The sequence below is a fragment of the Hibiscus syriacus genome, unplaced genomic scaffold (assembly GCF_006381635.1).
Source record: "Hibiscus syriacus cultivar Baekdansim isolate YM2019G1 unplaced genomic scaffold, ASM638163v2 tig00003721_pilon, whole genome shotgun sequence".
NCBI lineage: Eukaryota > Viridiplantae > Streptophyta > Magnoliopsida > Malvales > Malvaceae > Hibiscus > Hibiscus syriacus.
The window spans coordinates 705934-778022 of NW_024061981.1; the positions used below are offsets into that span (position 1 = coordinate 705934).

The window sequence follows — 72089 nt, forward strand, 5'->3', positions numbered from 1 at the left end:
GTAAGATGGTGTCCGACCCACCTAAATTCATTTTAAAATGGTCGGTGGCGACTCCAATCCATTTAATCCAAGTCGAAGCCCAATTCTGGGGCCCAACCGAAAGACGGTTGCGATAGTGTGTATATATATATATATATAGATTATTTATTTCTGCTTCATATGTGAGATGGTTTCTCTTGCATATATATGTACATATTTTTCCCTCGCTTTTCTTTATGTCTCTAGATATCAATAGTATGGATGACAATGACTCTAATCCGAAGATTAGTTTAAAGAGACTTGCGACAACTCTCTTCTATCACAACATGATCCAAATGACAAGCAAGAAGACAAGAATATGAGAATAAGCTAGAATAAATGGAAACAAAAAAATCAACATGCATTAATGATCTTTTTTTAAAAGTTTAACTCTGAAAAAACTATCCCCCTTAGGATATCTCTTTCATGAGGATTTTTTATGTATGAGGTGATGAACGACATTGTTCCACTATCCTCTTCACAATATGAAAAAATATATTCATTTATGTCCCCCTTTAAGCCTTAAAAATTCTTTCTTACCATTTAACCCAAAATCCACAAGTGAGCAATCAAGAGGGATCAAAAAAAAGAAAAAAGAAAAGAAGAAAACAAATGATGAAGCAGATTCAAGAAAAAAAATGTATGAATGCATCTATCCTTGGTTTAATAATTATTAAATACATGTTTGAGCATATATGTCCCTTTCTTTCATAAATGTGAGTCATATCATACGATACGTGCATAAAAAGTCATTTCTAATCATACACAATTTTTTTAATGACAAGTCAGGATTCACACATAGGAAAGTCAAGAATCAAGACAACATTTTCAGTAAAGGCATCAAATTGAAGTTGAATGCGATTGAGATGTAAATGTGGTATCCAAAATCTCATGAGGCTGGAAGATTTAAAAGGAATTTTGCACACCTCATGTGGTCCATAACCTTCGAGGTCCTTCTGAAAAAAGCCACGCTCGAGACATCCTACAGCATACTAGTTTAAAAGAATCCATATCATTGATATCTAGGGCACTTACTTTTCTCTTATTTGATTTTCTTTCAAATGTTTTCCATTTATTTGTTAAAAATTCCTTTCACTCATATAAATAAAACATAGACTTTTCCTTGAAAGCTCAAATCTCTTTATTTCTTATATTGAAATTAAATATAAGTAATTTATTTACATTGAAAAGAGATCATTGTGTATTATGCAAAAAAATCCTGAAAAGTGTAGGTATTTTAGAGGCTGCAAGGGGTTTTGATATAAGACCCACGGGAATGGTTCGAATTCCATGTTAGTGGCCTTTATATTCCAATTGTCAAAAGAAAAGGAATTTTTAGTGAAAGTACACTTATATTAATTTTTCTTACTACTCAAAAAGATTCTTTATCGAGGTCCACGAAGAAATCATTGAAGTCGCTTACAAGACGCCAGAGATTTTGAAAATGGGAGAAGAAAGAGATTAACAAAAGAAGATTGAGACTTCTCTTTGAAAATGAAAATGCCAAAAATTATTCTTTTGCATTTAAAGCATACCTAAGGACAGACATACATGTGTGTATATATATATATATATATATATATATATATATATATATATATATATATATATATATATTTACAGATTGTTCGAGACAATTTCAATTTCACGACAAATGATACTATGCTCGAAGTACACCCAGGATCGACTTAACTCACGATAGAGAAGTTATCCCCAATGTAGTTTAACTCAAAAATGAGGAGCTATCTTTCAACCAAGGATTTCAAGTCAAATTTCAACTTCACAACGAATGATATTGAAGAAAACCCAAAATCGATGGCGATTTAGCTTAACTCAATGATGAGGAGTTACTTCCTAGCCTAGACTTTAAGTTAGATTTCAACTTCATGATGAAGGATATCAAGCTCGAGTCACTCATAATCGACTTAACTCACAATGGAGGAGTCATCCACAACATAGCTCAACTCGACAACAAGGAGCTATTTTTCAACCAATGTCTTCAAGTTGAATTTCAACTTCATGGCCAAGGATATTGGACTAAAAGAAGACCTAAGATCGACTGTGATTTGGCTTAACTCAACGACAAAGAGCTATTTCCCAGCCTAGATTTCAAGTAAGACTTCAACTTCATGACAAATGATTTCAAGCTCGAGTCATACAAGACTGACTTAACTCACAAAGGAGGAAGAGTCTACAACATAGCTTAACTCAACAGTAAAGAGCTATTTTTCGACAGATTCTGAGTCAGATTTTAACTCCATGACGTAGGATATTCGAATTGAAGAACATTTCAATTTGACTTAACTCACAATGGAGGAGTCGTCATCACCATAGCTTAACTCGACAACGAGGAGCTGTCCCATGCCAGATTAACCCGTAGATGGTTCACAAGTCTTTAATTAACATTTAACTCCACAATGGAGGATACTGGACTTAAAGAACAATCATTTACAATTAAGTTAGATCTCAACTTCACGATAAAGGACGTCGATCTCGAAGAAAGTCCAACTTTAACTCACGTTTTAATTTGACTTAACCCACAGATGGGTGTCATCCAAAGTTTGATCCGATTCTCGATAAAAAAAGTCAAATGTCTCAACAATCGAATGAGCAAGATTACTTTAAAAAAACATTTATTCTAAAAACTGAACGAAAATTATCTTTTTAGCTTTGTCCTATTTTTTTACATGATAATGGACAAAAAGGGGCAATTATAGACACCCATTTTCGTCAGATTTTTATTTCGAGTTTTAATCATTTTATAATATTATAATATATATATATATATAATCTTTTAGAAAATGTATATATTATATAGTATATATATTATAGTATGTATATATATTTGAAAAAAATATATATAATATACATATTCTAATATATATATTGGAGAATGTATATAGTTTTTAGAAAACATATATATACACTATATGTATATATATTTGAAAATACATATAGTTTTTGCATATATATATATATAAATTTTTTTAAATTAATAAATGTATATTATATATATTGGGTATATTATTATATGTTATATATTATTGTAAAATATAATAATAATAATAATAATAATAATAGTAATAATAATAATAATAATTTTATTATTTTGGTTTTTAGGTACAATTAACAATGGCCCAAATTATCCATGTCAAAGTCACAGTCTAAATTAATGTTCAACACAAGTCTGACCCATGTGCAAGCTAAGGTTTTAATGTTTGTCTAAGCGTCTTATTATCCAATTCATACGATTGAAGGAGCAACTAATAGTCAAAATCAAAGTAGATTAAGGTTTTCAAAACCCTAGCAAAGATATCCATGCACAGCCAATCCTGGACCGTTGGATCTGGACCCGTGATCCAACGACTAGGAAACATCTAAGAGACATCAAGAGTTGCTAATGCTCATCAACCGATCGATTACAAGCGCATGGATATCACACGCCACGCCAGTGAAATATCTATACGCATCGGACCAGAGAACATTCCTAGAAACATTTTTAGAATATTTTGGTAAGAGGTCAACCAAAACTGAAAACTAAAATGATGCCAGAATCAAATCCAAGGCAAGAAATCGAGAAAGAATCGACCTAAAAGGCAACACAACAGAGTCAAAAGAAAAATGCATCCAAATCAACAGTTAACCCAAATCAAGCAAAAAGAATGCATATTTCGAAATAAATCGAAATCATCCCCGTAGATTAGGGGAATCAAAGCCTGTGATTAGAGGAAACAAATCCGCCCTCATGGCTATAAAAGTGAACCTGCAAGAGAGAGCGAATAAGTGGGGAAGCCTTAAAAAAACCAAAAAAACATAAAATAAAATAAAAGAATAAAGAATCGAAAGCACAAGGAAGGTCACTTAGCTTCGGTCATTTCCATTGTCAAGGGGAGAACAAACGGTCACTGGTGGAACTTAAAACGGCGCCAGAGAGGGTAATAAAGTCGATACATGCATGCGTGATTTGCACTAATGAGTGTTCTTTTTCGTTGATTGGGGTTTAGATTCTGGATTAGCGGGGAATGGGGATCCTTTAGGGTGGCTTTTGGGTAATCTGACCGCAGTGTGTGGTGGCTAGAGTGGCGACGAAGACGGTGGCTAAACGGCGGAGAGCGGTCTTGTTCTAGAAAGGGGTTGGTTCATTGAAGGGAAGTTGAGAGAACGAGGGTATGTTTTTTTAATGAGGGTTGCAAATGAAGAAAAAGAGAAGTAATGGCCTATTTAAAGGGGGACCAGATTGTAATTAGATAATTTTTAAATCCTTTCCGTAATCTCCCTAATTTTTAAGTGTAATTCGTTTGATTCCATTTGCAATTTAATCCTGAAATTTTAATTTTATTTCATTTTTATCCTTTTCTTTTTTATTTATTTATTATATTTATATTAAATTGGTCCCTTAACCTTTTTTTTTTGTTTTGTAGTGTTTAAATTATTTTTCACTTTTTTATTTCATATATGTTTTGGCTTTTCTCCTAACGTTGATTTTGCTTTTTAAGGAATCCATTTAATTCTCAAGTGATTGTTAAATGCAAATAATTTAGATTCAAACTTTAATTTAAATTCTTATTTAAAGTGTAATTTCCCTGATTAAGATAAATGAGTAATCAAATGGTATTGAAATGGTGACTCAAAGGTACTTATCCTTCCTCAATCGCAAAAAACTCCCAAATTTAACAAATCACGGGTAAGACACAAATCTGGTAAATGGTAAGTTCAAGGTTTCTGATCCATCTAATTCAAAAGAAATCGGTGGCTACTCCATAACATAATCCAAGTTGAGACATGAACATGAGATCACTTGAAGGACCGTTGCGACACACGTGTAGGATAGTTTTGTCACTATTGCCACAAATCATGCAATTTAGGTCCATTCTGATATGTTGTCTGGTCTACTCAAGGTTAGTCATTAATTAGTTCCAAATGATCAGCCATAAGAATTGTCTGATGCGCTGAAGACCGTCATAATTCTGTGCAATATTCTAGAGTTTGTCTTCCAAGTGCCACTGACCATTTTTCATTTTATAGTATAACATATTGACAGAGAAAGTCCTGACGACTCCCAACGCCAAGTGGGGTGATCACGACCAGCAAAAATGTGGGGGGCTGGGATAGCGAGAATTTGACGAGTAAGGTCAACACCAAGGGTTTGATAGAGTTTACGAGAGTCCCAAGTTCTATTGACAAGATAAATGCATTGATTAAAATATCAGGGTCACAAATATGGATATGGTTGATTCGATCAGCGAGGGGGCTCTTGGAATCCATGTTTCGGTCCAAAACTTGGTGTTATTGCCATCACCAATGGACCAACAAACACTCTCACGGACGAAGTTCCAAACAAGAGAAAAAGATTTCCAAAAAAAAAAGTTGTTCCTAGTGTCAATATAATGAGGCATAGGGTCCTCAATATTGTACTTAGAAGGGATGATTTTGACCGGGGTGCATTAGAAAGTGAAAACCTATTTTCATAAGAAAAGCTTCATTCTAAGCACGGAGAAGGCAGATGCCTAGTCCACCATGATGAATTGGTTGACAGCAAGTATCCCAATAAACAAGATATAGTTTAGCAGTCTCTTTCGAACCACCCAAAATAAAACGATGAGCAATCTGTTCAATTTGATCACAAACACCTATGAGGATCGCATAAGTCTGAATGAAATAATTTGGGATGGCCAGTAAGGTGGATTTGGCAAGAGTGACCCGACGTAAAATAGAGAGCTGAGTAGCCGCCCAACTATTTAATTTTCCACAGACTTTGTCAATGATGAATTGGAAGGTGCTCTTGGTAATCTTTCATGGAATAAGGTCATCCCTAAGTACCTTCTTAGATTCATTGAGTGCTGGAAACCTAAGATAAAACAGATATTGGAGGCAAAAATCTCAAAGACGTTCAAAAAGAAAAACACTTTAGTCTTATTCGAATTCACTTTATGGAAAAAAAAATATGCTAAACTGCTTAAGGATCGCCTTAATTACAGTAGCTTAACTCACAGTCATTTTGCAAAGAAGAAGAAGGTCATTGGGGAAAAAATAGGTGAGAGAGAGGGGAGTCACCACGGGAATGCACCATAGGCCACTCTGTCATAAGCCTTCTCAAGATCAACTTTAAAGGTTATCCATTGGAGTTTCCCTTTCTTACGCTGCATTGAGTGAATGACCTCCTAAGCTACAAGGATATTGTCTGCTATGCTTTAGCCAACAATAAAACTAGCTTGATTCAGGGCAATGAGCTTAGGGGAAATGGTTTTAAATCTGTTCGGAATAATCTTCGTGACTAGCTTATAAAGTACAGTGCAGAGGTTGATAAGAATGAAGTCAGAGAAGGATTTAGGGTTATTGATTTTGGGGATTAAGACAAATAAGGATTTATTCAAATCTGGGTCGATTTTATTACCTTCACAAATACCTTTGACCCAGTCACAGATAGACTTCCCTACTGTGTTCCATTGGTTTTAGTAAAAGAGGGCATGTATATCATCATTACCTGGGGATTTCAAAGGGTTCATATCGAATAAAGTAGTTTTGATCTCTTGGTCAGACATTCATGTCGAAAGGAGAGCATTTGAGTTAGAGAGACGTGGGCAAGCTTCATAGAACAGAAAACCCCTACTATTTCCATCATCATCATCATACAGGTTAGTAAAGAAGGCGGTTGCTTCTTTACGAAGAATGTAGTCATCATAACATCAATCACCACTATCGATACGCAGGGTTTGGATCTGGTTAACTTTGTCACGATTGAGGGCATGTCTATAAAAGAATTTAGTGTTGTGGCCATCCTCTTTCAGCCAGATTTTTGCTTCCGAATGAGTAGTTCTTTATGGTCAAGAATCAACTCAAGTTTAGAGCGGATAGATAACTCAGCATCGTGGAGATGAGGATTGATGTTCTTATCAATGGTAGCCTAGATGGTCGTAAGCTATTTTTTGAACATCTTCTTCTTAAGGAATATGTGACCAAAGACATTTTTGTTCCAAGATTTGAGAGAGGTAGTGAGATTACTAATCAAGTGATGCATGTTACCCTCAAAAGACCAATCATCATGGATAAAAGTATTGGAATTAGGATGTTTAGTCCAACCCACTATGAAATAGAAGAGACGAGAAAGTTATGGTTTAAGGGCCCTGGTAGTACGAAGAATAAAGGGACGGTGGTCAGATTTAATCTAAAGGAGGTGATGAAAGGTTGAGGAGGGGTGAGCATGTTCTAATCATCGTTGGCAAGCATATGATCAAGGAATTCGAAAACCCCACCATGATTTCAGGTGAAGGTAAGACCTTTGAAATCGAGGCCATGAGGTTATGGCTATTGATGAAATTTCTAAAAGGAAATACAACCAACGTCTCTCCTGGTGTTGTCTTTTTTCTTGGTGCTGGAAAGGATGACATTAAAATACTCGCAAGAAGCCAAGGGAATTGAATGGGATACACAGTATGGGTAAGGAATCTAGAGAGGGCTTCTCGCTTGTATCTATCTAGACTACCATAAATAATGGTAATGAGGAACAAGTGCGAAAGTGAAGAAAAAGTGATTTTGGCATTGATAAAATAGGGGTAGATCGAAAGAATAGAAACAAAGATAGAAGAATTCCAAAGAATCCAAATCCCTCCTGTCGCCGCTGTCTTTCGGGTGGGCTCGGAATTGGTCTTTGACTTGAATAATTGGGTTAGAGTTGTCACCGATCATTTTAACAACATTTAGGTGGAAACATGAGAGAGAGAAATAAGGAATTAGGTTTCGGGTCTGCCATTTGACCTCAGGAAAAAGGACCATGGAGAGAAGTAAAAGTGGGAGTAAAAACAATGCAACATTGGTCCATAGTAAGCGAACCACTCTCCATCATGTTCCTTCCCTCCAAAACCAAAATGGTGGCCCCTTCAAAAGAAGAAAGAAAATATAACTTAAAGAGAAAATTATGGTATTTGTTTTTGTCACGGACCACAAGCCCACAACAGAGGTCAACCCATGAGAAGTAGCCCAAGACTACTAAAATGGTGTTTTCAACCTTCCGGGACCCGCGAAGACTTTACAACTTTGTATAGAAAACATAATCCCTTAATTGGTGGGATTAGGTATAGTGCTTTCAATCTAGGTCGTCGATGTAATTAGATCTTAGTCGTTCATTAAGAGGAGCTTCAACTATAAATAGAGGTCTTCCCTCCTTATTTGTACTCACTCATTCACTTTGAGAAATCATAAGAGCATTCTTCTCTCAAAGCTTTCTTATCTTCCTTTTGTGCTAGTTCTCTTGTTCTTACTATCGTTGAGAATCTAAGCATCCTTGCTTAGGTTATTTTCAGACTTACTTAGCCGCGATCACTAAGAAGGCGACTAAGACCGTATGTTCCGAGGCGTCGAAGTTCCAAGGGCATAACAAGTGGTATCAGAGCTAGTTTTGCGAGAAATAGAACAACATAACCAAGACGATATCCCAACAGCCAGTGAAATGATAGAGGCTCATGCTGTTGCGGTAAAGAAGTGTGGAAGCTCGAAGGATGTCGTGGCATTATTCGATCAAAGAGTTGGTAGGCTTGAAGATCGGTATAATGAAGTCCATGAGACTCAAGACTCGATTGAATCTCGCTTGGATAATCTGGAGTCCGTGGAGGATGTACTTCGCCAAGAAACTCAAACACTCATCAATAATATGGCAGAGACGATGGATAAGCGTACTAGAGGCCTCGAAAGCATGTACTTGGCCATGAGGGTTGAATTGATGCGAGAGGTAAAGGAGCTCAAGAGTGAGCTACTTGTCTACAAGGCTGACGTGTTGAATGGGGTGACTGGGGAGGCGCAAGCACTAGGGGTGTGCAAATCCGGGTACCCGGATTTTCGGGTACCCGGAACTTCCGGGTCAATGATTTCTCAGCCCGTGTCCCAACCCGGATGTTACGGGTACCCGGTAATCAGGTACCCGATACCCTGTTTTTAATTTTTTATTTTCAAATTATTAATTTAAAAAAATATATACACAAATTTAAATGTTCGAAACTTCGAATTACATACTCTAATATTCGAACATAAAATTTAAAAGTTCAAAATACAAAATTTAATAATCCATAATATAAATAATTCATTATATTTTATATAATTATATATAAAAAAATAAAAAAAATAAAAACTAACCGGGTACTCGGTACCCGGAAAAACTAGATTTTGTGACCCGGGCCCGACCCGAGAAATGTCGGGCCGGGTACCCGACCCGGCCGGGTAATTTTTTTTAGAGAATTACCCGGTTTTTTTAGATCCGGGTCGGCGGGTCGGGTCAATCGGGTCGGGTAATTTTGCACACCCCTAGCAAGCACCAAGACCCAAGATCGACGTCCCTAAGCTGAAGGAGTTCAAGGGGAGTCGAAGTGCCCAAGATGTGGAGAATTTCATTTGGGGCATGGAGTAATTCTTTCACGGCATGGGTATCGAGGATAATACCACCAAGATAAATGTTGCTTCAAATTATCTAACTGATGTTGCTATGTTATGGTGGCAACGTAGGTGTTCCGAGAGAGCAAATCCAGTCGGAACATGGGAGGAGTTCGTGGGAGAACTCAAAGAGCATTTCTATATGAAGAATGTTGTGCTCGAGGCTTGAGCAAAACTAAAAAAACTAATGTACAATCGTTCAATCTTGGAGTATGTCAAAAACTTCAGTGAGATCAAGATGCAAATCCCAGACTTGGGCGAGTCAGAAGGGTTCTTTGCATTCATGGATGAACTACAACGTTGGGCCAACATGGAGATCCAGAGGAGGGGAGTGACTAAACTCTCTAAGGCATTGGATGCAGTCGAGGCCATTGCCCCGTTTGAAGTGAAAAAAGTCGAATCTCTCCAATCCAAGCCAAAACCAAAAGGTAGTGGTGGGGGAGAGAAGGCCAAAGAAAGTTTTCAAAAGCCAGCCGGGAGTAATGGGAGACAGAATGACCGTCCCAAAAAGCTCTCCAATCCTTGGGAGAAAAAGGGTGAATTATCATGCTTCAATTGTGGAGGAAATCACATGAAGAGAGATTATCCTCAACTTGTGAAAGTTGCTGCCATCGAGGATAATGATGGGGTAGAGAGTGAAACTCTCAAGCTTGGCTCCATCCTTAGCACCATGGAGGTCAATAAGGGTCGTAATAAGAATGGATTGATGTATGTAGAAATCACCGTGACAGGCCAAAAGATGAGTGCACTAGTGGACACAAGTGCCTCAGAGTTTTCTTGTCCGAACAAGCTGCCAAGAAACTTGATCTTCGTGTAGAGAAGACAAGTGGGTTCATCAAAACCGTCAATACCAAAGAGGTTCCGATTGTTGGGGTAGCAAAAGGAATCCAACTTAGCCTTGGAGGATAGACTGGGAAAGAGTCTATAAAGGTAATCACACTTGATGATTTTGATTTTGTTATTGGGATTAGTTTCCTCAATCAGATTAATGTGTTCCCCTTTTTATTTACTGATTGCTTAGTAATTTGTGATCCTAAACACCAATGTATTGTTCCCGTAAGTCAAGAATCCAAAATTGATGCGAAGATGTTATCTGCGATCCAATTCTCAAAGGGGGTACGTAAGGAGGAACCCACATTTGTGCTTTCAATGGTAGGCGTTGAACCTACAATGACCGAGGAAGTCCCAATAGAAGTGGGACGAGTATTGGCAGATTTTAGGGATGTCATGCCAACTGATTTGCCAAAGTATTTACCACCGAAGAGAGAGGTGGACCACAAGATCGAGCTTGTATCAAATGTAGAGCCACCCGCCAAGGCATCATACCGAATGGCCCCACCAGTGTTAGAGGAGCTTCGTAGACAATTGAAAGAGCTCCTAGATGTAGATACATCCGACCGTCAAAGTCACCCTTTGGTGCATCGGTGTTATTTCAAAAGATGCATGACGGTTCCCTCAGAATGTGCATCGACTATCGAGCTTTGAATAAGCTCACCGTGAAGAACAAGTACCTGATCCCATTGATTACCCACTTATTCAATCAATTTTGTGGTGCAAGGTGGTTCACCAAGTTAGATTTACAGTCAGGATACTACCAAGTTCAGATAGCCGAAGGCGATAATCGAAAACTGCTTGTGTGACACGCTACGGTTCATATGAGTTCCTTGTGATGCCCTTCGGCCTCACAAATGCCCTTGCAACCTTCTACACGTTAATGAATAAGGTACTACAACCTTTCTTGATCGTTTTGTTGTAGTTTACATTGATGACATCGTAGTATATAGTAAGACCTTAGAGGAACATGTTGAACACTTGAGAAGAGTGTTTCAAGTCTTACGGGAGAACGAGCTCTATGTCAAAGAGGAAAAGTGCTCGTTTGCGCAGAAGGAAGTGTTGTTCCTAAGCTATATCGTTGGAGGGGGAAAGCTCCAAATGGACAAAGATAAGATCCGGGAGATTGATGAGTGGAAGCAACCTACAAAAGTAATTGAATTACGAGCATTCTTGGGATTAGCCAACTACTATTGACGGTTCGTGAAGGGCTATTCCAAGATTGCCACACCTTTGACCAAGCTACTCAAGAAGGACAAGGTGTGGGAGTGGAACACGAAGTGCCAAGAGGCTTTTGAAAAGACCAAAGAAGTCATGGTGAATGAGCCTGTATTGGTGTTGCCAGATTACACCAAGCCTTTTGTAGTTTATACTGATGCATCCGATGTTACCATTGGTGGAGTCCTTATGTAAGAGGGACACTCGGTTGCCTACGAAAGCCGAAAGCTCAATGAGACCGAGAGGAGGTACTCGGTTCATGAGAAGAAGATGACAGCGGTTGTACACTGATTGCGCACATAGCGACTTGCTTGGGTCCAAGTTCGTGGTGTTCACGGACAATGTTGCTAACAGTTACTTCCTCACCCAGAAGAAACTGTAACACCCCCACCTCGTACCCGACCCGTATACGAGTCTGAGGTGTCACATTGACTTTTCAAACCTTGACTTTGGACAAAATTCAAAGAAAATTTAAAACTTCCATTAAAATAAAATCGATTTATCCACATAAATTGACCAAAATCGATCAGAGCATATTCAACTCAATCACTTAGTACATGCCAACTATATTCAAATTAACCAAACACATTTAAATCATTTATTTTATGATCTAAAATTTTGTAAGGGAGATGCTGACTTGTTTTGCTCTTCTTTGCTTCTCTTCTCACTTCTGTACCTACGTGTGAAACAATCACATGCTAAGTCTATGACTTAGTGAGGCAAATAAACATATAATGTAAACTATAACTTGTAATCATGCATGAACTATTACTGCTATCACTCATACCCTTATTCACCTAACCAACCCTATAACACATATACAATATATCATTACATGTAAGAACATATATACACACATATACTCATCATTTCCATCATTAGCCTCATTTCATTATCAATATCATTTTTATTTATTTAACTTCATACATATCCTCTTATACCTAGTATTTTAACCAACATTTGACTCATTTAATCATACAATCCACATATCATCATATAAATCATATAATACAATTCATAGCACAAAAGTATACAAGTCACATGTAATATGTTTGTTGTTATTTCTTTATTAGCCCATGTACACATGTGAGAACTATAGATATGTGAGTCTATAGAGGTTGTGCACAAATGTTGTCACCACAGCTCATATAAATGCACCGAAGTGCCACGTAGAATTGCACCGAAGTGCCATATAAAATGTCCCTAAGGACCATGTAGAAAATTCCTTAAGAATCATATACATATACAAATGATCAAGTATGTGTCTCAAAATACATCAAACATATTCCAAGGAATAAATATATGTCCCGAAGGACCGCGTAGACCCTCGACTCTTGGCATGCCAACTATACCCCTAGCTCTCATGACACATAACATGGGCATTATTATTTATGTCATTTCATATTCACACATTCATAACACTTATCTCTTATCACATGTCTGGTCCCTTATAATCATGTAATCACATAGCTCATATCATTTCTTGTGAAATCATACATATCATATAAGACATATCAGACATGTTCACACAAATCACTTCAATATAATTTACTTGATTTATTATCTCGTAGATCATATCACATTTTCTTACAATTTCACAAATCATTGTCATATATGGATATCACATTTGTACTTAATCACATAGATAATATTATATAGCACTAAAATCCCACAGTTCCTATTTCGTAGCTTATATATTGTTCTTATATCTTTTTATAGACATATAAGCACCTATATCATAATTCCCTAATTTATTGTACATAATCATATCATCATTTATATTCATAACACCTAGCTCATATTTTGTTCTCTTATGCTTACATAGATCCTATAACATATATTGTAGCATACTAACATATATCACTTATATAAATTCATTTATATATAAATTTCTTATATTCTCTTAATTCAAGTTTACATTACTCTTATAACCTTTTCCTATGACTTCATAGATCTTTACCATGTAATTTATATATCATAGCTCATCTAAGCACATTAATCTTTCTCATACAACTTATCTCTCATATGATTATCATTATTTATGTACAGATCTCCTAATTGATATTCTATTTTCATATTGTCCTATAAATCAATGCTAGTTAGTTTATCTCACTTTTCATTTAATAGTATAAGTAAATTATAATAGTTTCCATAAACTTGACTCATGTAATTTATGTGTTGCTATTATATCTTTATCTAAACATATATTTACATGTTCATGATCACTTAACTTATTTTCTTTCTATGGTTATCACATACAACATTTACTATTATACATGATTCGTGACCTTATAACTTATTTCGCATATAGTTACATATTTCGTTTCCATATAACTCATATCATATAAATTCACACCTCATAACATATAATATGAACAAAGCATATACACATAATACAAACTTAATCATGCTTCTATTCATGAAAATATATAAAATATTGGAAACAGACTTATCACAAGTCTAATTTCCATATAATAATATGCACAATCTAATAATATGCACTTATCTTGGCCTCACTAAGTTCCAATCCACTTTTATGATTTTCTTTCTTTAGATCGAATCTTAACTTGATGATCATCCCGAGACTTGTTCGTACTCGATATCTACATATTATACATTGATACATATCGGTATCTAGTTGATATACTCTAATTTATCATTTCTTAGACCAAAAGAAATGTCTATTTCAATTTCCCTTGAAGTGCATCGATGCATTCTATAGTGTATCGTGCATCCCTTAACAGGTGCATCGATGCATTAATTGCATTCGATGTTTCCATTTTTAAGCTCGAAAATCCACTCAAATAAACTCAAATGATTCATCTTTAATCCCCTTTCATGTTCTTAACTCATATACACATGCGTAAACCAATTTATATCCATATAAACCATCTTTAACTTCAAAATTCTATTCCTCATATGTAACTCAAGAATTAAACCAACTTTACAATATGTTTTAATTCCAATTCTATGGCATCTAACTCCTTAATTAGACCCTTGACAAGTCAAATTTAACTTCCAACTCTAGTTATGAACTCTATTTTAAGATTTCACCCAAGAACCTCAAATCTTTAATCCCTCCTAACTCTATCATACTTTGATTTTAAGATAACTTAAGCTTTCCTTAAGCTTAGTTATCATCTAATAATCAAAACCCAACCTTAAAATCAACAATTAATCCATAAACAAAGAAACTCACCTTTGATCTTGGAGATACGGGAGGAGGAAGAAGAAGAAAGAAAACTCTGGATAATTCTCTCATTTCCCACGTGGTTCCTTATCTTATAAAAGGAATATAAAAATCTTACTTGTCAATTGACCATTTTACCCTTTAATTCATTCAATAATTACTAAATAACTTTAATTATATTTCCAATAAATCATTGAACTATTTAATTATCCTACTTTAATCACTTATTTATGAAACTTTACAATTTGGTCACTAACCTGGTATTGAGGATGTTACAGAAGCTTTCTTCCAAACAGGCTCGTTGGCGACAGTTCCTTGCTGAGTTCAACTTTTCCATGGAGTACAAGCCAGGGAAAGTGAATTGTGTTGCGGATGGCTTAAGCCGGAGGTATGCCATCGAGACCGTGGAAGTAACTTTACTCAAGATTATCAAAGAGGGGTTACCTTCCAAACGAATCATTGAAGGAACTAAGGAGGGACGATCCAGGGAATTTTGGCTCGAGGGAGAATTACTTTATTATCGAAGACATCGTCTCTTTGTGCCTCGATATGAAAAGTTGCGCAAGAAACTCATGATGGAATGCCATGATTCCAAATGGGCGGGACATCCAGGAATTGATTGGACTTTGGCCATACTTTCGGAGCAATATTATTGACCACACATGTCTGAAGCTGTGCATGCCTATGTAAAGACTTGTCTTGTTTGTCAGCAAGACAAAATAGAGGCAAAGAAACCGGCGGGACTGCTACAACCTTTGCCCATTCCAGAGCGCCCATGAGAGAGTGTTTCCATGGATTTTATCATAGGTTTGCCCAAAACTGACAGACTTTCTAGTATAATGGTTGTGGTTGATAGGTTTTCGAAGTATGCAACGTTCATACCAGCATCCAAGGTGTATCCGTCCATGGAGGTGATTTGACTTTTCCTTAAACATGTGGTGAAATATTGGGGGACACTAAAAACCATCATTAGTGACTGGGACACACGATTCACGGGAAGATTATAGACAAAATTGTTCAAGCTGATGGGATCGAGCTTGAACTTTTCCACTGCAATTTATCCACAAACAGATGAGCAAACCGAGAGAATGAATGCTTTGCTGGAGATATATCTGAGGCACTACGTGAGTGCCAACCAATGCGACTGGCCGAAGTTGTTGGATGTGGCCCAATTTTCGTACAACTTGCAACGGAGCGAGGCGAAAAACCAAAGTCCATTCGAGATCGTGATCAGACAGCAACCACTGACACCCAACATGGTTGTTACTAAATATGAAGGGCCAAATCCATCAGCACACAATGTTGCCAAGGAGTGGCATGAGCAACATGACTTAGCCCGAGCTTGTTTGCGCAAAGCCGAGAAACGGACTAAGAAGTGGGACAACCGAAAGCGTAGGGACTTGAACTTTGAAGTTGGTGATCTTGTCCTTGCAAAACTGGCCAACATTTTGCGCCATGCAGATGTGCACAAGGAGCTTGTACGAAGATACGAGGGTCCGTTTCGAGTCGTGAAATGAGTAGGCACCATGGCCTACAAGTTAAAGTTGCCTCCAACTATCCGAGCACATCCCGTGATCCATGTTAGTTTACTCAAGCCGTACTATCAAGATGTAGAGGATCCGGATCGAGGGAAGTCACAATGAGTGCCAGTCGGAGTAGCGATCTCCTATAACAAGGAGATTCAAGATATACAGGCGAAGAGAGTCATTCGACGACCAGGACACCGCCCGAGGCATAAGTACTTTGTTCTATGGAAGGGACAACCCGAATGCGAAGGGAGTTGGAAACTTACCGAGGGACTTTGGCAATTCAAGAACAGAATAGACCAATTTCATGCCAGACAAGCGACAAGGGCGTCACCGGAACTAGTGGGGGAGAATGTCACGGACCACAAGCCCACAACAGAGGTTAGCCCATGAGAAGTAGCCTAAGACTACTTAAATGGTGTTTTCAACCTTCTGGGACCCGCGAAGGCTTTACAACTTTATATAGAAAACATAATCCCTTGATTGGTGGGACTAGGTATAGTGCTTTCAATCTAGAACGTCGATGTAATTAGATCTTAGTCGTTCATTGAGAGGAGCTTCAACTATAAATAGAGGCCTCCCTCCTCATTTGTACTCACTCCTTCACTTTAAGAAATCATAAGAGCATTCTTCTCTTAAAGCTTTCTTATCTTCCTTTTGTGCTAGTTCTCTTGTTCTTTCTTTCGTTGAGAATCTAAACATCTTTTCTTGGGTTATTTTCAGGCTTACTTAGCCGCGATCACTAAGAAGGTGACTAAGGCCACACGTTCCGAGGCGTCGAAGTTCCAAGGGCGTGACATTTTGAGTTAGTGGAGGTAGTGGACGGCAACATGGTAGGGGAAGATAATTGTTGTTGGGTAGTGTTTGAGTGGGTGAGAAAAAGCCAATGAAAATGGGGACCATAAAATAATAATAATTATAATAATAATAATGTTAATAATAATAACTAATTATTATAATAATGATAATAACAATATAATAATTTTAAGTCTCGTCAAAGACGTGTGTCTACATCTCCGAAAAGGTCAACAGACTCTACACGATACGACCTTTCAAAATCGATTTTAGAAATGACTTGGTCCGCTTTACTATCGCTAATGCGAGGTTCAAGGAGAACGACCATGGAGGAATTGTGATCCTGCTTATATTCTCGAAAGACTTTGGGGAATTTGACCCTAACACATCCCTGACAGTTACATGTAATTTAAGTAAAATCCATAGAAAATGATAGGAAAGGTGGCATTATTGGTTTAAACCAGCATTGGGAATCGAAAGCACGATGTCCATGCTATGGGTCGTACTTTGCTTACGTATGGAGTACACAATGTTATTCATAACTTCTATAACTAGATGTTAGATGTTACGGGGAGTTGGTATATTTAAGCTTAAAGCATTCGTTACAAAACATGTAAGGGACACCTTTCTCTTTAGAGGCAGAGAAAAGATGATTGAACGGAACATCATGAGAGTTTGGAGGGTGAGGTGGTATGTGGGCATGGTTCTCGTTAAACTTGATGACGACATGGATTTTGGGGTCTAGAGTGGTATTAACAGGTTGTTCTTCCAATCCAAGGGAGTTTTTGAAAAGAGAAAATAATTTCAGTGACCGAAAATGCCTTATAATATACGATTTTAACCAATTTTTTTTGGATTTGCGAAAATGACCAACAAATTCGCAACACGAACTCCAATTTCATAACACAGGTTCCAAAATCGCAACGCTAATTACCGATATAGGTAAACAGTACTATTGCAACGCGATTTTCAAATTCGCAACGCTAATTACCGATATAGGTAAGCAGTACTATCGCAACGCGATTTTCAAATTCGCAACGCTAATTACCGATATAGGTAAACAGTACTATCGTAACGCGATTTTCATATTCGTAACAAGATTTTCAAATTCGCAACGCTAATTACTGATATAGGTAAACAGTACTATCACAACACGATTTTCAAATTCGCAAAGCTAATTACCGATATAGGTAAACAGTACTATCGCAACACGATTTTCAAATTCACAACGCTAATTACCGATATAGGTAAACACAACTATCGCAAGGCGAATTTCGCAAATCGAATTTGCCAATTTCGCAAATCGAATTCGCCAATTTCACAACTTAATTACCGACATACGCAACGTGATTTTCAAATTCGCAACGCTAATTACCGATATAGGTAAACAGTACTATCGCAACGCGATTTTGGAAACTGTGTTGCGATTTACAAATTCGCGTTGCGTATTTGAAAATTGTGTTGCGAAATTGGAGTTCGCATTGCAAATTTATTGGTCATTTTCGCAAATCCAAAAAATTTTGGTTAAAATCGTATATTATAAGGCATTTTCGGTCACTGAAGTTATTCTCTTTTGAAAATGGGGTTAATATTCGATGAAAATAAAATCCCATTAAAACTTACGGAGATCTAAATAGAGGATGAAAGAGTAATGGGGGAGGGAATTATGGAAATTTCATTCATGCACGTTGGGTTTTGCATGGCAGGGATTTTTTTGTATCTCATGCATGGACGGGAGCGTCATGCACGTGGAATCATTAGTTGCATTGAGAATGAGGGCAAAAGGATTAAGATTTTGCAAGCGAGTAATGTGGCTTGGGCCAACCACCACTAAATAGTTAACTGTGGATAAGCCCGGAGAGGTAAAAGAGGTAGGTTTAGAAATAGAAACACTACCGTGATTTGATGTGGGGTTAAGGTTCTTATTTTTAGTCACTGATTTTCCCCTTGGATTAGGGATAAGGGATCCAAAGATTGACAGGGGATTAGTGGTGGTTTTGGAAAGATTTTTTAGCGAGGAAACAATATTTGTAGTTCTCGGATTCTCTCCCTCAGTTTGGCAGGAGTTACCATTTTCAGAAGGGGAAACAACTAGAGTATCGAAATGGCATCCCAAAGATTTTGTTACTTTAGGAGTGTTTTGTTTCCTAGAATTATCTGTTTGTGGTCGATAACGACGTCTCTCGACGATCGTTCACGTCCCATATGGAGTTCGATTGGTTTGATCGTTGGTGTCCATGTTGAGAGTCATATTCGATTCATTACTCTGTATGGTTTCATTCGGAACTGGTGTATTATAAAGGTCACGGTGGGACAATCCTTGTTGACAGTAACCGAAGAGATTGATGGTTGTGTGCAAGCATCCTTCAGGTGACTGAACCGCCCACATGAGAAGCAAACGAGCAGGAGATTTTCATACTCAACCGGTTGAATCTTATAACCGATCACCACACAAGAGATTAATGGTTTTTATAAGTGCTGCCATTTTTAAAACTTATATATATATATATATATATATTATAAAAAATAAATATTTAAAAAATTTTAGGGTGTCAATTAATATCCTGCATGATATTGAGGGATTATGATTTAATATTTATAGATTAAGAATTAAAATATTAAGATTTAAATTTAAAATTTAAAACTTAATTTTTTTTTATTGATAACATGTGATAATATTAAAATATTATTTATTAAATTAAAATATTTATATGATGAAATTTCATTTTTGAAATTAGTTAAAATTTTACTATTCATACTTATTTAGTATTTAAAATTTACAGATCAGAAAAAGATTAAAATGACGCATCTACCACTACACCAATGGTATATATTAATAAGGTTTTTTCGTCATTTACCGTCGGTGTTAATAAAACCCTAACTATAAAAACGATAGTAATCGATTTTTCTATATCTATTAGAAAGCTAGTTTCGTTGGAGGCTGAAGCTCAGCGAACGCGCTCGCGTTAAACTCTAGTTTTCGAGCTCTCTATCATTTTGCCTGAAGCCATGGTAATTCTCTCTTTGCATCTATTTTCAATTCTCGGTTACAAGTTAAATATTGTTTGGCTGCTGGGAATAAAGGTTAGGATTTGGGCATAGAAAAGATTGAGTTTTACAGACTAAATTAGTGATGTAGTTTTGTAATAAGTACTTAATTTTATGTTCCCCTCGATTAGTGTTATTCACTTGGCATTCTCTATGAACGGTGTTTGTTTCAGATTCAATTGGAGTCTTTGAGGGCGCGGTGTTTTGTTTTTGTTTTTTGTTAGTATTGGATCGATATTTTAAGACATGGGTGCATTTTAAGATTGCTGATGTCTTCTTTGTTCGGATTATTTTGTAGTCGAGGAGAAAGGTTAGGGAGCCTAAGGAGGAGAATACTACCCTTGGACCTGCTGTTCGAGAGGGCGAATATGTTTTTGGGGTGGCTCACATTTTTGCTTCATTTAATGACACATTTATTGTGAGTTATGACAACCTATGCTGATATTGATTTTGTTTTTGTGCAAAATTCTGCTTGATATGCTCTGATTGAATTTTGCAGCATGTGACTGATTTGTCTGGAAGGGAAACAATGGTTCGCATAACTGGTATGGTTTATGGTTCTGTTTAGAAAATGAGTGATTCGTTGATCTTGGGTTTTTTGTATTATTACCATTGCTGGTCTTTGAAATTGTTGGCTTTTCATAGGAAACTGACTAGTTATTCAAAGGCCAAATTGTAAAAAGGATGTTGATTTCTCATTGCAATGCGTGGTGGTAATATTAATGTTCTGGTATGGAGTTACTCTATGAAGAATATTCTCCCAACTTATCCCTTGCATTTTCCTAAAAATAGGTGGTATGAAGGTGAAAGCCGACAGGGATGAATCTTCTCCTTATGCGGCTATGCTTGCTGCTCAAGATGTTTCTCAACGCTGCAAGGTTTATATAGCCTACCCCCTGAATTATGGTTCAATATATAGTTAATATGTGGTAAATTGATGTGTATTCATATCTATTATTTGCAGGAGTTGGGTATTACTGCCCTTCATATAAAGCTCCGAGCTACCGGAGGGAACAAGACGAAGACCCCAGGTCCTGGTGCCCAATCAGCACTTCGAGCCCTTGCTCGTTCCGGCATGAAAATTGGTCGAATAGGTGCATTTCCTTCATCCTTCCATTTCCCATATTGTTCTATTAAGTCCAGTCACTTCAACTACTGTATACGCACACTGACATGTATCATTTTTTTCTCCTCAGAGGATGTTACCCCTATTCCCACGGACAGTACCCGCCGAAAGGGTGGCAGACGTGGAAGAAGGCTGTGATTCTCTGCTTCATATATGTTACACAGCTATGGCTGCAGTGATGCTTGGAATTATCTTTCTCTAATGAACAATTTTTCATTTACAATCAAGCTTGTTTTGCCTATTTCACTTGCTGAACGTTAGTTTCTGGAGTGGATTTTAATCTTTTATCTGGAAAGACAATCTTTGGAACTACCATTTAATATTCTTAGTTTTCTATGTGGAGGATGTGGTTGTGGCCTTATCGCCAATGAGAACTTCCTACTTGTTCAATGGTGATAATATTTTCAATATCCAGATAGAATTCTTGCTCCCAATGAAATGCTATCTTCCCCTCCGGAGTTATAATTATAACACAATTTGAACATGTGTTTTGTGTGCATTTTTTTTCTGTTGTTATCGTGGGTTGTGATAAACTACCGCCGGTTCCTATCTTTATTGAGCTTCTATCAACAATTAAAAGGTTTTCTTGGAAAGTGGGTTTTGCAAGCCAAATGTTTCCTAGCATAAAAGGAACAAAAATATTGCAAATAATTATCTCTGATTATCATCTTAATTAAATTTTAATATTTTTTTAATAGAATGGGATATTACAATGTAGTATTATTTATTTATTTTTTAATAGAAACGGCTATTATTATTAAAAAGTGAATATTTGAAATTATAATAAAAAATTTCATTATCATTGTAAATTAAATACATAATTTGAATTTTTCTTATAATATTGAAATTAACCACTTTAGATTATATAAGGATTATACATGTAAAAAGTTAAAAATTCAACCAAAAGATTTGAATAAATTTGTTTGCATCCACAGATGAATCACGAAAGGGAATTAAGCTATTGAAAGACCATCGAGAACGTCAAATTAGAATCAAGCGTAATGAGAAACAATCCACGAACACAAAATCACGCATCTAAATTCAATCTAAAGGTCTATAGCAGGGAAAATCAGCAAGATTTCAAATAATCGCCATCTTGATCAGTTGTGACGTTGTCAAATCCAACATTGAGAAAACATAAATAAAAGAACGGTGAAACGACCCAGAAAAAAACGTGACACAAAGGCAGAAATAAAGAAAAAAGAACTGACGGTTGGTAACTAGCATCAAAATCAGTTTCACCACTGGCTAAACAAAATCAAAGAAGAAAAAGGTGATATAATTTTTAAAAAACTATACAAACTCAAAGCAAAAAAGAAAAAAAAGAAGGCTTAATATAAAAATAAGTGTGTAAAATTTGCCTCGAAATACGTTTTAGTGCCTAAACAATTTTTTTGTTAAAAATAGGTGCTTAACGTTTTTTCAATTATACTTTTAGATGCCTACCGTTTATTTTAATTTTTTAATAATAAAAATATTTTTTTTAATTAAAAAATAAAAAAAGATCAATTTATTTATAAAAAAACCCCAATTTTCATTGAAATTGTAAAAAACCCTAAAAAGTTAAAAGCTTTCATTTCAACCTCATTGTCAACCGTTGCGCCCATCCCCAGCCACCATCGTCATCGCTAAACGATCACCCACCCGTCGCCACCCACCAATTGATCAATCGTCGTTCTTACAATCACCAAAAATCTCTAAATCTAAAATCTCCAATATACAAATCTCTAATTTCCAATTTCAATTTTTTAACCCAAATGGTTTCCGGCCATCGTCGTCGTCGTCCAACGGTTGGGTTTTGATCCGAATAGCACGATGGTTCGAATGGTGGCGACGGTGTAGCTTATGGATGTTGGAATCGGCCGAAATCGACGATGGAGGCTTAAAATCCGACGAACCTTTGAACCCTCCATGAAAAATGGTGGTGTATTACAACTCAAGGCTAATAGAGGTTTGATTGTGGTTCGACGCCGGTGGCGGTGAAAATCTACACCCGTCGGCCGACGACTTTTAGAAGTGGGAAGGGGGAGTTGCACCGGGGGGTTTTGTTTGATTTTTTTTACAAAAAAATATTTTTAATTTTTAATTTTTTTAAATAAATTCTCAAAAAATTTTAGAACGTGACATGTGTCACTTAACAGAAATATTTAATGACAGTTAACGTTCGAGTACCTAAAAAATATAACGTTTAAAACTTTAGGCACTTATCTTTAGCAAATAAATATTTAGGCACTAAAATTTATTTCGAGGTAAAATTTGGGTACTTATTTTTGTATTAAGCCAAAAAAAGGGAAGGGTGAGCGACTACGTAACCCTAATGTAGTATTTATTTATAATCTATCTTAATCATGAACAACATATATATTTTGTAAATGTAACTGCTCGAACCTAGAATCTTAGGATATCACTAAGATTATTCAATGTATTCAATTGAATTTTAAAATTAAAATATTGTGTCCATTAAGGGGGTGTTCGGTTCGCGAAAAAGAATATTACCAAGGGGGATAATCTTTTCCAGAATAGTATTCCCATGTTTGGTTCACGGAAAAGATTATTACTAGTGAATAATATTTTTCCAATATTAACATTTTTTTATTAAAATGGTGGGAATGTCATTACCTCCAAATTCATAGGAATTAGACAATTCCCACCACTTTGGATAATAATATCTCTAGACTAATGAATTTTTTTTCTAATGATCATTTTCAATTCTTATTTTTTTGTACTTTACTCAAAATTATAAATATAACAATAATATACAAAGAGTTTAATTTAGTAAAATATTAATAAATTTGAGTATTTACATTATTTTATATTTTATATTTTTAATATTCAATATACTAATTATTTATAATCTTATAAGAATGATCATTTTCAATTTGTACTTTACTTAAAATTATAAATATAATAATATATAAAGAGTTTAATTTAATAAAATATTAATAAATTTGAGTATTTAAATTATTTTATATTTTTAATATTCAATAAATTAATTATTTATAATCTTATAAGAATGATAATTTTCAATTCTTATTTTTTGTACTTTACTTAAAATTATAAATATAATAATATATAAAGAGTTTAATTTAATAAAATATTAATAAATTTGAGTATTTAAAATTATTTTATATTTTTAATATTCAATATATTAATTATTTATAATTTTATGAGATGAAAATAATATGATTTTAGAAATGCAATTATTTAAAATAATATCTAACTTTAAGTTATTAAAAATAAATCTTATTCGTTGAAAAATAATATCTTTGAACACTAGAGATCATAATATTATTTTTATATTATATTATATTTTACATAAATACATATGAAAATTATATAAAAAATATAAATTTAATATACTAATTATACATTAAATGTATTTTTTTCTCAAAATTTAGATAATTTAACGATTAAAATGTTGCTATGAATTTTTATTCAAATATTTATGATTCAATATTAAAGTTAAAATGTTTTTAAAAAACATATATCACAAGGCAAAATTGGTAAAATATGTATTTAGGTAATCTTATATTCCTCCAACCAAACACTGTAATTTTACATTTCTGTTAGACAAACCAAATAAGGTAATACAACATTTTCATATTAATTTTATATTCGATAATACAATATTTCCATTGTAATCTTATATTATGATAATGCTATTGTCAAAGATAAAAGACGAGAGACTTGAAATAAAAAACGTTAAGGTTTATTAAACATCCAAACACGTCATTTGATGGTATGATTTACAAAACTTAATGGCTACACATTTATAGTGGTTCTCCCATCAAGAACCCTTAACTTCATGGCCATAACTTCATGGTAATAAAATATTTTCTTACCCGATTCATATTGTTTGCGAGTATTTAAAGTTAAAAAATAATGTACTATTTTCTTTTAAAAAATAAGTTGTAATGCGTTACAATAAAATTAGCTAAATTTTTTAATAAATAAACTCAATATTTATTCCGGATCTAAATTATAATTCACAAATTTGGTTTGTGTAATTTGTTAAGCCTAAATGTTTTGAGCCCAAAGGAAAAGGCCTAATACTATCTCGGCTTCAAAGAGGAAGCCCCTGAAAACGACATAAAACCCTAAGAATCAAGGGTTAAAGCCGCTGATTGTTTTTGTGGAGAGACGGGCCGAAGAAGATGCAGATATTCGTGAAAACCCTAACCGGCAAGACCATAACTCTCGAAGTCGAGAGCAGTGATACCATTGACAATGTCAAAGCTAAGATCCAAGATAAAGAAGGTAATTTCCCCATATTCCAATTTCCATTTTTTTTCCACCTTAACTTGTTAGATTGAGTTAAAAAGTTCTATTTTCCTGAACCAACGCAGGAATACCACCGGACCAACAACGTCTCATCTTCGCCGGAAAACAGCTCGAAGATGGCCGTACATTGGCTGACTACAATATCCAGAAAGGTTAATCTTTTGAGCTTTTCTTCTTTCGTTTTCAGCGATATTTTTTACTTTTTCGGTTGATCTAATTTGATGCAGAATCAACGCTTCATCTTGTTCTGAGGTTGAGAGGTGGGATTATTGAGCCTTCTTTGATGGCTTTGGCTCGCAAATACAACCAAGACAAGATGATTTGCCGCAAGTAAGCTTATTTTCTTTATCTCTTTCTGCATATTTCCCCTTTTTCTTTTCTTAAGAGGGACAGACATAGCCTCTGCTGTTAATCTGAAACGAGATAGAGGTCATACGAGGTTCCAATAATGATTGCATAACCATTTTTCTACTTTGTCAGCTGATCTACCCTTCCTGACAGCTGATTTCCATGAATGACTCAATTAATAATGCAAGAACTTGATCTAAAATTTTAGTATGTTGTGGTATTTATAACAAATATGCGAGACTGCAAGTTGAATCCCCTCATATTTTCCAAAATTCAACTTTTCATTGTCTGTTGGTCTAACCTATGAAGTAAATTACTAAAATGTTAAATTACTATACTATTTAAAATGTTAAATTACTATACTATTTTAAATGTTTTCAATTGGCAGTTGACTAGTTTTTCAGGTAAATTACATGTTCAGTCACCCATTTATAACTTTGTTTCTATATCTGTTACCTACTTTTTTTCTTCAAAATCACATCTAATGTTATGTTTTTGTTTTAGTTCTATTGTTAAAATATAATTGACATAACATTTTTTTTATATTTCTTTTGATTTTTATATCATTTTCTTTTTTATTTTCGGCATTTTAGTGATATTTGTTTTTTTTACCAATAAGGTGATAACTTTAAGTAAAATTACAAATGTTGTAGTATATGTTTGAGAGTTGAACTTTGATTTCTTTGAAAAAGGGTTTAATGCATAGCCATTGTGCTAACTATATTATATTATTTTTTTATTAAAATCTATATTTAACTTATATTAAATTATCATCATAAAATATATACTTTTAATTGATTTTTATATTCGAACAAGGAATCATCAGTTTAAGTAACTAATCATTTTGCTATTAAGTTAACTTAAGAATTTGTTAATATTCTATTAATATTAATATTTATTTTATACGACGGTAAAATTAAAGGTTAAATTATGTTGCATTTTATTTGAGGTAAAAAATAATTAAATAATTATCTATATAAATGTAATACTAATTTATTTTAAAAATAATATAAATTTTAATACAAGTATGAAAAATTAAATTCATATGGATCTAATTAACTTTATATTGGATTAATTAAATAAAAGTATAATTTTTATAATATTTTTAAATTTTAAGTAATTTAAAATTTATATTTTATCCAAAAAAACTATAAATTTAACTTTTTTTGAAAAATAATTTAGTACTAAATTTTTAATTATTTTTATACTCAAATTAGTTGAAAATAAATTTTCTTTAATTTAATAGTTATATATATAATGGTTGATTTTTTTGCTTTTTTTAATTTAAAATATCAAATTTAATTGAAATTATTTATTTTATGATGATAATATAATATAATATAATTTATATATAAACATTGATGAAATAATCACACAAAATATGCCTAGTCAAATGATTAGACTTTGGTCTCTTTTTAGGAGGGTCAAGGTTTGATTATCAATTGTGGTAACATTTGTAATTTCATTTTATTTTATATTCTTAAGGTGATGTTACCTGTCATCAATCGAAGAAAATTATTAAAAAAATATCTTTACGATATTGACAATGAAAAAAATGATTTGGAATTTTGAAAAATGTAGTCATAGCTAAGTGATATATATCATTAACTAATTGAAGGAAATTTTAATTTAATTTTTCAATTAGACATCACAACTTTTATTTTGAAAGAATAAAAAAAGCGAGTAGATAAATGACCAAATAACTCATTATCTAATCATTTCTCTATTTATTGAATTAGTACTCTTTTTTTACCACGTGGGACATAAGTACTTTTTTGTAGGAAGCTTCTTTGAAAAGTGCTTTCTCCAAAATGTACCTTATTATACTCATGTGGCATGGTAATGAAAATGTGTTTTTTTTGAAAAATATTAAAATATTAAATGTGTTTATTATCGGTGATTTAACCTAAATATCACCCTATAAACCTAATATGTTCTAAATAACACTCATTTGACCAATATTTCCCTAACTAACATCCTTTTGTTTGCGTTGGCACTAAGGCGAGTACATTATAGATATCAACAAAGAAATGTGAATAAATGATTATGACGGGGGTATCGCTATGGTCATATGACAACCAACTTGGCTGAAGCAATCAATTCAACCTTAAAGGGGGCGCGTCATTTATCAGTCACGGCGTTGGTCAAAACGACTTATTTTTCGTTTGGGTCAACTATTTGTAAAGCTCGGTGGACAAACTCTTACTTGGATGCAGAACATCCATATTTATCACCCAAGACTAGTAATTGGTTTACAGAAAAAAGTGGCTGCATCAAATGTGATGTTGGTTACAATTTTTTCTCACACCCGTGAATTATTTCGTGTAACCGAAATGCCACGTCATCTTCAAGGGATTGAAGTTAACTCTTTCAGAGTTAATCTGCAAGAGAGGTGGTGTGATTGTGGTTTCTTTCAAGCACTCAAATATCCATGATCTCAGGTCATACCAACTTGCTCACATTCGCATTTGGATTACAAAAATTATGTTTATCTCGTATACCAACTTTCACAAGTATTCAAAGTATATGAATTTGAGTTTCCGCCCATAGGTAATGAAAGAGACACAGATGAGATTTAAACTTGGCTTAAAATCGTACCAGATCCGTTGGTATTGAGGGACTCAGCTCATCGAAAATCCACTCGAATACATTGTGATATGAATATTCATGAGAGGTCAACAAAACAAAAAAGATGTGGGCATTGCAAAAACATCAGGCACAATAGAAAAAAATGTCCAGATCTGTTATCATCACTTAATTGTAACCCTTATGTAATTGCATTTTCTATAATTTCCCAATGTATGTCTATTTTCTACCTAAATTTTCCACTTACCTCTTACTTCAAGTAATTAACTTTTCAATTTAATCGAACCTTACCTTAAAGCACTTTAACCTACACAACCTTAATGAACCTTTGACTTACAAAATCCTTCACCACTTTCACCTTAACGAAACATATAACACTTTAACCTAAATTCACTCCACCTTAAATACAAAATTAAAAATACATTAGACAATTCTTAAATCATAATCGGAACACTTTACATAATAAATTACTAATTTATAATAACTCTAAACTCTAAATCTTTACCCTAATTAAAAAATAAAAGCAAATGTGCGTCCCCTGAAACGCTCTTTCCACTGTGGTGCCACATCAACTGGAACGAGCTTCCCCAAAAACGCGTCTTATGTCCACATAAGCAAATCCCGTTAAAGCGCACTACCGGGAGCGCGCCTTAGTGCCACCGCAGACGAAAATGTGTTAGTTAGGGAAATATTGGTCAAAAGATGTTATTTAGGGCATATTAGGTTTATAGTGTGATATTTAGGTTAAATCACCTATATTATCGATGTGAGATTCAAGACAAAAAAATATTCTTCTACTTTTTTTTGTTATATAATCTCTATTTTTATATTTATTTAATCCCATTTTTTATTAAAATATAAATTATATATATATTAATTGAAATTAAATATGTCATTATTTTAAAATGTTAACATTTAATCTTATAGTTCTGGTAATCTGGTTCACACATAGTATCTCCAATTTATGGATGAATTTTCCTTTTCCTCTGTATTTGCTCTCTCAAAAAGTTGCCGGTGAGGCGGCGGCACCAGCCGTTAAGGATGTATGCTGGCCGCCGATGTTTCTCTTTCTTTTCCTCTGTCACTTTTCCTTATAATAAGTTGTCTTTCAGCAACAAGGATGGTGGTGAAGGCGACACCGTCTAGCGAAAGAGGCCATTTTCGTCTTCAAGCGGTTCGTTGTTCGTCGTCGTTGTTAACTCTCCATTGCCTCTTAGCTTGAATTGAGTGAGTGGGTTTGCTCGAATGGTATGGAATAAATCTTTAAACCCTAAATTAGTTTTGGGATTTTTGGAATCGGGTTCAGAGAAGCATGCATGGTTTGGAATAAATTGTCCATCTCTGGTTACCGCAGTCACTTCCTCTCCTTCGTCCTTCGGGTATTTCTAATTGCTGAAGCTTATCCATTATTGTGTTTCTTTATTTGTTGCCGGTAGACCATGGGGTCTAGCTTGATTTGTGTGAGGGGGTTGTTAGTAGCGTATGGGTTTTATGTTGATGGATGGGCATTTTGTCATGGTCTGAGTTTTCTGGCTTCTTCTGTATTTCGGGAGTTGTTTTCTCTAGATTCTCAGCAACTTCTTGTGTGGGTGAGGTATTGGGAGTCTTTTTCCTCTGCTTTGTCAGGCGGATATCCAAAGTGTGAGTGTATGAGCCTCGGGTATGCATTGTTTTGGGAATCTAGGAGGTTGTCGGAGATGGTGCTCTGTCATGTAGGCCCTCGTGTGATATGCCTTCTGTGGGAAATAAGGTGGTTGTTGGGTGATTGCAAGTTCTATTTCAAGCTTCAAGGCTATTGTTTATTGGTTTAGGGTCGTTTAGTGAGATTGCTTTTCTTTGTGCGTTGCTTCTGGCGAAGTTATGGTTTTTGCTGTTTCGTTGTGTTGTTTAGGTTCTTTCCTTGGGTCTTGAAGTATGTGTATGTTTCTTAGTGTGTCATTTATTCACCTTGTCGGTTTGTCTGTGGTGCTCTTATTATGTGCAAGAATGGGACTTGTGAGAGGGCGGGGTACCATCTCAATGATGCAAGTGTTTTATGTGTATTTATCTTTACCACCCCAAGGTACACTCTTTTTCCTCCATTTAGGATTAGGGAGGTTTTTTAATGAGGTCCTTGAGGTGGTTTACTTTGTTATTTCTAATACAAAGTACCATCTTTCAAAAAAAATATTTAATCTTATAAATTATGAATTATATATTTTGTTAAAAGGACTTTTAAATGTTTTCAAACTTTTAATATTGAAAAGTGGATAACTATAGTATAAATTGATTTAAAAACTTTATGAAATTTGAAGTTTTGAAGGTATATTTTTTTTAGTTTTGAATCCCACATCGTTAAAAAAACAAAGACCAACATTCTAATTATGCTATATAAATTAATACCAGTAGTCTTCCCAATTCATTGAGTCAAATTATGTCCTTTCTTGTGTGACATAAAAGGGTGTTAATCGAAGATTAATTTGTTCTGGTTGTCAAATAAGAAATTGTTATTTAATGGTGTTTTTGATTTTGAGTAAAAAAATTTAGTTTTGGAAATATGTTTTATTAATTAGTGAAAAATTATAGAAGAAAAAAATATTAGAATCTGACTGTGGGTCTAATGATATACGGGAGAAAAATGAAAAATGTAGTCATCGAATTGAATCTAATATTTTTTTAAATGATAGTATATTGTATATATCAAATTATAATTATTATTATTAATATCGTAATATATATATTACGATACTAATAGTTATTAATTATAACTTAATCTATATATAATATGTTATTTTTAATCAAGTATTAGATTTAACTCAATTGTTGAGCATCTCCTCTCATGCCATATTAGATCCGAGTTCAAATCCTTGCATTATGTTTATTTTTTCTTTAATGTCTATTAATAAGGTAAATAGGTAATGTTATCAAACATGTTGGTGGTTTTTCTCCTTATTTCTTGTTTCATTTATTTTTCACTAATTCAATTGTGAAATTGTGATGTACATCATTGGTTGATTTGAAGAAAAATATTAAATTAAAAATAAATAAATAAAAGGAATAATGACACATATTATTGATTGAATGAGAAAATTAAATTAAAATTAGTATCAATTTGATAGGATGTAAGTAATGAAGATCTAATGTGTAATGATGCAAATTTATTTAATTGTCACGTTAACATTTGTCTTAATAATTAATGATAAAGCTGGTTTAGTGGGTTAATTGCTAGAACTTTTAATAATGTGATCATTTTATGTTTCAATTGTTATGGAGATTGATGTTGTATATATGATAAGATTCAAGTAAATGATTAGTTTAAAGAGCCTAGTGGCATGGTCTCGGTTGTTGCTTTGGTCTAATATTGTGGGATGGTAGGTGTTATGCTCGGCTGCATCCAAGAGCCGTGAACTGCCGCAAGAAGAAGTGTGGTCACAGCAATCAGGTTTGTATGTTTTTGGGTTCTTGTACGTTTTATTATCTTAAATGAAACTAAATATTCCTTTCACTTGTTGCAGTTGAGGCCCAAGAAGAAGATCAAGTAGACTATGACTAGGGTTATCCTGCCTGCTTTGAATGCCAGACATTTCCATTTACTTTGCTATTATTCTATGTTGTATGGATTCTGGATTTGATGTTAAAATGTCACAGTAACTTTCTCATGGATTGTGGGACTCCCATTGTTGAATGCATGCAAATGAGTGTTCTGAAGCACTGGTAATGTAGGTGAATGCATAAAATCCTCCTTTTAGCATTAAAACTCCCATAGTCATAGCTAAGGCCACTCCAGCCATCAACCGATGTATTATCAGGCGCATATGGATCTTTATCAGTTAAATATGTACCGACCGTGTATCTGGTAACATCCAAGCTCACTTTTTTCCTAGGCACTGGTGTTAATGCGTACATCAGGGTCGACCACAGGAGCTGGCTTGTTTCGGGGTAAGAGTCGGATAAATTTTCTCGGGCAGCTTGATCCATGTTTCTGGACTTGCTTGTCATTGGGGTCGTTCCAGGTGTATAAAGTTATGAGTTTATTCTTGAGATCAAATGATAATACGATGACATGTTCAAATTCTCATCGATTTATAATAATAACCGTACCAATCAAATTACAGAAAATCACTTATTATAGTTCAAAGCATACATTCCTTTCTAAGATTATGAAAAAGATAAACATTTGTACATGTGTGGAAGCTCAGGTGAATGACCAATCCATCTATTGATTTTTAACCAATAACCCCAATTATATTTTTTGAATTACTAAAGAGTCAGAATTGTCTGGGTTGGAGTAGAAGCACCTGCATAGTGTATGTATATATAAAATAGTTACGGAAGTATCCGGTTATTTTTTTAAAAAAAATATTTTTCTTGAAATTCTAGTGTAAGCGAGGACATTATGCACCTAATAACAGGTCAACATCCACCTTTTAGTGATTTATGCAACGACAAATATCTGAAATTAATCCGTTTTTAGTATAATATAATCAAAACAATGAAAGCTAACATTCCGAAAATCCATGGGCACCATTTACCACCTATCTCATAATGCTATAAATAACCGATCCATGTTATGACTGTAAATCATTAACTTCTATGGAGGTTTCCAAGTCTCTTTCTCTTTGTTTGGTGCTATGGAATGTTATCGTTTCATTACTGAAGGGAGTCCAAGCTTCTCATAGGCTTTACCCTGAATATCAGTTTTTGGCTGCAACAACCGTTAAGCAACTCCATAGAACTGTTTACCATTTTCAGCCTCCAAAGCATTGGATCAATGGTATGTTCTCCATCGATGCTTTCATACTTCACCTCCATATCCCTTTTTCCTTCTTTTAACTCAAATATACCATAAAGATTACAAATATTAAAATTTGAACCTTGTAATTTTGGATAACGTAAAAAAAAGCATCGTAAAAAAGTGAAGGTCAAACAGGCACTTTTGTGTTGGAGGTGAATATGAAAGGGAAATGTACAAAGTTCACGACGACGTAGAACCCTAATTTATATGGAATCTTCGTTGTTAGTGGGTGGAAGTATATTCTAAGAACTAACAAAACACATGAGGATTGTATAAAGACTGATGTTTGATATACTAAAATTCATGTTGATCAATATAAGAATAATCTTCGTTGTTAGTGGGTGGACACATATTCTAAGAACTAGCGAAACACATGAGGATTGTATAAAGACTGATGTTTGATATACTAGAATTCATGTTGATCAATATAAGATTAATCTTCGTTGTTAGTGGGTGGACACATATTCTTAGAACTAGCGAAACACACGAGGATTGTATAAAGATTGGTGTTTGATATACTAGAATTCATGTTGATCAATATAAGAATAATCTTCGTTGTTAGTGGGTGGACGCATATTCTAAGAACTAGCGAAACACATGAGGATTGTATAAAGACTGATGTTTGATATACTATAATTTATGTTGATCAATATAAGATTAATCTTCGTTGTTAGTGGGTGGACGCATATTCTAAGAACTAGCGAAACACATGAGGATTGTATAAAGACTGATGTTTGATATACTAGAATTCATGTTGATCAATATAAGATTAATCTTCGTTGTTAGTGGGTGGACGCATATTCTAAGAACTAGCGAAAAACACGAGGATTGTATAAAAACTTATGTTTGATATACTAGAATTCATGTTGATCAATATAAGATTTCTCTCTCCTACATAATAGAAACAATATCTTAGATCACTTGATTAGGTGAGATTTAAAATACAAGATTATACCCAAATAAGTTAATATGAAATATCTTACTCATTCGTTTATTATAGTCTACTCAAGATATTAAAAAACATATGAACAATACAAGTACAACTATTTTTAATTTATATGAAATCTTGGTACGCAACCCTAATGTATAAAGTTCACATCAACTTACAATCCTTTTTGTTCTTTACAACCCTAATCACATTTTTTTAATGCATAAATTGTCACCTATGATACCAATATATCAATTTGATCATGATGGATACCAGGTTAACATTGTCGCTAACTTGGTTTCTGTATTTTTTTTTGGCTTATTTTCTACCGGGGACATTTGAAAATCGAACGATAGATCCAAATGGTGAGTACTTTTAGTTTCTTTTTAACCAATCCAAGCTAACCAATACTTTAGCAGGTAATGATCCTGAGAATTAATGTGTTTGATCATACAGGCCCTATGTATTATAAAGGATTCTACCATTTGTTTTACCAGTACAACCCCAAGGGTTCAGTGTGGGGCAACATAGTATGGGCGCACTCAGTCTCAAAAGACTTGGTGAATTGGGAACCCCTTGAACCTGCAATCTACCCTTCAGAACCCTTCGATATTAAGGGCACTTGGTCAGGTTCAGCCACCATTTTCCCAGGCGACAAAGTGGTCATTTATTACACAGGGATCGACGCCAAAGAGAAGCAGCTACAAAACTACGCCGTACCGGAAGACCCGTCGGATCCTTACCTACGTAAATGGAAAAAGCCAAAGGAAGGAAACCCGATGGTGGTTCCCGATAATGAGATCAACGGCAGCTCCTTTCGTGACCCCACGACTGCATGGCAAGCGAATGGGTATTGGCACATATTGGTAGGGAGCAGAAAAAACGACGTCGGTGTAGCTTATTTGTTCAAGAGCAAGGATCAAAAGACATGGGTCAAAGCTGCTGCTCCTTTGCACCAGGTCCCGGGGACAGGCAACTGGGAATGTCCGGATTTTTACCCTGTTTCGGTTTCTGGTAAGACGGGGTCGGATACTTCTACACTAGGGAACGATGTGAAACATGTTTTGAAAGTGAGTTTGGATGCGACAAGGTACGATTATTACACTATCGGGACTTATTTGCCAGATCTAGACAAGTATGTTCCTGATACAGACCTGGCTGATGGCTGGGATGGACTTTGATTTGATTATGGTAACTTTTATGCATCCAAGTCGTTCTTTGATCCAGTGAAGCACAGGAGGATTTTATGGGGTTGGAGTAATGAATCGGATACTAAGCAAGATGATGTTAAAAAAGGATGGGCTGGAATTCAGGTACTAATACCATCACACACACGTACATTATGTTGCATTGGTACACATACTAGGACAGTTATGAGGATGTAAATCGATAACTTTTTAAAATTACATGGTATGGGCATGGTAAAAGTATGGTAAATATAAATAAATTTTAATATTTGTAATTACTATAAAATCACGTATTAGACTCATGTCTAGTTTTATGTTTGTGTTATCTTTGTAAAAACAGATATATCTTAAGTTTATAATGTCTTAAGACATCTCAATCTAGAAATACCCGAAATCTATAAAAAAAATTATAGTAAGTTGTTGATATTTCACGCTTCAAAGTCAAATTTAATGTCTTATTAAAAATTATATTTTTAAATTTTTTAAAGTTAAATTTCAAAAGTAATCCTAGGTATGTGTGTGAAGATGAAATGTCATCCTTGATACGTCCTTGAAAATTTCTCCAACGTACTCAACTAATTCTAACCATACCCTTCAACACGAAAAGTCACCGGTATGTACCCAAATTGTATCCGTCCTGTACCCATCTCATAAACGTATTGAGTATTTGAAAGCATATTGGGTTGCGGGGACACATTTAGTGATGAACATTAATGGATGTTTTTATGTCAGTTGATTCCTAGAACCGTGTTGCTTGATCCCAGTGGAAAGCAATTGGTGCAATGGCCTGTTGAAGAGATTGAGACTCTAAGGGGGCAAATGATCCATAAGAGCAATCAAAAGCTTGAAACTGGGAAGCCTGTTAAACTATCAGAAGGAGTAACAGGCGCTCAGGTTTGGTTTCTAAAGGATAAACAAAGTGATTGATTGAATGAGGGGGGAAATTGACCATCTTTTGTTTTTGCAGGCTGATGTTGTAGTCACCTTCTCAATACCCAACTTGGGCAAAGCTGAGGCGTTTGATCCTAGTTGGAAAGATCCCCAAGACCTTTGTTTCAAAAAGAAATCAGTGCAGGGCGCAATGGGTCCGTTCGGTCTGATGGTGTTGGCTACGGAGAAGCTTGAAGAATTCACTCCGGTTTTCTTCAGGATTTTCAAAGCTAAAGACAACAAACCTGTTGTTCTCATGTGCTCTGATGAACAACAGTCTGTCACCCATACTGAGTTCAATTCCTCCATAAAAGAATCGACTTAAACTGGTTTTTTATTTGATTTATTTCTTGCAGCTCCACCCTGAAGACTGATGTCTATAAACCAATGTATGGTGGCTTTGTAGATGTGGATTTGGCTGATAAAAAGCTTTCTCTCAGGAGTTTGGTACGTATGAATTTTGGTTATAAAGTGGTGTGCAATTAAAAGTAGGCATAATGTAAAAATTCATCATCCACGTTTACTAATTTAATCATTTTATTTTTTTTTGAGTTTTTTTATCCTAACGTTTTATTTTATGATAAAAAAACCTTAACGTGTGATCGAATACTCACTTTGGCCCTTATTTTCTATTTTTAGAGCCTTTTGTTCTTCAACGTTTCATTTCAGGGTAAAAATACATATTTTGGAGTGTGTTAACTAATAGTTTTTATCCATCAAAAAGATTTTTCTACCCAAAAACGAAATGTTTGGAGATAAACTATTCTCCCAAAAAAAAAAAGAATAAGATCTAAGATGACCATTTTGATAAATGTTAGGGGTAATTTTGATATTATGTCTTAAAAATATATGAATATAAAACACATGAATCTATTAAGCGACGTCAATGGTAGAATTGAATATGTTCTTTTTAAAGATTTCGGATTTAAGCAGATCTGTCTACAGGGTGTGTGTATATATTAATGTCTAAGAAAGATTATACGGAGGCCATGTGACATTGGACTATTGAAAACATAAGACTTTATGTTTTGGCAGATTGATCACTCGGTGGTGGAGAGCTTTGCAGCAGGTGGGAAAACCATCATCAGCAACAGGGTATATCCAACAGTAGCAGTATTTGAGAATGCTCATGTGTTTGCATTCAACAATGGGACTCAACCTATCACTCTCGAACACTCCTGTGCTTATAGCATGCAAAGTCCTCAAAGGATGAACAAATGAAAACACTTGTTTCCCTCAAACCAATATTCAATCAAATGTGGGTCTTTTCTTTTGTGGTCCAACTTCTTCAACTAGTAAATCCTTCTCAATATTTGTTTATTTTCTTTAGTACTTCCTAATCACACGTGTTAGCACTTGCTGTTATAAAAATCATAATGTGATTTTAATTTTTTATATATAAATATAATTAAAATAATTTTATTTTATTTTATTTTATTTTATTGGTATACAGTTTTAAATTTAAATTTATATTCAATATATAAGAATATAAAAAAATTAAAAGGTAAATTAGAAAAAAATATGAATATTATGACAATTTTATATTATATTAATATACAATTTTATTTTTGATTTGCAGTTGGACAAATTTCTTTTAAAATATGAGCATTATGTCATTTTATAAAAGAAATATTAGTTAATTTGCTTTACTAAATTTAAATGCATAAATTGTTTGTAAATTAATTTCTCAAAATTATAACAATATCCACCAACAGAAATGGCAAAATACAGACAGTAAACGGAAATTAAACGTTGATCATACTGTAACGATATATGTTGCAGCTGCTACATCCTGAGAAAGGATTATTAGTCTAAGAAAGTGCAATACACCAGATGTTACAACTGCTACATCCTTGCGACCTTCCATAAAATGATTGATTATAACAGTTTACACTAATCATACAGATGGAAAATTAATTTCCGAATTGAAGTTGATTTGAGTGAGGGGCGGGCGTGGTATTAACGATACCTTTATTTCCTTTGACTCAAATGAATTGTTTTCACGAAATTCTTCGACCAGAGCTTCCATTGGCATGGTTCGTAGTGAGTTAATCGTCCCTTTGCTTGGTACGTCTTGCTCGCTTCGTATTGGTGTCGTCTCACTCGGCTCATAATCCTATACATTTAGTTTTGTTGATAGACAAATTTGAGTATCAAAACTCAAATTTAAGTCAAAAGCTTTATGCATTAACAGACATACCATATATCTTTTCTGGAATGTTTCTTCTAATCTCTGCTTGATTGATGAAGCTTGACTTGAATGATCATCCGGGAATGCTTCAAGACTTTTACTTTGAGCTTTAACAGCGTCCACAATTCCCCGTGTTATTCCCTGTTCCTGCTCTGACATTCCAGTGCAGAATTCCACCAAGAAATTATCTCATTAGAGGATTCCCATCCCGACAACGGGATGATATCAATAAATATCATTATGCTCATCAGTGTACATATTCTAGAAGAAAAGACTCTCACCATCAATGTACTGAAGGGTTTCATCAGTATTCTTCAAGCCATCTTTCTCAGCTGCATCGCGGGCACTATCAATCTCAGCACCATGCTGCTCATGTGCAACAGTAGCATTCCTGGAATAAACATATTGAAATCTACTCCAATGAGACAAAAATGGAACAGGTTATAGTTTCTTTGCGTCAGACTTTGATTGCTCCTACATGGCATATGCTTCATGAATAAGAAATTTCAAGAATGTATCTCCCGGTCAGGAAATAGTAATATGCATGTTATACCTCATAAGCCTTTTGGAAGCTGGCAATGCTCTTCATCTGAACTTCATCAGCTTGCACAGCATGATTCTAAACCCTCAGAGACTCTTCGGCAAGCTTATCCAGAATTTCACTGCTATAATCAGAAATGTGCTTTGTTTGCTCAATACTTACATGGAACCTCTGTTAATCAAAAGAGGGAGAAAAAAATAAATATTTAACAAGGAAAAGGAAAGAAATATAGAGGAAAGAAATCTAGCTATGCAACCTGTGAGTTATGCGATAAGAGGATAATGTAGTTTAGTTTAAACTCCGAACCTATTATTTAGATAAGAGTAAAACACTTACTGCTAGGTTAGTTTAACTAAAACACTTACCCTAATTATTGTATATTATTTTCTATCATGTCTATGTAAACGAACAGTTTTTCTTTTATGTGAATAAAAATTCACTCCTTTTTTTAGAAACAAATTTTCCTAGAATCAACAATTTCTCAACAGGCTCTTGACCCAAACGCAGCAGAAATACATTATAAAGTTAACATGGTATCAGTTTAGGTTACCGATCCAATTTTACCTAGTTGTCGATGACTTCTTCGTCTTCTTCCGAGGCTATCTCTGGGCCTCTCTTTCATACCTCTGGTTCTACCCTCACCGATGCATCACCAGCATCAATTACCTGTCACCGTTTGAATGGCAACAATTATATTGCATGGTCTCAATCCGTCCAACTATTCCTTACTGGCCCACGTAAACAACAACACCTGTTAGAAACGACACCGACTCCGGATGTTACCGATCCTGACTACGCAAATTGGCTCAGCGATGACACCATGATCATGTCTTGGCTAATAAACTCGATGGTCCCTGAGGTGGGGGAGAATTTCCTGTTGTACCACACGGCGACTGAGATTCAAAGTGCGACGAAGGAGACTTTGGAGAATTCGACTACGTTGTTTGGTATTGAATGCCAAATTAATAATCTTAAACAAGAAGGTATGAGTGTTACCCAATATTTCAGCATTTTATCTCGTTTCTGGCAGCAGCTCGATTTGTTTGAGTCGCGTGATTGGCGGTGTGGCGATGATGCTTAGTTGTTTAAACAACTTGTGGAGAAAAGATGTATTTTTCAAATTATTTTTGGTCTCAATAAAGAACTTGATGAAGTCAAGGGAGAGTGTTGAGTCTGAAACCTCTTCTGTCGATTTGCAAAGTTTTCTCGGAGGTTTGTCGGGAGGAAAGCCGTCGTACTCTTATGCTTCCCGATCTAGTGGTTGATGAAGGGTCGGCATTGGTTACCCACTTTCAGAATAATTCTAGGCTGAAGAAAGGAAAACCCTAGTGCGATCACGGTAGAAAGCCATGACATGTGCGTGATAGCTACTGGAAATTACATGGCAAACAAGCAGATTGGAAGCCTTCTAAACAAGTCGTTCCACGTGATTCTCAGGGTTATTTTGCATCATCTACCGACTTGTCGGACAGTTCCTTTAGCAAGAAACAAATGGAGGAATTAAGACAGATGTTCAGTCAATTAAATTCGGTCTCTGAGTCCCAGAATTCAGCTCCTGAAGGTCGAGCTCCTCTTGAAACTTTGGCCAACGAAAACAAATCTACTACATGGATTGTGGATTCCGGAGCTAGAGATCATATGACAGGCGACCTTCACCTTGGATTTTCAAATAAATCAGTGTGCTTCTCATATCCGAACGGTAGATGGTTTTCTTTAGACTATTGCAGGCAGTGGATTAGTTCGGATAATTCCAATTATTGATAGTGATATTTGAGGCCCTTCCCGAGTAGCAAGTTCAAATGGGTTTCGATGGTTTCTTTCCTTCATTAATGACCACTCTCGTATGACATGAACTTTCCTTATAAAAACCAAATCCAAAACTAGTGATATTTTCAAACGATTTCACACAATGATTGCAACCCAATTTGAGAGTTCTATTCAAGTTCTTCATTCTAATAATGGTATGAATATTTCACCAAAAATTTGGGTGCTTTCTTTCAAGAAAAAGATATTGTTCACCTTACCTCCTGTGTTAATACCTCACAAAAAATAGGATTGCTGAGCCAAAAAATCGCCATCTTTTGCAAGTTACCAGGTCTCTTCTTTTTTCTACAAATGTTTCTTCTTATTTTTGGGGAGATGCTCTTTTAACTGTCACATACTTGATTAACCGAATGCCTAGTAAACCTTTGCATTTTCAATGTCTGAGAGATGTTTTTCTTATGAGTTTTCTTCATTTTTAGCCTTTGACTTCTACTTTACCTTTCTGAGTCTTTGGTTGTATTGTGTTTGTCCATAATGATGATAAGTCTAGATCTAAGTTAGATACTCAAACATTTAAATGTGTCTTTCTTGGAAATTCTTCTACTCAAAAGGTCTATAAGTGTTATTGTCCTAGTACTAAGAAATGTTTTATATCCATGGATGTTTCGTTCTTGGAAAACACCCCATTTTCCCCAAATTTAAAATTCAGGGGAAGTCATCACCAAGTGAATTTTAGATTTATGATTTTTGTTCCTATGTCATATCCTTTTGTTCTTAACCAACCAGACAAACCATTCTCACCAGCCGAACCAGTTCTACTAGCCGAACAAGACTTGCAATCGAACCAACCTTGTCATACTACCCTACAGAAATGAATCTGCCTCAAATCGAACATAACACTGGTTCACCTCATACCTTTTCTAATCCCAAAGTACTTGTTTACAAAGGATACAAAGACCCGTTTTTGAGGTTCCCATACAAAGTGATCACTACTGAGAGCTAGAACCGAGCCTGAATGCCTTCGAACTTAAAGAAGGTAACCATTGTTTTTTGAATGATTTAAATGTCTCAATTGATACAAGTGATTTGTTGATGGCTTAAAGGAAGGGAGTAAGGAGATGTACAAATTATCCAATTAATAGATTTGTTGCATATGAGAGACTAATGCCTCATTTTATGAGTTTTACAGTTAATGTGGATAGTATTGTTGTGTCGAATACAGTGGAAGAAGCATTGAAAGATCCTAAGTGGAGGAAAGTGGTTGAAGAAGAGTTATTGGCACTGAAAAATTAATAACACTTGGGTTATAGTTGATCTTCCTAAGCATAAGAAATCGATCGGTTGTAAATGGGTATTTACTGTGAAATACAAGGAAAATGACAGTGTTGATAGATATAAGGTGAGACTAGTGGCAAAAGGGTTCACTTATTCACATGGAGTGGACTATCAAGAGATGTTTACTCCTGTAGCAAAGTTAAAACTGTAAGAGTGTTGCTATCCGTTAATGATTAGTGGATAGTTCATCAACTAGACATAAAAATGCTTTCTTGAATAGGAATTTAGAATAAGAAGTTTATATGCGAGTTCCACCTAAAGCAAATACAGAAAGCAAGCAAGTGTGCAGGTTACTAAAGTCGTTATATGGTCTTAAACAATCTCCTAGGGCATGGCTCGAAAAATTCACAAAGGTAATTATTCAAGATGGTTACAGGCAATGTCAATCATGTCACACTTTGTTTGTGAAAACTGCATCAAACAAGAAAAAGGCAATTTTAATCATCTATGTGGATGGCATCATAATAACTGATGATGATGTTGTGGAAATAGAAAGATCGAAGAAGCTACTAGCAAGAGATTTTGAGACTAAAGACTTAGGTATCTTGCTATACTTCTTAGGTATGGAGGTGGCCAGATTGAAGGAAGGGATAATCATTAATCAGAGAAAGTACATTTTAAATTTACTATCAGAAATAAGAAATGAAGGATGCAAACCGACATAAACTCCCATGGAGGAGAATCTAAAATTAAGGAGGGAAGAAATAGGTAGTCCGATAAACAAAAACAATATCAAAGACTAGTAGGTAAGTTGATTTATCTTTTTCTTACTAGACCATATATAGCTTTTCTTATAAGTATAGTAAGTCAATACATGAATGACCCAAGAGAAGAATATTTATAAGGAGTAAATCAAATCTTGAGGTACTTGAAAATGACACCGAGACATGGATTAATTTTCCAAAAAATAAAGATAGAACAGTGGGAATTTTTATAGATTCAAGATTGGCATGAGAGTTAATCGACAGAAGGTCTACTACAGGTTATTTTTCATTTGTTGGGGATATCTAGTAACTTGGAGAGGCAAGAAACAAGAAGTGGTTTCTAGAAGTAGTGTAGAAGTAGAATTTTGGGCGACGACACTTGAATTTTACGAAGGAATTTGGTTACAACGGCTACTGAATGAACTCGAGTTGTGTAGTGAAAAACACTTTGAACTCCAAAATGATAGCAAGTATGCTATAAATATCACGGAGAAACCGATCCATCATGACCTGACTAAACATGTAGAGATCGATAGACACTTTATCTCTGAGAATGTGAATAAGGGAGCAGTAAAAACTTAACTACATTTCTACCAAATATTAGTTGGTGGACATTATTACCAAGACACTTCCAAGAATTATTTTTGATGAGATAATATCCAAGATGGGTCTCTACAATATTTACTAGTGTGAGTTATGCGATAGGAGGATAAGTATTATGTAGTTTAGTTTAAACTCCTAGCCCAATATTTAGATAAGAGTAAAACACTTAATAATAGGTTAGTTTAACTAAAACACTTACCCTAATTATTGTATATATTTTCTATCATGTCTATGTAAACGTACAAATTTTCTTTTATATGAATAAAAATTCTCCTTTTTTCATATACAATTCTTCTTAAAATCAACAATTTCTGATCATGCTCTTGACCCAAATTCAGCAAAAATACATTATAAAATTAACACAACCATCTACAGGAAATCACATAAATATAAATAAAACAAACAAAAAATATTGTAAGTAACAAAAAATTTATTGTAGAATAACTATATGTCCAACATGTATCTCTACCTTCAAAGATAGGTTCAGAATTGGAACACAAATATGTCTTAATTCCTTCGTAAAAACAGTTATTTCACCCTGGTAAGTTGAAAGAATACCTTGAAGTTCATCAAACATTGAATCTGCTTTGATGGCCTCAGATAAAAGGGAGTGATCCATAGTTCATAAAAAAATAGGGAAACAATTAAACCAAACATGCACTCCAAATAAATAAAATAAAAGCAACCAAACTTAAAATATCAGCACCTACCTCTTTAATAGAATGTGCATTTGATGAAGACAGTTCAAATTTCATCTAATACAACATTGAAGCTAGCTTTGTACAATCGCACAACATTTTGGACTGCTTCCATGTGGGAAATATCCAAAGCTCTTGCAGTATTCACCTTTTTCTTCATTTCCAAGATAGCCTAGAAGCAATTTTATGAATACAAGGTCAGACACAACTACTAAATGATATCCACAAAAGAATTATCAAGTTGGTTAAAAGTAATCTTTGAGGTTTATTCAAGGGGAAAGCTTTTGGTACCTTATCATATATATCGGTAAAAGACCAAAAGAGTTTCTCAACACTTCGAACGTGTTCATTTTGTTGAGACACTAATGAGGCCACAAGTTTGCAAAGTGAGCCAATTTGTTAGGCTAGTTTTACTTGGAAGTTGTTAACCTCTACTCTGTTATCATTGCTTAATTTGTCTTCTCTTCCTATAAAGTAAATCATCATAGGGCCATATACTCATATTTCAATTCGTTTATATACACTACATGTGAAATAACTAAGCACTAAGCAGAACGACATACCAATTTTCAAGAACAATGAAGCATTATCCTTAAGAGATTTCTCCAAGTCAGAACTTAAGACATTGGCTTGATGTACTAGAACATTTTCTATTTTTGACCATTCAAAATAACGTCAGGCACAAAATAGATAGTAATAGTCAAGACTTAAGTACATATTGACATAAACTTTTTTTTGTTCACATATAATAAATTATTTCTCCTTCAACACATAGTGACACTCTTTAGTTCTTCAGAGTTAGAAAACAATTTGACACCTTCATTGAAGCTTTTCTGTAATTTTCACCTATTTAATTAGTAAGAGTCTATAACATAAAAGGATTGAAGAAAAACTAACAAAGTTCACCTCAGTCGTCTCAAGTTTCCCACTCAAATCAAAGGTGTCGCTCTAAGGCAACATAATTATCTTGTAATTCCTGAAGTTGTTGTTTTGTAATAAATAGAAAAAGAAAGAAGTTGTAAGTTAGATAAATCAAACAAAGACACCAAAGAACTTGTGAATATGGCTAATTAAAAGAGACACTATAGCAAAAATTAACCATATGATGTGCTTCTAAAAGGACCCCCACTTGTTTGATATGTTTAGCCATTGCCTACACAATTGCTAGACAAACAACATGTTGAAAATATTTTATGTTTCGATATAAAAAACTAAGTATAAATGAATTTTAAGATTTTACAAAGATTTTTATAAGGATATTCAATTCAATTAATCGAATATCAAATTATTACTCTAAGTCTTTCAAGATCAATTTCAAACCTTACTAAATGTGTAAAATTGTGTTTTATAATTAATATACTTTTGAAACAATTTTCACAAAGTATTTTGAACCGAAATCAAGCCTAAAATCAATTTTTCAAAGGGATGCACCGATGCACCAATCCATGCATCAATGCACCAATGATTAAATTGAACATCGAATGCAGTTTATGCATCGATGCACTCTCCATGCATTCGATGCACTCAGGTTTTAATGAAAACATAGAATGCATTTTATGCATCGATGCACACACCATGCATCGAATGCATTTTATGCATTGATGCATACTTTGTGCACCGATGCACTAAGTGTTCCAACGGTCAAAATATTTGAATTTTACACTTGATGCACCTTGTGTATACATCAATGCACTGACGCTCCCAACTGATTTTATTAATTGTTTTCACACTTAAATGGTTATATTGACTCCACTAATCATCCCCAACGTTCAGAATCAATTGAAGGAGTATTTAAATAAGTTTAGAAGCCATTGATCAACAATAAGAAACAACAAGAAACTAGAATCAAGAGAGAATCAAAGAGAAACCATCAAACTCATTGTTTGAGCACTTCAAGCCTATTTTTCATTCAATATTCATTTTTCTTTCAAGAACACTACTTGTACTCAATTGTATTCATTATTGAGTGTTCTTTTCTTTGTTCTAGAATTGTGCAAACATATTTACCTTGTGAGGTTTTTCATTAAGTTTGCAAATTTGTAATATTCTCTTTGAGAAAGAATGTTCTCAAGAATTTGGATATATTCTTGAGGGAGTTGTAAGGTTATCTCTTTGGCCTCAAAAGAAAGAACAAATTAATAAATTTATTGAAAAATCCTTAGTGTGGATAGCTAAGGTAGTGGACGTAGACTTTGGTTGAGAAAGTTGAACCACTCTAAATCGTTGTGCAATTACTTTCAATTTTCTGCAAAAGCTTCCACCAAAATTTTAATTGCCAATTCACCCCCCTCTTGGCCATATTCGTCGATCGATTAACTCAATAATTGGTATCAGAGCCTCACTCATTTGAAGTTTAATCATCTCTTGAGTCGATTCGGGAAGAGTTACATCGATAATCAAGTCATCAATGGCCTCCACTTTAATCATCGATGCCCGTCAACAAGCCTCATTTCTTCAATGGAGCTAACTATGCCTATTGGAAGAATATGATGATGTATTTTATTAAAGCAAGTGACATGGGAGCATGGAATGTTGTAGAAGATGGATATATCAAGCCTATCTATCATCCAAGATTGTGGAGTGAATGAGAGACAAAAATGTTCCAGCTCAACTCCAAAGCCATTCATATCATATTTTGTGCTCTTGGACCAGATAAATACAGAAGGGTTTCATCTTGTACAACCGCCAAATAAATATGGGATAAACTACAAGTCACTCATGAAGGCACGGATGAGGTAAAAGAATCTAAAATTAGTCTTCTAACACATAGCTATGAAAAGTTCATGATGAAACCAAATAAAGATATCAAAGCTATGACGGATAGATTTTCAACGATTATCAATGGTCTCACATCATATGGAGAGATCATTCCAAATGAAAAGCTTGTTAGGAAGTTAGTTTACTCACTTCCAAAATCATGGCAATCAAAGAAGACGACAATCATCGAGGCTAAGAACCTAAAGTCATTAACTCTTGAAGAGCTAATCGGTTCCCTCCTCACTCATGAAATGATGCTTGAAGATGAGGTAGACCTCGATAAGATTGACGAGACACCAAAGAAGAAAGAGAAGAAGAAAAACATTGGAATTGCTCTCAAATCCACAAAAGATGAGAGTGATTCGGATAAAGATGACGATGACGAGGAAATGGCATTGTTTGCCAAACGGTTCAGAAAATGATGAGGCCTAACCTAGGAAGAAAATTCAAATGAAATGAAGGCTTCAAAAATGAACCAAAAGAGAAGGACCCGATCATTTGCTATGAATGCAAAAAGCCAGGGCATGTCAAATATGATTACCTACAATTGAAGAGAAATGGTCAATTAAAGAACAAGCACAAGGCTCTTGTAGCTACATGGAGCGATGAAGAAGGTTCTGATGAAGAGGAACAAGAAGTAGCAAACTTGTGCTTGATGACATTCGGGGAAGATTCTAAGGTAACCTCTAACTCATTTGATTTAGATAGTTTATCTTATGATGAGTTATTAGAGGAATATAATGGGTTGGCTTCGGATTATGAGAAATTGTTTTTAAAATACAAAAATGATATTTCAAAATTAAAAAATAAAAATAATCTCATATCCAAGACCAACAATGATCTTGAAAGTAAAATCAAACATTTACAAATCAAACTAGAAGAGTTTGAAAAGAAAAATACTGATTTGCAAAATTTACTTTCAAGAGTCAATGATGATCATCAAAAGGAAATTGATGATCTTAAAGCTTCTTTTGATAAAGTTGAATCAAAACATTTTGAAAAAGGAGAAAATTCAAAAATCAACTTTGTTAGAAAAAGTTTTAGAAACTACAATCATAGAGGTCCCCGAAGAACCTCTAATGGAAAATTTGTTAGAAGTATATGGGTTCCTAAAGAACTCATTACTACAAAAGATAAGGATATCCTACACAAATGGATACCTAAGGGGACTAGGGTTTTGGAAACTAATGAATATGGACCCAAAAGAATTTGGGTACCAAAAATCAAAAATTAATCTATGTTTGTAGGAAAAGGAGCATTGTTACAAGGCACGGGAAACAAACTCAAACTCATGGTACCTTGATAGTTGATGCTCAAGACACATGACCGGAGACAAAAGCTATTCATAGAGCTCAACGCCAAAAATAGATGATAAGTGACTTTTGGTGATAACTCAAAAGGTCACATTGAAGGTATATGCACTATAGGTAATTCCTCTTCCATACAAATTAAGAATGTTTTATATGTGAATGGATTAAAGCATAATCTTTTGAGTATTAGTTAATTTTGTTATAAGGGATTCAATGTCATGTTTGAAACTAATGGTTGTAAAGTTATTGACATTGCATCTAATCGGATTATGCTTGTTGGTCATAGAATATGAAACATTTACATGGTGCATTTAGATTCTATAGATATGACTAATTTATGCCTAGTTGCTAAGGATGAGCATGATAGTTGGTTATGGCAAAAGAGACTAGAGCATGCTAGTATGAGTGTTTTGCAACGGCTAATTTACATGGTGCATTTAGATTCTATAGATATGCCAAATTTATGCCTAGTTGCTAAGGATGAGCATGATAGATGGTTATGGCAAAGGAGACTAGAGCATGCTAGTATGAGTGTTTTGCAACGGCTAATTCAAGGAGACCTAGTAAGAGGGTTGCCTAAACTAAAATTTGATAATGATAAAATCTGTGATGCTTGTGCTAAAGGAAAATAAAAGAGAGTTTCTTTTAAATCCATTAATGACTTATCAACTAGTAGAGTATTACAATTTATCCATATAGATCTTTTTGGACCAACTAGGACTACTAGCTTGGGTGGAAAACAATATGCATTTTTCTTGGTAGATGACTATTCTAGATATACTTGGGTTCTATTTTTAAGTACTAAAGATGAAGCATTAGAACATTTCATCACATTTTCAAAAATAATCCAAAACGAAAATGGTTACTCTATAACTAGTATTAGGAGTGATCATGACACTGAATTTGAAAATCTCAGATTTACTGAGTTTTGTAATTCTAATGGTATTAGTCATAATTTTTCAGCACCTAGAACCCCTCAACAAAATGGAGTTGTTGAGAGGAAAAATCGAACTTTAGAAGAAATGGCTAAAACCATGCTTTGTGAAAATAATTTGCCAAAATATTTTTGGGCAGAAGCCACAAATACCGCTTGTTATGTTGTAAATCGAGTAATGATTAGGCCAATTTTAAAGAAACTCCATATGAAATTTTCAAAAATAAAAAGCCTAACATTAGCTATTTTCATCCTTTTGGATGTAAATGTTTTGTTTTAAACAACGGTAAAGAAAACCTTGGCAAATTTGATGCTAAAAGTGATGAAGAAATGTTTTGTTTTAAATTTTAAACCTTGGCAAAAGCTCTTTATGGTTTAAAACAAGCTCCTAGAGCTTGGTATGAAAGATTGTCAAATTTTTTTAATCGAAAAAGGTTTTTCAAAAGGGAAGGTTGACACTACATTGTTTTTAAAGCATAATGGTAAAGATTTATTAGTAGTTCAAATTTATGTTGATGATATAATATTTGGTTCTGCTAATGTTGTTCTTTGCCAAGAATTTTCTAAGCTAATGCAAAGTGAATTTGAGATAAGTATGATGGGAGAGATCTCATTTTTCTTGGGACTCCAAATCAAGCAAAGAAAAAATGGCATCTTCATCAATCAAGCTAAGTACGTCAAAGATATGCTTAAGAAGTTTGGACTGGAAAATGGGAAACCACATAACACTCCAATGAGCTCATCTACAAAGCTTGACATAGATGAAGGAGGTAAATGTGTGGTTATTAAATTATATAGGTCAATGATTGGCTCTTTGCTTTATCTAACTGCAAGTAGACCGGAAATTATGTTTAGTGTTTGCTTATGTGCTAGATTTCAATCATGTCCTAAGGAATCACATTTACTAGCTGTTAAGAGAATCTTTAGATACCTTAAGGACACTCCTAGTTTAGGACTTTGGTATCCTAGAGACTATAGCTTTAGCTTGCATGCCTTTTCTGATACGGAATATGGATGATGCAAATTAGATAGGAAAAGCACCTCCGGTACTTGCCAATTCCTCGGAAATATGTTGATTTCTTGGTTTTCAAAGAAACAAAATTGTGTTGCATTATCTACCAATGAAGCAAAATACATTTCAGCCGGTAGTTATTGTACACAAGTTTTATGGATGAAACAACAACTTTTTGATTATGAAATTGAAGTAGGTATCATTCCTATCAAGTGTGACAATACTAGAGCTATTTGTCTCACTAAAAGTCCCATCCAACACTCTAGAACTAAGCACATTGAAATTAAACATCACTTCATTAGAGACCATGTCGCTAAAGAAGATATAGTTCTAGAATTTGTTGATACTTTGCACCAATTAGCGAATATCTTTACAAAACCTTTAGACAAAGAAATATTTTGGACACTTATGAGAGAATTAGGTTTAACTGACCTATCTTCATTTAGCGTTTAAAATATTTTTAGCACTTTTAAGAATAAATGAAAAATGCTTATAATAATAATTTTTTATTGCATTCTTTGCTATTAGTTAGGGGAGTTTATGTTCTTTGGTAAAAATTAACTTTATGTTCAAATGTAGTTTAAGGATTAATTTGATTGATTGAACATGATTAATTTTCAATATATGAGTTGCCAATACCACTAGAGCTAATTAATTTAGCATTTTGAGTGTTTAAAATGGACTTTTGACATTTTTGTGCTTAATGCATTGGTACACTTAACAGTGCATCAATGCATCCCTTTGAATGTGCATCGATACACCATAAAGGTGCATCGATGCACTCCTTGAATGTGCATCGATGCACAAGGCCGTGGATCGATGCATCCGTCGAGTTTTGGTTAAAAAACATGTTTCTCTTCTTTGTCTCAAAACCCTCAAAACACCTCTTTACCTCCTCTCTCTCTCTCAACTCTCCATTTGTCTCCAATCAATGTATTTTGGATGGATTTCAATCGTTCTTCAACTCCAAATCCTGCTTATATCATTAATTCATGCAAAACAACATCACATTCCTCTCAAATTCAAAATTTTCAAGGTAATATTTCAAAACCTCTGTTTTATTGATTTTTAAACTTAGAACTAGTTTTGATTAGTTCTTGGATGAATATTATATCGGTCATTGATTATATTATGTTTCTAAACTAGATTTCACAATCAATTTCGTCAAAAAACAAGCAATTTTTCAACATTGTCTTTGAATTTTAGAAATAAAAAAAATGCTATTTTAAAAAATCATTGTTTTTGATTTAATTGTATTGTTTTCATGAAAAAACTATATGAATTATGATATCTCTAAATGTTATTTTCAAATAATTTTCAAAAACTTTGCCCATTAGGATTCGGTTTAGAGAACCTTGAATTATTGCGGACTCAATTGAGTTTTGGGATTGATTTTTTTGCATGCATGTGTTTTAAAACTGCAGGTTACATTTCTAATTTCGTTTCCTAAATCATGTCAAACCCAAAACGCCCTATGTCTTCATCAAGTAGTTCAAACTGACCTCCCATTCCTCCTCAAAATCCAAACCCGAATGACCAAAACATTATAAGTTCTTGTTTTAATATGCCTGAGCGTCGTAGGGATGAACTCTACCATAGTTATATGAACTCCTTCCAATCTTATAGAATCCGGGAAGAGCGTATTCCTTCTGTTCAAGCCAAGATTGATATTGACTTCGAATACCTTTCGATTCTCAAAACATGGAAGTTTGATAAACTATTTTCCCTAAAACCTATTGTCTATCATCAGTTAGTCAACATTTTCTACTTTAATACGGTATGTATTCAAAACAAGACTCAATGTGGGACTATAGGAATTAGATCCTATCTTTTAGGACAATATATTCATATTGACTCCGAGCCTATCGCTTCACATTTTGGGCTAGATGACGATGGTTTATATAATGAGAAAGAAACTGTGGAATATCCCTATGTTCCAAATACTAGTGTTAGTACTCTACGATCTCATCACGATCATTTTCTTCATTTGATGATCTCTTGGTGGTTTAGACCATCCGGAGGTAGGTACTCCACTCTTCGTATTAGGGATTTATAGTGGATGTAGTGTATCAAGAATAAGAACAAAATAATCTTGCCACACATTATATTTAGTGAGATAGTGGATACCATAAACATTATTCCTTCAAAACATGTCAAAACATTAGTTTATGGATGTCTTCTTAGTAACCTTTTTATCAAACTCGGTCTTAACGTATCTCTTGACAATCCTATTCCTCTCCAAAACCAAATCAATCTCACCTCGTTGAAAAAAAGCTGATTGGAAACAGGACGAGGAAATTGGTCAATGGGTTTATCGACCCTCTAAGCAAACCCTAGGAGCGAGTTCTTCACGAGAACCTCCTGCTCCTAGCTCTTCTCGTGCCCCTCCTCCTCCTCCGGCACCGGCTACAGATGATGATCCCGAGATTCAAGGATTATTTCAAGACATTGACAATCTCGACAATGCTCCGGCACCACAAGAGGATCAAGTGCCTCAATATTTTTGCTCGTTTTTGGAGACATTTGATCTATGTTTTTCTTCCATCAAATCCCATTTGACTGCTAACAACGAAGCGGTGGATCATCGCTTAGACACTTTGGAAGCTCAATAAATGGAGTTTCAACGGTAGATGCTTGCACGTATGGATGCTCTCTCTCTTGAGATGCAAGCACGATTTCCTCCTCCTCCCGATCCTCCGATGGAGTAGATTTTTTCCTTGTTATGCTTTCTTGGATTTAAAACTTGGATTGATTTTGTCGTTTCTGGATTGTTTATTTTGGATGATTGAATGTTTGGATTAGAGTTTTGGTTGTTTTGTCTATAAGAACTTAATGCGTATATGTTTAGTTTGGTTTGAATTTTCTTATTTTTGCATCATTAGACATATATGACCAATTTACCATTTCACATTCGATATGAATATTGATTATGAAACTAATGGCTAATCTCTCTTTTGATTGTGATCTTAGCAGCTTAATCTTATTATTAAATAAACTGGCTAAATTTTTTAAAGTCTTTTTTATTTAACAAAAAGGGGGAAAAGATGTATCATAGTAAGGGGGTAATTTTCAACTTTTCAAATTGATTTCAAAAATAAATTTTTAACAAATCTTAAAATTACTCAAGTGTTTTGTTATATCAAAAAGGGGGAGATTGTTGAAAATATTTTATGTTTCGATATAACAAACTAAGTATAAATGAATTTTAAGATTTTACAAAGATTTTTATAAGTATATTTGATTCAATTAATCGAATATCAAATTATTACTCCAAGTCTTTCAAGATCAATTTCAAACCTTACTAAATGTGTAAAAAAAAATTTATACTTAATATATTTTTGAAACAATTTTCACAAAGTATTTTGAACCGAAATCAAGCCTAAAATCAATTTTTCAAAGGGATGCACCGATGCACCAATCCATGCATTGATGCACCAATCCATGCATTGATGCACCAATGAATAAATTGAACATCGAATGCAATTTATGCATCGATGCACTCTCCATGCATCGATGCACTCAGGTTTTAATGAAAATATCGAATGCATTTTATGCATCGATGCACTTAGGCCTATTCAAAACATCGAATGCATTTTATGCATCGATGCGCACTTAATGCACCGATGCACTAAGTGTTCCAACGGTCAAAATATTTGAATTTTACACTTGATTCACCTTGTGTATGCATCGATGCACTGACGCTCCCAACTGATTTTATTAATTGTTTTCACACTTAAACAGCTTTATTGACTCCATTAATCATCCCCAACGTTCAGACTCAATTGAAGGAGTATTTAAACAAGCTTAAAGCCATTGATCAACAATAAGAAACAACAAGAAACTAGAATCAAGAGAGAATCAAAGAGAAAACATCAAACTCATTGTTTGAGCACTTCAAGCCTATTTTTCATTCAATATTCATTTTTATTTCAAGAACATTACTTGTACTCAATTGTAATCATTCTTGAGTGTTCTTTTCTTTGTTATAGAATTGTGCAAACACATTTACCTTGTGAGGTTTTTCATTAAGTTTGCAAATTTGTAATCTTCTCTTTGAAAAAGAGTGTTATCAAGAATTGGGGTATATTCTTGAGGGAGTTGTAAGGTTATCTCTTTGGCCTCAAAAGAAAGAACAAATTAGTAAATTTGTTGGAAAATCCTTAGTGTGGATAGCTAAGGTAGTGGACGTAGACTTTGGTTGAGAAAGTCGAACCATTCTAAATCGATGTGCAATTGCTTTCAATTTTCTGCAAAAGCTTCCACCAAAATTTTAATTGCCAATTCACCCCTCCTCTTGGCCATATTCGTCGATCGATTAACTCAACACAACATAAATAATAAGGAATCAAAAGAATCATTCAATAGCCCTAATAATGAGTGTACTAAATAAAAAGACTTCTTATACTTGTTTAGAAAAACTCATATGGATAGAGTAGAAAAACAACTAAAAGTTTCCAATAGTAGCAAACAAATATCTTATTCAACAAATGAAGTGAAAGAAATTTTCAAAATAATAAAACTTTTGCTAGTAGGCATAAACATATACCCTAAATCTAAAGGGGAAGTAAGAACCAAATCATACACCTTTCTTTCACTTTCTTCTTGGTAATATCGTTCATTTGGAATATAAATGTCATTCTTTTCACGAGCAACATACACCTCTGAATAAATAGACATGAAAAAAGCAATATTATAATAGTTAATGTAGTTCATAAAAAGATTGTATTACTCAATATGTTTAATTGTTTGAACAACCATCCAATAAAGAAGCATTTTAATTGACTTTAGGTACTCAATTTCACCATAAAGGTCCTTTATAAAAGTTGATTTCATCATTTTTGTTGTTAACCTACATAAAGTTATCAATAAATTACATGCCAAACCTTTTCTAATTTCCAAACAACGATATCATATAACCAGAAATAACAATAAAACTCAAACAAGTTATATGGTAAGGGAAAGAAACAATAAGTGGATGTATCCGTTGCAAAAAACAAAAGTTACATATTCGCAATTTATATCAACTTGCATTTAAGATATACAACAGAACAATTACATCCCTGCATGGGCATGTATAATCATGTTACTTTATTAATAACGATGACTAAATGTGAAGATTATAAACCAACTTTAAGTTCATAAAACTTCAAGAAAATTTTGAGTTCTATTTGAAGCATGAATGGTACATCAGTTTTCACAAGCATAAATTTTCATTTATCAAAAGTCAAATTGAAGCAAACAAAGTAGTAACTTGACAATCAATGCAATTCGGGCAAAGTTGGTAGAAGCTAAAGCGGACACTCAATAGTTGTAAATATTAGCATGTTTCTAAATAAATGGTTATAGACAACAAACTTCATGCTTATTTTTTATATTCTTCACCTTGTGTGAATAATCTAGTGTAATTAAGGTCCTCAAGACAATGGATACCAGGAGAACAGTAGCTATAATACAAGTCTTTTTCCTTCCCGAATCATAAAGTAATTGAGTAAGCTTGTTATCCATGAATTCCTATTAAAGTAAATTACTACTAAAAAACATGAAAGGAATATAGTGTGAGTTATATTATGATTAAGATTAATTATTAGTATTTTATGAATTATATTACGATTAATATTAATTATTAATATTTTATTATTAGTAACTCTAGAAAATTATTTTGTAAGAACTCTATCATATCTAGGACACTCAACTAAACTTGTATATAAGCAGCCCTATTATAACTTCTTGATCTTCCAATTACTTCTGTCACCATTTTCCTCATCGTCTTTCTCTATTGATGCCCCTACCGTTTCGATCAACAAACCGCTATTTTACTTCATCGTATGTCATCACTGTTTCAATGTAATCATGGGATATCAAATTTTAAAAACCATTTAAATCATTCTCTTAGGTATCAAATTTTGATTTCAAAGGACTTGTAGAAGACAATGGTTAAATCTAACTTCGTTTTATTATCTTCAAGTTTTAATTCATGGATTGTTGATTTAGGATCTAGTGACCACATGATGGGAGACTTCACTCTCTTTCAGAATTTTACAAAAGCAATTTCTTCTTCTAGTGTCCGAACGGCTGATGGTTCCCCTTCATCAATTGCGTACAGTGGTTTTATTTGGATTAATTAGTATATTATTTTATCTTATGTTCTTTATGTTTAGAATTTGGCTTGCAATCTTCTTTCAGTTAGTAAATTGTCTGCGGATTTGGGTTGCACTTCCCCATTTAACTCTGATATTTGTGAATTTTAGAATTTGAGCTTGGAGATGGTGATTGGTAGTGCTAATCGTCATGGTGTACTTTACATTCTTGACGCCCTTTCTTTAAACCGTAAACCCTCTACTAATGTGTTCTCTTTTGTTTCAATATCCTCATCACCTAATGATGTGTCTGTTAAGATTGTTTTATACCATTTTAGGTTAGATCATCCTAATTTTTTTAATCTTGACAAGTTGTTTCCCAAACTCTTTATTCATAAAATTCATGCATCTTTTTCTTGTGATATTTGTCATCTTACCAAACACATTTGCAACACATATCCTCCTTCTCCATACCGTCTTTCCAAGCTTTTTTAAATGATACATAGTGACATTTGGGGTCCCTCTCGTGTCAAAAGCCTAAATGGTGTTAGTTGGTTTGTTTCTTTTATTGATGATCATTCTCGTACGACATGGGCTTTTATTATGCAGGATAAGTATGAGGCTGGGGATATTTTTAAACGGTTCCACTAGATGATTGAGAAATATTTTAGAGTTCTTTTAGCATATTTAAGTCAGATAATGATAGTGAATATTTTTCTCACTCGTTGGGGTCTTTCTTTCAGGAAGAATGAATTGTCCATCTCACTCGTTGGGGTTGCTGAACAAAAAAATCGTCATCTTATGAGGTAACTTGAGCACTTCTTTTTTCCACTCATATTCTTAAATATCTTTGGAGAGAGGCTCTCTTAACGACCACTTATCTCATTAATCACATGCATAGTAAAATCCTTGGTTATAAAAGTTCTCGGAATGTTCTTTCCTAATTTTTTGCTCATTTTAAATCATTCACTACAAATTTTCCTCTCTGTGTCTTTGTTTGTATCGTTTTTGTTCATGATCATAACCATAGAAAGTCTAAACTTGATCTTCGGGTAATCCAATGTGTCTTTGTTGGTTACTCATCTCTTCAAATGGGTTATTAGTGTTATTATCCTTATAGTAAGAAATTGTTAACATCTATGGATGTCACTTTCCTTGAACATAAATATTTATTTTCTAAATCTTAAATCCATGAGGAGAGTGAGTGTGAATTTCCTTTTTCGATTAATATCGAAATACCCATCAAACTCTCACCAACTAAATCTATTGAAACACAACCACTTAGTACCACTATCGCACCTGACATTGAAAATATACACCAAACCATTAACCCATTAGACTCTCCAAAAACACCAAATCCATCTAACGCCACTACCACACCTAACATTGAAAGCATACACCAAACCATTAACCAATTGGACTCTCCTAAAACATTAAATCCATCTGTGTCACCACTTATTTCTCAAACTGGTCTTCTTACCTACAAATGGCGACCCAAACACATCCTTGTTCCTATACGACCAGCACAGTGCTAAGATCCAGAACCAGGTTAATACTAGTGAGTTACCAATTGCTCAAAGAAAGGGAGTACGAAGATGCACAACTCATCCTATTGATAAGTTTGTTGCTTATGGTAAACTAACATCTAATTTTAAGATATTCACAACTAAGATTGACAACATCCGCATTCTAGAGATATCGAAAAAGCTTTAAAAAATCTCGAATGGAAGAAGGTGGTAGAAGAAGAACTCTCTGCTCTTGAAAGTAATAAAACATGGGTAATTATTGATCTTCTTAAAGATAAGAAACCAGTTAGCTGCAAATGGGTCTTTACTGTGAAATACAAGGTGGATGTCAGCCTTGAGCAGTATAAGGCTAGACTAGTGGCAAAAGGGTTTACTCAGACTCATGGAGTAGAATATCAAGAGACTTTTGCCCCAGTTGCGAAGCTCAATACTATAAGAGTACTATTATTTTTAGTAGTAAATAAGGATTGGATACTTCATCAATTGGATGTTTACTCAGACTCATGTCTATATGTGGATTCCACCAGGGGTACAAGTACAATATGGAATCTATATATAGACTAGTGGCAAAGGGGTTTACTCAGACTCGTATCTATATGTGGATTCCACCAGGGGTACAAGTACAATCTGGAAATCAACAAGTATATAAATTGTTGAAATCTCTTTATGGTCTAAAATTATCCCCTCGTGCTTGTTTCGACAGGTTCATGAAATTACTTTTGCAAGATAATTATAAGCAATGTCAATATGATCATACTTTGTTTGTCAAAATCACTCCAAACAAGAAAAAGGAAATCTTAATTGTCTATGTTGATGACATCATCATCATAGGTGATTACTTAGGAGAAATTGAGAAATTAAAGACGTTGCTGGCAAAAAATTTGAAAACAAAGACTAAAGTACATTGAGATAGTTTTTGGACATGAAAGTGGCAAGATTGAGAGAAAGGATTGTCATAAACCAACGAAAATACATTCTAGATTTATTCTCTAAAACCGGAATGACTGGTTGCAAGCCTTCGGAAACTCTCATGGAAACAAATTTGAAGCTTAAGAAAAATGGGAATCCAGTAAATAATGATCAATATCAAAGGTTAGCTGGTAAACTCATATATATGTCACTTACTAGGCCATACATAGCCTTCTTTGTTAGCATTGTAAGTCAATTCATGAATGATCATAGAGAAAAATATTTGGAGATGGCATATCAAATTTTGAGGTATTTAAAGATAATACCAGGACATGGATTAATTTTCAGAAAACATAAAGATATAACAATCAAGATTTTCTCCGATTTAAGCTTTGCTAAAGAATTAACAAATAGGAGATTAACTACAGGTTATTGTTTGTTTGTATATGGAAACTTGGTGATGTAAAGAAGTAAAAAACAAGATGTGGTTTCCATAAGTAGTGCTGAAGTAGAATATTAGGCAATCACATTCGAAATCTATGAAGGTGTTTGGTTACAAATACTCATAACTCAAATATAGGTGTGCAATAAAACCTACTTTAAGCTTCAGAGTGACAGTAAGTCATCTATATGTATTGCTAAGAATCCAGTTCATCATGACATAACCAAACATGTGGAGATTGGCATAGACTTCATCACTGAAAAGGTGAATGATAGGGTTGTAAAACTAAATTATGTCTCTTCAAAAGATCAACTAGCCGATGTCTTGACTAAGGTGCTTCCAAGGATCAACTGGTCGATGTCTTCAAATTTTCTTCATGTGTAACCAAATCAGCAATCTCTTCATTATACATTTCCAAAAATGCTACTTTTACACTGTATTCAGCATTTTGGCCCTCCAATGTATCAAAAATCAGTAAAATTTTAATTCAAGATGCATATGTTAAAAATTTGATTAACGGTTTAAATTATAAATAATTGGTAAAAAATTTGAAATTTTTTAATTATTATAAAATTTTGTATTAATTTTGTTTAAGAATTTATGCATATGTTGTCTTCATTAAATGAATATATCTTGAATTTTGACATCATATTAGCGTGTTTCAAGATGCGTTGTAAAGCTAAGAGTCAATCAGTTTTAATTCAAGAAGATATATTGACTCAAATATTTGGATCTCATTCAAAAATGCTTCTTAATTCTATTGATGTTTCAACCTTGAAAAACAACTTCAAATTTTTATTCAATGACTAATTTGACTTATCTTATCCTTATATCATTCTCCTATTCCTCAAAATGATTCGTCCTCAAATATAAAATGTTAAAGGAAGTATGTTCATCAACCTTGAACAATAAGGAATTTGTATCAAATGGTGTGTCATTCAGTTGAACTACTCAAATTGATTTAACAAAATCATGCAAAAAAAAAAAGTGTAACATTACTAGACAGTTTTTGGTAATGACTTATTTCTTCATTGATTAAGTTAGGGTCATTATTTTAACTTTTTCCCATTCTCGGTCTCTCATGATGTTTCTAGATAAAACTCACTTTTCATATCCCCTCATAATAATTTTGAGCATCATTGAATTAAAATTATGTAGGATGAAAAAATATTTCTAAGGGCTCTATTAAAAAAATTCTCAATAACAATGTTTTCACTATATTCGTTATCACAAATTTCTTGGCCATAAAGTAATCTATCGATATCATCATCAATTACTTCATCATAAACGGGCTACCAATATCATCACATTTACAATGAGATAAGATTTTTAGTCCAACCATTGCTTAAATCTTTCCTTGAAAACAAGATTTATCTTATATGTTGTTGTAAGTCCTATGATGACGAAAATCATTTTGATCACGAGCAGACCGTCATCAAGGTTGTCCAATTAAATCATCATCAACACATATTTGTTGCACCCTATTTTAAGGGTTAAATGTTAAGCTTGTAAAATATGGGTGTCGTTTTGTGACTTTTTTCTTTTTTTCTCATAAAGTGGCCAATCTAAATTGGCAGCAAGAGATAATAAGATGAGGACATTGTTGAGTTTTGCAACCGGAGTAAACATTTCTTGATAATCAATATTATATTTAACCATAAATAACCACTTACAACTTATAATCTTTTTCTCCAGTGGTAAATCAGTCATAATCCAAGTCTTGTTTTCTCCAATATCTTAATCTCCTCTTCAGTAACTTTTTTTCACATATGATCCTTTAAGGTCTTATCAATAGATTTAGGGATGGATAAAGTATCAAACTTGGTAGTAAAGGCCTTGAATGCATGTATTAGTTTCCCATAAGCCACATATTTTTGTATTACATGGTGATTACAACTTCTGACACCTTTCTTTTAAGCAATAGGTAAGTTAGAAGTATTAACTAAAGGACAAATAATTTCATCATTCAAAGATCTCATACCTTCATCACCATTCAAGGAAAGTGGAATTGGATTAGGCTCTTGAGCAGTCCTAGACTGTGTAGTATCTCGTGAAATAGGCCTTCTTTTCTTCCTTTTATGGACACTGAGTTCCCTTGTTTCAGGCTGAGTTGTTGAAGGAACAATTTCAGGTATAAAAGAAGTACAAGTTGTTAGCCCTTACAAACAACCAAAATATGCCAATATGGGGTTGAATTGGCCTTTTAAGAAATTTTGTGGAAGCAATCGAAAAATAAAATTTTTGCACAACGATTTAGAATTGTTCGACTTTTTAAACCAAAGTCTACATCCACTACCTTATCATCCACACTAAGGATTTCTCAAATCCATTAGATTTACATACCTTTAAGGAAACAAGGTGTAACCTTAAAAGCACTTCAAGGTTTATACTAAAAACTTTGAATACACACTCTCCCAAAGAGTAAATACAAATAAAGCAAACAAATGATAAAACCCTCACAACACAAATATGTTTTCACAATTTAAGCTCTCACCCAATACACACTTGAGCAAAATGAACAATGTAGCTGACAAATATGTTTATAATAAATAACTTGACAAATTAAGAACAAAACAAAACTTTTACGTTAAAAAGCTTTAACATTCAATTTATTCCTTCTCCATTAATTATGGTCGTTAGGAATCATAATAGTCGTTGCCTACAACCAAAAACAACATTTAATGCACACGGGATCAATCATTTGGTGGAAGGAATCAATCATTTTTCAAATAATTTGACCGTTGTAAGAAAGGGAACGATCCTTTAAAGGAATGGATCGATCAATTTTGTGAACAAGTTGATCCTTTTCCTCGAGGGATTGACCCCCAAACCTACTAAAATCCAAGGGATCGATCCTTTTTCAAGGGGATCAATCATTTAGGCAAAGAGGTCGATCCTTTTTCAAAGAGATTGATCCTTTAAGCTAGAAAAGCTTGGAAACTCGACTTTAAAATATTAAACGATCAAGTATATTTTTGAAAAGGTTTGACTAAGTTGAAAAACATTTAAAACATATTTTTCGTGTTAATTTAGACTTTTGATTGTTTTTGATAAATTTGATGAAGTCCAAAATCAATTTTGCAATTTATTGTTATATCAAAATCTTAATTCAACAATCTCTCCTTTTTTATATAACTAAACTCTTTAAAAACAAATTTAAAAATGCTCCCCCTTTGAAAAATAATAAAAAGGATTTATGAATTAAAAAAAATTAAGCTCCAATTTTAATTTGAAAAAAAATATTTTTTAATTTACACTTACTTCTCTCCTTTTTGTTATATCAAAAATAATTTACAATGTTAGTACAATATAACAAGGAGATAAAGTAATTAAAACAAGCTATAATCAAGAATAAGCGTATTAAGGTGCCAAAAGCATAAATATCCCAAAATATCAAATGAATATAAATTCAAATATCCAACATGAAAATCATCCAAATATCAAATCAACATATGTTCATAATACCAAACATCCAAAGTCAAATATCCAAATGTAGAAAAGTCTAAAAATCCAATAATGAAAATGATATGATATGCATACATGAACTAAGATGGTGATGAATGAAGGAATGAAAATTCGTCAAGCTGACGTTGGATCACTCGAACCTCCTCGATCATACGAGCCTTAATAGAATCCTAACAATGCTCGATCACATTAAAGCAAGTATCCACATGGCCTCAAAGAGAACTAACAAACTGAAGCATCCTCTCCTCAAAGCCTCAGAAGAAATCTATGGGAGGTGTCGAGTCTACAAGAGCCACTTTTCGGGCTCCTCACCAATATCGTCATCATGGGCCGCCTCCATATGATTTTCTCCATCGTGATCATCATTCATATGCTCTCCATGGTGACTACGGAACTAAAGCATGGATCCCTCAGGATCTTCCATATAGCCAATCTTTTCCATAGTGTGACGACCCATGGTCCTCTCATTGGAAGGGAATCTGTTGTGTGAAGTGTCAACGTCGAGAAGCTCAAATAAATAACTAAGGTATATCCCATGGACAATGTTTTATCGAGCCTTCAATTTGATGACACTTAAGATATCGTTGAAGATCATAATAGCAAGATGAAGCTTGTAACTATGTTGAATGCAAAACATCTACCAATAATCGCTCTCACGAATGGTAGAGAATTTTTTTCCACGAGCACAAATGTAATGGGAGACAATGAGATGGAGAAAACAATCATTATAGGAGAAAATGGTGGCTCTATTGTTTAAAAGGCGCATCTTGGGAGGAAAAGGGTCATTTTCATTTTCATTGTCGGTAAGAGGAATGTCAAAAATTTGGCAATGAATTCGATGATAATGGTGACAGTTTGACCTATAAGAAATGAGAAAATGGTCTGATAGGTGATGTCATCACAATAAACACTTGATACACAACCATTCGAGTAAAAAGCTCCAACCAAAGAATGATAAGTAAGGCCATAAAAATTAAGAAAAGCGAAAGGTTCATATCCTTTAAATTTTGGTCGTAAGAAAAACCCAAATTTTTTAAAAAATTAGAATCAATTTTTGGGTTTCCTTAATCGGTTGATATACAAAGAACGAATCAAGACGCTCATGAGCTTTGGTGTTTCAAAAACATTGGCCAATCCAAGAATCAATTTGACTTATGGATTGTCCCTTTGAAGTCATTGTTTTTCTTTTAGCATTTTAAAAAAAGAAAAGAAAGTGCTTTGAACAAAAAGAAAGTTTAAAGGATGCTAAACATAAAATAGGAAGAATTAAAATTGAAATTTAGGGTAGAAAAAGGTGTATGGCCGAATGGTATTTGAAGGTGGTTTTGGTTGGGGACTTTTATCAAATTCCTTGTGGGTGTTAGATAAAAATTTAGGATTTTTGAAAAATTGATCAATGGGTAATACTCCTGCATAAGAACAAAGATATTTGCAATGAATAAATGTTTTCTAACTACCTAATTCAACCAAATTTAACTAAATTTGAAAAAATTAAGAAGTTATGGTTTAGAAAAATTCTTACCCAAATGATGTTGATTCATTCAAAAAGAGTTGTGAATCGTTGAAAGGAAGTTTAAAGGAGTGATTTCGCACAAAACCAAGTTGTAATTCATTTGAGTTGAAGAAATTTAGTGAAAATCAGAGTTTTGGGGCAATTTGGGTGTTTCTATTCGAAATAAGGCTTAAATGGTTGAAATACGGCTTGAATAAGCTTTAAAACATCTTCCTAAACAATTTTGTCCTAAAGGGATCGATCCTTTTCTCGAAGGGATTGATCCTTTTTCTTAAAAAATTACATTTTTTTATTTCAATGACCAAATTGAATTATACAAGACTTGAATTTGATGCAACATAAGTCATATAATTGATAGAAAATTAATTTTAATGACTTAGAAGATACTAAATGTGCATGAATGTCAACTTTAAACAACAAATTAAGAAAATTTTTATTTTTGATCAATTTAGTCCGTAATTTGCATAATTAAAGTCCAAATCAAGGCACACAAGCATACAATGATTCTAAATATCCTAAACATGCATATTTTCAATTTTTGCTACATTTAAACATCACATTCTCAAAGTCAACATATATGATCAAAACAAAGTATGGAGAACATGATTTCAAATCAATAATCAAATATTACAAATTTAAGGCCAAAACCATCATCATAACCATATAAGGCCATGCAATTGTAACTCATGCAATAATAACTCCCCCTAACTAATTGCAGTTAAGCACTATGTGGGGACATTCGATCGTGCATATAAACATATAAAACCATATAAACCACAAATTTGCATGAAATTAGAACTTGTTACCACTTGAATCAAAGTTGATTTCTTAGGTCTGCCTTCCTTTAAGCGTCCTTCCTTAGTGTGTTTTAGAGCTTCCAAATTCATTGTCATTGTTCATCATTGCTCCAACACACCTACAAAAGACATTTACTTGATTTTTTGTACCCAACTTGGTTAGGGTCTTTGATTGCTACTTTCAATGTCTCTAGTTCCCTTATGAACTCATACTTACCTTATTTTATTAAAATTTTATTTTCTTTATATGACAAGTATTAGAATGGTGATCATGATAATGGCAATGTAAACATTTTACCATTATTAAATTTGATGAATTATTAGAAATAATTTATTTTTCTTTAATTAAGCTATCAAGCTTAATTTTCAAATTAAAAATTTCTTTTTCAAAATTTTCATTTTTCAATTTTGAAAGCTCTAAATCCATTTTCAAACTTTCATTTTTTTTCTTTCAAAATACAATTTAATTTTCAAAAGAGAATCATTTTCATTTTAAATTTAGAAATTATTCTCTTATATTTGGAATTCATAGTCTCAAATTCCAAAATCAATTCATCATAAGCTTCTTGTAACTCATCAAAAGAATATGAATTTAATTCATTTGAGTTAGAAGATACCTTTAACTCTTCTTGAATGGCCATAAGTCAAAGGTTGGCTACTTTATCCTCTTCATAATTGGTGATGTCCTCATCACTCCAAGTAGCAACAAAAGCCTTCTTTTTTGGCTCATTTTATCCCTTTTTCTTTAATTGGGGATAATCATACTTCACATGTCCCGGTCTTTGGCAATTGTATCATATGATGAGATTCTTCTCCTTATTCGATTCATGCTTCGTCTCTTTATATTTGTATGACATGAATCATTTAAATCTCTTGAAGAGCTTGATCATCTCTTCATCTTCTTCATTGTCCTCTTCATCGGGATTGCATTCTTTGTGTGTAGAGGATATTAAAGAAACACATACTTGTTTTTTATTTTCTTTCTCCCCTTCTTTCTTGTCTTCTTCTTGTTACTCTTCTTTTACCATCAACTCATGAGTGAGCAATGCACTAATAAGCTCATTAAAATTGACATATTTTATTTTCTTTGCATCGATGATCATCATCTTCTTATATTGCCAAGACTTTATAAGAGAGTAAATCATTTTCCTTACAAGTTATTCATTATGTATCATCTCTCCATATCCCTTAAGGCCATTGACAATTACAAAAAATCTATATGTCATAGCTTTGATATATTCATCTGGTTTCATCTTGAAATTCTCATAGCTATGGTCGAGAAGACTGGTTTTTGTTTTCATCAGTTCATCTATTCCTTCATGAGTAACTTGAAGCTTGTCCCAAATCTCATTGGCATTAGAACAAGAGGAGACTCTTCCATATTAATCTGAGCCTAATACACAAAATAGAATATGAATGGCCTACATTTTTTGGGAACTTCTTCTTTTCTTTTTCACTCCAATCTTCTATCTCATTGGTTAGAGTGGAATGACCCTTCAATATTAAGTTCCAATCTCCTAAATTATTAGCATGAATTAAGAGCATCATTATATTCTTCCAATAGGAATAAGTTGCTCCATTAAAATAAGGTGGTTTGTTGACTGATCATGAATTTTCAATGTTGTAGGAGTCGGAGCTTGAAGCCATATTTATCGATTGATTGTGGAAATTGATAGAGCTCTCCTAGGACTTTCTCAAGATTGTTAAACCTTCTATAGAGACCCCCTTTGGTATCAATTATTAGCTCTTATGAACAACTAAAATATGCAAAAAAAGGGATGAACTAGCCTTTTAAGAAATTTTGCGGAAGCAATAAAAAAATAAAATTTGTACACAATGATTTAGAGTGGTTCGACTTTCTAAACCAAAGTCTACATCTACTACCTTAGCATCCAGACTAAGGATTTCTCAAATCCACTAGATTTGCTTTACATTTAAGGAAAAGGTGTAACCTTACAAGAACTTCAAGGAATATACCTCAAAACCTTGAATACACACTCTCTAAAAAAATAAATACAGATAAACAAACAAATGAGAAAAATATCAAAAGGCAAATATGTTTACACAATTTAAGCTCTCACCTAATACAAACTTTAGGAAAATGAACAATGTAGCTCACAAGGGTGTTTACAATAGAGAATTCGACAAATTAAGCACAAATTAAAACTTTGATGTTGGTAGGTTGGTTCAATATGATTCATGTTGACCTTGGGAAGCTCTGACCTTTAATTTATACCTTCTTCATTAATTCTAGTTGTTTGGAGCCATTAGGATCATTATAGTCATTACCTACAACCAAAAACAACATTTAATACACAAGGGGTCGATCTTTTTCAAAATATTTGACCTTTGTAAGAAAGGGATCAATCCATTAAGGGAAAGGATCGATCCTTTTGGTGAAGGGATTGATCATTTTCCTCGAGGGATTGATATTTTTAAAGGGGATCAATCCTTTGAGCTAGAAAAGATTCGAAACTCGACTTTAAAGTGCTAAAACGATTGAGTATGTTTTCAAAAAGGTTCGACTAAGTTGGAAAACATTTAAAACATAATTTTCAAGTTAATTTGAACTGAAATATTTTTTTATAAATTTTTAATAAATTTGATTAAGTCTAATATCAATTTTACAATTTATTGTTACATCAAAATCTTAATTCAACACAAGTGTTAGTAGTTGTAAAAATGCAGTGTGTTTGAAAAAAAAAGATACCCGGAACGTCAAAATGTAAAAGAACATGTTGAGGTTGAAATTCACTCAAATTCTCCCCCCTGAATTTCAAAATCCAAATAGAAATGTTGAAACTCATGAAATGTGGCATCCATTGATAACCGTCGTTTTGCTATCAAAATAATTTCGGCATCTTAATAAATAAAAAGGAAAAGTAGTATAGAGAAACAGAGTTGATCCACAGAGCCAATTATTTTTGTGATTTAGTAAAACTCTTTGATTTATAGGGGGACAGATTCCAGATGAACTTGAAAAGATATAATAAAATAATAATAAATAAAAAGGGAAAATAGTAAAATAATAAATAATTATTTTAAAAATAATAATTAAGATAAAAAGGTGTTTTAATTTGTTTAAGGAAATAAAAAGATAAAGAAAAAACAATTAAATAAATAAAGTAGATTGAGATTAAGAAAACTTATGGTGAAAGCAACCTCTGACTTCAGCTTTGTCTCAAATTCCTCGGATCATCGAAACAGATCTTTACTTCAAGATTCACGTTGGCTTACAAGGACAATTCTTCGCTGCCGACTAGAATTATGTTGTTTCAACAATAACTAATCCTGATCTCAGTTTCCTCTTAGCAAACAATTTTGCTAAGTGTGTTCTCGGGGAGTCAAATGTGCTTCAATAAGACAATCCCTCTTCCAATGATAACCATAACAAAATCCAGACCATCGTCAACTTTTGGTTTTGAAAATCATTTTGATTTGAAAAGTAAGCTCAGAAAACAGAGAGAAAAATCTGAAGCGATTTAAGTGCCTTATAATTCTCAAGTTTGGAATTGATCATTCGTTTTAGCCTTCGGCTTAAAAGAAAATTAGCTAAGCATGACCAAAGTCATACTTAGCATATTTGAAAACAAAATTTAAAGGAAAATAAAAGAAGTATATGAAAAATAGAGAGAAAGATAGAGAGAAAAAGAAGATTTAATTCTCAGATGAGAGAGATATGTTTTAAGGCTGACCCTGAGAGGGTATTTATAGCCTTCAAATTTCTAAAAACAAGTTAAAGATAATTCCTAAAATAATATATTTAATCCTAATTAAAATACTTAAAACTATTTAAACTAAATTACCTAAAACAAAGATAAAATAAAATACTTTTAAAACAATATCCTAAATCCTAATTGAAATACTAACATCTATTTAAACTAAAATACAAAGATAAAATATAATGTTTAAAATATTATCCTAAACTTGAGTTTAATCCAAATCTGTATTCCAGAAACGTGCGGCTAATTCATTCGTTCTTCTAGAAACTCTGATTGGATCTTCTAGAAGGTGCTGACATCATCGCCTCATCGGATGTTTCATGCCCGAGTTCATGCCCATTAATCTAGCTTCGATTCTGAAAATAAAAAAAACTGCAGAATTCTTTCCTTTTAGTGCAATTTCCAGAATCAGGCGTCCTGAGCAGAAAATGAATGAAAACGAACAATTAAGCCACAAAAACCAATGATTAAGGAGTAATTTAAAAGCAAAATATTAACTAAAATAAGCATTTATCAAATTGTCTCTCACTTATTCAATGCTTGTCCTCATGCATTCATCAATTAACATATCAAAATCATAAGTTGCCATCTTCAATTTCAATTTATTCCTTAAACTTCCAATTGAACTAAGTCCATGACATTTGTTGAATTAAAGTTACAATCAAGCATATACACAACTAAGAAAATTTAAAGTAAACAAGACATCCCAATTAATTGCCAACTTCAATGAAACATGACTCAATACGTCACAAAGATTCACACATATTCGCTCAAAGTGTTTGAGGTAAATGAAATCGCTCAAATCAAAACTAACCAAAAATATTACCATAGGCTTGGAATCCAATCAAGTCTCCACTACGAAAAATGGACATAATGCAATAATCAAGGGGTCTTAAACAAGGTGTATGTTAGGGTAGGGAAAAGTCCAAAAAAGAAAGGTTTAAAATACCGAAACAAGATATCAATATGATTAAGAATAATCCACGAATTAACATGAAGCGCAATGAAGAAGAAAACAAGGAAAAAGAATAGATGAATGACAATTGAAACGATCGATTTTTCCTTCCCTTTTTTATTTTTTTTACTGTTTGAAACAGTGAACAGTTTTTTCAATTTTTTTTTGTGGAACAAGATCTCAAGTATCGTCAAGGGTGTGAAAAGAGAAGAAAAATAAAAAGAAAGGCTTCGGGTTTAATTATGATGTGTAAAACAAAGAAATAAAAATAGGCTCAAATGTAGTTCACTAGTGGAGGTAGGCTTTTTGAGAAAAGTGGGTTTATCCTAGGTGCCCCTATCACATTAAAACATTATGTTCAACATGTAGTCTAGACATGCATTTTGATTACAAGTTCTAGAACATCCTAATTAGTCTAGCACAGACAAGTCAAACAATGAGCAAGAAAGAAAATGTATGCTCGTTAGGCTCAAATCTTACAAGAAAAATTTATATGCATTGAGTCAAGTTCATCTCTATCGACAAAAGCATGAAATATCAATACTCAACAAAAAAATTCACCAGTTATATCAATCACCAATCATGCAAATTAAATTCGATCAAAACATGATCACAATCCAAAAGGAATCAAGTATATAAAGCAAAATTCAAGACTGGCAACTAACGATCCTAACATATCAACATCAGAACAACTCAATTTCAAATAATCAAACTAGTCAAGGAAAAATTTGATGACATGTTTATCCTTCCCCCCTCACTTATTCCATTTTGTCCTAAAACGTATATTGAAATAAAAAAACAAATAGAGGGAAAATGAACACTCATCAGATTAGTGGTGACGGTGGCCACGGCCACTTCGAGACGAGCCCAGGCGAAGGTAAGAAAGAACATCGGCAAGGTTGGCTGCAATGGCGTCAAGGCGACAAATCATGCCTTGCATTTCGGCTTGCATATCCGGTTGGGAATTGGCTGCTGGAGGTGGTTCAGTCTACCTCATGGACACGCACCCATTACGTGGTGTAATGGTACCGGGAGGTACGATGTGGGGGCAGCGGGAGTGCCTGCGAGAAGTCTCATTGAATCCAAACACCTAGCATCAAGTGGATCCATAGAAAAAGCATGAGTGAAATTTACAGTATCAAAGCTCAATCGAAATAAACGAGATGCTAAATGTGTAATATAAGGTACAAGAATCAAGGGTCGATTGATTCGTAAAACTCGTGCGAAAGCTCGAGCGAACCAATATCCTAAGTTTACCTTCATGCCAGTTTGCATGCACCATAAGAAAAATTATTCAACCTTACTTAAACAAGATGTAGTAACATTACGATCGGAATAATTGTAGGCAATGAACTAGTGTATGTAGAAGAGAGCGGGGTCGTGAATATACCACACGTTGGTAATGCGTGCATCGAATTGAATACATGCTAATCCTGTGAGTGCCTCATAAGCCATATCAGTGTCAAAATCATGTGGAATCTCATGAAAAGATGTCAAATAATCATGGTCCATGACATTGGTCATGACCCTATAGAGAAATTGAAATCATTCAAAGACATCCTAATATATTGTCCTAGCATCCGAAAAGTAATAATGTCAGGTATATTCATAGATATAGCACGACGCTGCTGAAAAAAATAAGTGGTATAGAACTCAAAACCTAATTCATAGTAAGTATCACATCTAATGTTCGAATACGGAGTCCAACCAATAGAATCAAAATAACGCATCATATCATCACGTAAGTGTAAAGTGTCGAGTGTACGTGATGGAATATACTTACATACTTGAAACCTACGGTGATGAATGCTATCGAAACTCCTTGCGTTGTTACCATCAAAATCGATATATCCTTGCAACAACTCCTCGGGTAGAACAAAATATGTTTGGCCCCTTCGATTCATTTCATAGAAAGGATCGAACGTCTCATCCGATGGTCCTTCAGTTTCGTCCGAGCCTGCTTCAAAGGACGTAGGTTGAGGCTGCCCAGATAAATGGCGTGGTGGTGAAGGTGTGGGTCCGTATGAGGATGTAAGACTCAGTTGTGGTGGTACACCACCCAAAAAATTGAACTCATTCTTAAAGTCTTTAGAATATCTAATAATATGGTGCATATTAGTAACGGTTCAATATCAACAGGTTTGAAATTTACCTTGGGTTGTTCGAGTGTAGTGAATAATAGATACTCCACGTTCGGTATTGAACGTGTTCTCGAACCTGATGGCATCGAATAAAACGTTGGGGTCGTCGGTGATGACAGACTGGACGGTCGTACAGTACTCAGTCTAGCAGCGTAACATTGAAGGAGGAACGGCCGAATGATGGAGGAAACGCATTGTCGTCCTTGATGGTGATCCTTATGGTCTTCGTTCACCTCGTTGAGGAGGTGGTGGTATGGGAAGAATGTCGGAATCACTTGGAATATCAATGACAACCGGCGTAGCGGTGGCGTCCTCCCAGGTTGAGCGGAGGTGGAGCTCCTTGGTTCTCTTGGTTACGTGCTCTTACCATGGTGAAATAGAGTTGAGTAATCGGTTTGTGGAATCGGTGGTGAGATATTGAATGGCGGTCTCGGGTTTATGTGTGGTGGCCGATCGAAAGAAGCAAAGTAGGGAGGTAGAGAAGCGT

At 33.9% G+C, this 72089-nt stretch overlaps 2 protein-coding genes and 2 pseudogenes across 2 annotated transcripts; 3 read left to right on the forward strand and 1 right to left on the reverse strand.

Moving 5' to 3' along the window:
* The first annotated feature begins 10701 nt into the window (after positions 1-10701).
* LOC120181766 (ubiquitin-60S ribosomal protein L40) lies at positions 10702-31933 on the forward strand. Its single transcript, XM_039186831.1, has 6 exons — positions 10702-10707; positions 25311-25429; positions 25519-25605; positions 25681-25783; positions 31742-31808; positions 31882-31933. Exons 2-6 carry the CDS (start codon positions 25327-25329, stop codon positions 31906-31908), a joined length of 387 nt encoding a protein of 128 aa, XP_039042762.1. The 5' UTR covers positions 10702-10707; positions 25311-25326; the 3' UTR covers positions 31909-31933.
* Positions 19921-21580, forward strand: LOC120181755 (40S ribosomal protein S14-like). The gene is made up of 6 exons (XM_039186826.1): positions 19921-20010; positions 20345-20464; positions 20546-20591; positions 20839-20924; positions 21011-21140; positions 21243-21580. The coding sequence occupies exons 1-6, from the start codon at positions 20008-20010 to the stop codon at positions 21308-21310; spliced, it is 453 nt and encodes a 150-aa protein (XP_039042757.1). The 5' UTR covers positions 19921-20007; the 3' UTR covers positions 21311-21580.
* A 1026-nt stretch (positions 31934-32959) lies between the features above and the next one.
* LOC120181744 lies at positions 32960-37461 on the forward strand (annotated as a pseudogene).
* A 501-nt stretch (positions 37462-37962) lies between these two features.
* Positions 37963-55560, reverse strand: LOC120182349 (annotated as a pseudogene).
* Between the last annotated feature and the right edge of the window lie 16529 nt (positions 55561-72089).

Bases quoted from the DNA above. Each gene is read 5' to 3' on its own strand.
- LOC120181755 (XM_039186826.1), top strand. The intron at 20,465-20,545 runs GTGAGTTATGAC...TGAATTTTGCAG, and splicing joins CATTTAATGACACATTTATT to CATGTGACTGATTTGTCTGG. The intron at 20,925-21,010 runs GTTTATATAGCC...TATTATTTGCAG, and splicing joins ATGTTTCTCAACGCTGCAAG to GAGTTGGGTATTACTGCCCT.
- LOC120181766 (XM_039186831.1), top strand. From the start codon at position 25,327: ATGCAGATATTCGTGAAAACCCTAACCGGCAAGACCATAACTCTCGAA. The intron at 25,606-25,680 runs GTTAATCTTTTG...AATTTGATGCAG, and splicing joins TGACTACAATATCCAGAAAG to AATCAACGCTTCATCTTGTT. The intron at 25,784-31,741 runs GTAAGCTTATTT...GTGGGATGGTAG, and splicing joins GACAAGATGATTTGCCGCAA to GTGTTATGCTCGGCTGCATC.